The 72,089-nt window shown below is 41.2% G+C and overlaps 1 pseudogene; it reads left to right on the forward strand.

The window, feature by feature from the left end:
• Positions 1-18,905: 18,905 nt before the first annotated feature.
• On the forward strand, positions 18,906-42,335 carry LOC135895686 (T-cell surface antigen CD2-like; annotated as a pseudogene).
• Positions 42,336-72,089: the final 29,754 nt, after the last annotated feature.

Here is a 72,089-nt window from a genome sequence, read left to right on the forward strand (position 1 = left end):
AAATGCATCATGTATTATTTATTTTTCCATTTTAATTGCCAGCTACCCTGAAACATTTCTAATAAATACAGCTAGATATAAACAGAAGTAATTAAAAACACGGATGCTTTGTGCTGCTAGCAATGTGACATGCAACATGGGCAGCTACAGAAACATTTTTATTTGATTTAGGACTGATCAAAGGTTAATGGTAAAATGTAAAGCAGACCAACCTGGTTGGCTGAAAATTCAAGTCAGATTCACTCAGGTCTGCTGAACCATACAAGAATAATTGTCACACAGTATATGGTGCTTGTCATCTTCAAGCCAGTTTGCAAGCTTTAGCTAATGAACTCTTAGTAATTTATTCACATTTAACAGATGGAAGATATATAAGAAGGCAAACAATGTAAATAATTTATACAAGGCACAAAAGTTGTCAATGATAAAGCCAAGACAAACTCAGTTCTGTGCACGACACAAGCCATTCTAAAATTTGTGAGTTCAATTTAGTGAATTCTTGCACTAGAACCATTATAGCCCCACACCATACGTCTCAAATACACTTCGAGGGCTATCACTCACTTTAATCCCAAAGCTACCCATATGTTCCATCAAATTGAATGTCCCCTTACTTTTATTGTTGAATATTTACATCAGAAAAAAGAATTATGAAACAGATTACAGAAAGTGTTGTTTACACTAAAGGAATGGATCCCATTCCTATTTTAAAAGTTTCTACATAAAGACGCTCAATATCTCCCACTCAGGACATTTGTCACATATTGCATCCCAGATTTGGGCTCTAGCAGGTGAATGGTGTCCCTTAATTACATGTGTTTCAGGTAAGTCAATATCACGTCCACAGTTAAATATCTATCAGTAGAGAATGTGGATGTCCACAGGACAAAACATTCAGACCTCCATAAAACTGTAAAATCATTTTTAAATTACACCCCTGTTAAAATCAGTTTCACAACACAAAACATTAGAAAGCTTTTTTTTAAATTTCATGGAGGTATTGTATTAACATTTTCAAAATGAATATCATGGCCAGATGAAATTATCTGTAGGTTCTACCCTTCATTGTACCAATTATTTCCTTTATTTATTTATATTTTTGGTGGTGGTGGGATATACCACTAAATTTAACTGGACACATATATAACAAACTTAATTGAAATGTCTTAACATTAAAAGAAAGAAGCGGAAGGTTGATCTTACTTCTGCTGTTGTGTGACTCAATTTATTATCATGACAGAACTTTCCTGAATGAACCAAAACTGAACAATCCAAAGACTACATCTTTCAAGTGTAAACATGACATACAAAAGTTTAATTTTAGATGATGCAATGATGGCAGGAGAAAAATGAATAAAAGAATGTTTTGGTTATCAAAAGATGGCCATTATGTACTCAGGAAATTCAAAGTTATAGTCAAGCTTACAAGAAATCCAAACATGTGGAAGTATAGAAATAGTACCCAAACCCTGGCCTTGGAAAAAAAAATAGATTATAGTTTATCCATAACAGACTCATTTTATCAGTGAATACAAAAACTTAAATCACATATGGTCTGATTTTCATCGGTAGTGGGAACCCACAACAACTCCCACTGAAGTCTGTCTATAAATCAGGCCCTGTGTTTGTGCTAACTAACTTTCTTCACTGTCAAGCATTGCCCACCAGGGGGAAAAAAAAAGCTACTTTACATAACTCCTAATTATGTAACAGCATACTGAAGGCAGTCATTCTCTGGCTGTCATGGAACACCCATCATCTCGCAGGATTGGGCAATGCCATTACACGCACCAGCTAATTATGCAAGTATTAACTGATACAGAGCTAGGCTGTCTCTATGTACAAATCTTCTAGGTCAACAATTATAGACTTACCTTCAGCATTGTGATGAAGAATCACATTCAGCATCATAAACAACCATGTATGGTAAAAGTCAGTGTACTGTGATGCACATTTTTAATATTCCATTCACAAAGTAGTGAAAGTGATAGGCTAATATCTTTATGAAAGAAGAATTATGGTAGTCTGGGCACCAATTCAGTCCTTATGATTTCTGACTAAGTTATTCTTTCTGAATGGATATAGTACTTACCTATATTAAGAGTGCTTGAGGGTTACTTCATTGAAAATTTCCACAATGCTTACATGGAAGGTACATCTCTCTGTGCCTCAGTTTCTGTATCTGTAAATTGATGGTAATGATACTAACCTCCTTTGTAAAGTGCTTTAAGATCTACTGATGAAAAGCACTAAGAAATAGATATTATTACTATTAGAAGAAGTAAACTTAAGGGTTTCTCTTGATTCTCTTATAGCTAGTGTACTGCATTTTTAAGTGAAATACAATACACTTCACTCTATTGTTCACAGATGAATCTTTTCAGGATTCTGCAGGTGAGCCTGACATGCAGAAACGAGGCTACAATGCATGAAGACTACAAAACTCATAGCAACTTATTTTTCATAATTATCATATATTAGCAATTTGTCCTCTCTCACACCACTTATGTTTAATGATACCATATATTCCATTCTTTCAGTTACTACTCTCTTTAAAAGATTAAATTATCTTTAAAAGATTAAATAAGCGAGCAAAATCAGTGATAGTTTGTCAAAAAAGGGATCCATATCTTCTGAGTTAGCCGTTCCACTATAAGATATTTTGAATCGTCGCTACTCTACTATTTCCAAACTAGATAAGTATCCTATTACTGCCCATATTATCATATCTTCCATTAAACAAGGACAAATCTATAATGTGGGCAGCACAGGTGTGCAAAACATAATTTAGCAAAAATTCTGTGAATGCTACAAGTTTCCTCTTTTCTTCAGTTTTCAGACTCTTTCACGCTTTTTGCACCATTTTTCTTAAACCAGAAAAGTTAAAATACAAATAGATTGATTAACACAGTACAAGGCTGCAAAGCCAAATGGGCTATTGCTGATCATTGGTGAAACCTTGGCCCCACTGAAGTCAATGGAAGTTTTACCATTGATTTAATAGGACACGGATTTTTATCCATTTGTGTTGTGGCAGCAGATTAGTTCCAAATCTAAGGACCCTTCACAGACTACATACCAAGTGGGTCTAATTCAAGCCTCTCCACTGCTCACAATTCTTCAAGCATTCAGGTCTCAAAAATCACTGTGGGTTTTGAATGAGAAATTTCTGGAGAAGAACATATTAATTCTTTGTTGCGTTGCTGCATTATTACAATTTAAGCAAAACCTAATTTATTGCCATGCATGTCTTCTCTTTACTCCATTAAGTTTCTTTCCTTAAATGAACTGATTTTTTATACAATGTCTAGATGTGGGCATGGATCAATATAAGAAAATACCGATAGTACTGTATGCTTTGATGTGAAAATGGTGGTTTTATGTCTTATCATTGTGCGTGCACTTTACAGGAGGGTGGGGGGGAATCAGCTTTCTTGTTTTACTTGTATGCCGTCCAATAGCAAGGAAATTGTAAAACCCAAATTAATAAAAAGTTGCCAAAACAGGTAAAATGAGTAAACATGAGAAAAATCTTTAAGAGCTAGAAGAACAGGGGAATGGATAAATAGTTTTGGGCAGCCTGTCCCAGATTTCTAAAAGCTGATTCCCCCTGCAGGAAAATTAAAGTTAAGTATGCCCCCAATGTAATTCCAGCCATGTGCTGTTAAAGGCCTAGGCATATTTTAGAATTTTAATAAAATCAAATTAAATTGTATTTTAACATGTTTTCCTCATAGATCTTTATAATATGAAACTTCCTCTCCTTTCTTATAGTCTTGGATGAGCTTTGAAGTAATGAGCAATGTTGACATTTATAGAATCCCCTCTGATAACTGAGGTAACATAGATTGAAATAAATGAGGTAGTCTGCACTTTCAGAGCTATTGTTTCAGAATGCTGCAAACTCAGGCAAATGTTGCTTCATTGGCTATACTCTGGTCACGTTATGGTTGTGAAGAGAACCTTCAGAACAGCTAGAGACTAAATTTAAAAAAAATGATATCACACTCAAGAGAACAATTGAGAGGTCTGTCCATGCTTCCCCCATATCCCAGCTAGTCCTTCATGCACTAACAGAGGGAAACACCCCATATTTTGGGAAATGCTGGTTTAGGGGTGTCAAGGCTGTATCCCCACTTTGAACTTTAGGGTACAAGTGTGGGGGCCTGCATGAGGACTTCTAAGCTTAACTACCAGCTTAGTTCTGGTCCGCTGCCACCATTCCCTTCCCTGGGAAGCTTTTAGAAACTTCTCACCAATTCCCTGGTGAATACAGATCCAAACTCCTTGGATCTTAAACAAGGAGAAATTGACCCTTCCCCCCTCCTTCCTTTCACCAACTCCTGGTGAATACAGATCCAAACCCCCTTGGATCTTAAAACAAGGAGAAATCAATCAGGTTCTTAAAAAGAAGGCTTTTAATTAAAGAGGTAAAAATCATCTCTGTAAAATCAGTATGGAAAATAACTTTACAGGGTAATCAAACTTAAAGAGCTCAGAGGACCCCCCTCTGTCTTAGGTTCAAAGTACAGCAAACAAAGATAAACACTCTAGTAAAAGGTACATTTACAAGTTGAGAAAACAAAGTAAAACTAAGACGCCTTGCCTGGCTTTTTACTTACAAGTTTGAAATATGAGAGACTTGTTTAGAAAGATGGGGAGAACCTGGATTGATGTCTGGTCCCTCTCAGTCCCAAGAGCGAACAACAACCTTAAACAAAGAGCACACCAAAGCCTTCCCCCCCCCCAAGATTTGAAAGTATCTTGTCCCCTTATTGGTCCTTGGGGTCAGGTGTCAGCCAGGTTACCCGAGCTTCTTAACCCTTTACAGGTAAAAGGATTTTGGAGTCTCTGGCCAGGAGGGATTTTATAGTACTGTACACAGGAGAGCTGTTATCCTTCCCTTTATAGTTATGACAGGGGATTGACAATGAGGCATGTAGATTCTCACCTCAAGGTCACCGGATCAGAGTGCATCCAGCTTGTCAACTCCTAAAAATCATTACCTGAAAATGTGAGGACTTTTTGATAGCTCATGTGAACAGATATGCTAGCATCAGTTCTGTTTCAAACTGAGGCCATGTCTACACAGCATGCAGGCTACAAACAGCAAAACGCTGCAGTGAAAAAGCAGGCTCCATCTATGCTGTGGCATGTAGCTACGTGTCAGTGAAAGGCTCTGTCTGCTCCCCATTTCAGGAGCATTTCTCAGTGGCAGTGAAAGACTGTCAGGCCCCCAGTTCAGTAGTCTTTCCCTGCTGCCAGGGATTGAGGGGAGGAACTCCTGCAGTGGAGAGTCAGAGTGACATTACACTGCTAAAAACAGCAGTGCAGACAGAGAGGTACAGCTTGGGTGAGTAGAGGGCCATGTAGGGTACATTCCTGAGTACATACCCACCAGGTTCAGGTGTGTCTTTATTTGTCTGAGTAGTGACTTCCCATGTCCACTACTGGGCTATGTGTCCATCCATGCCGGGGTGTGCGTAGTGTAAGTACTCTACTTGCCCCAGAAAGGAATGTGCAGTATAGACTATCTTGAGAGGTAACATTATTAAAGGGAATATTGTTGGCAGCCCAGGTGGAGAGAAGCCAAAGACTGAACAGTGATTCTTCTGTGTCTAGCCTGGAAGTAAGGAATAAGAGATTCCTCTATGTCTGGTGAGGAATATAGAAAAATCTTGTTCTACCACCCACTGAGCTACACATTTTCTGAGGAATGAGGTCTACTGTATTCAGAGCTTTTTAATCTGGCACTTATCCAGAGCACTGAGTTCAATTAAAATAATTGGAAAAAAAGTTTTTAAAAATGAGAACAAGATGAGGAAAAAATTAAAAAAAATAATTAAAAAAAAAACAAAAAAAAAACGTTTTCTCAGGACACTTTGGACCTTAGATTCATTATAACTCCCCCCCCCCCGGTTAAATTGCTTAATTAAAAATTACTGTTCCTTAATGTTTCCTAAAAAGACTTCACCAAGAAAGCATTTTGTATGCAAATATAAATGCTTCAACTACACTTGGAGCATAATGCCAGGCCTTAGTGAAATTAAATATGACCGTGTTTGGGAGCATGGCTAAAATTGTGTGTTCAGTGGTTTAGAGTGGCATAAAATAGAAGTGGCTTCCATAATGCAAAGAGTATTGACACAAGCAGTTTCTGTAACAAACACTACAGGGCTGAGATTTCTAAAGCCAACTAAGGTGGTTGGAGACTATATTACAATAGGATCCAACTTCTTTAGGCAGCTTTGAAAATCTTAGTGTGTATGTTATAGGACCTATGGTCCAATGTCAGTTATACAAATCTCCATGTAGATAGGACCCTCTGCATGTGGATCTTGCCTTTACTGTGTGGAAGTGACTGTTGGGAAGGGAAAATAAGCTGCTTTTGTGGCACTGTCATTTCCCTCCTAGAATCCTAGACAGGATCCTACATGGGTCTAGGGTCCACATAAAGGCACAGGGATTGAGCAAACTGACGATAGAGAGAGGGTAGCCTTGTGTTGGGTGGGGACAAGGATAAGATGCACACCATTCCACTTCTGGACTCAACAGCTTGGGTTGTAATACCTGTTTTACAGAGCCCACCCCCCATTTCTGTACTGGGGAAACCCTTTGTCTCTTACTGAACCCTTAAGCTTCCTAGGATTGAAAGTAGAAACCTCAGCCTCTTACAAAGAGCTAGGAAATCCCCATTGCTCCCCAAGAGAAGTAATCAGTTTCTACTACCCTTTGCTAACACAACATGTTTAGTGGAGAGCTAGTACTAAAATGTTAACTTTCTTTTTAAAAAGGAAGAAATACCTTTTTTTCCCCCCCTGACTTCCTATGGTCTCCTGTGTCATTTCAGTCAAAACTGAGACATGGGGAGGTGCTAAAGAGACAAATCAGTCATGTAAGCCTTTGTAGAAGAGTGGACCCACTGCTGAGCATATCTACCCTCTGGCCCTGCAGTTTTCTGCCTCTTCTCATAATTTGGCCCCCCAATCAGGTCATGCATAGTTCTATCCCCCTTCTGGAGTAAACAAGGGGTTCAATAAACTCGACTCAAATAATCATAACTCTTTGCCCCTACCCAGGCTCACTCCTTCACAGACTTTTCACCTCTTCCTAGGTTCTGCAGGGTTGTCCTCCAGCTCTTGTGCACAACAAAACCTCCCAAGGCTCTCTCACTGGAGGCCTGGCTCCAAACTCAATAATCCTCTCTCGTGTCTCTTTCCACATCATCTTTTTCACAGGAAAAGTAGGGGGACCCACGCCATTCCTCTCCTGTGGATTCCAATCTATGGACCCTGTGGCAAGCAGCTAAAGTCTGCTCCCTTTGAATCCTTGTGGCATCCCTAGACTTCTTTCTACCTTGGCCTTCCTTCATGTCCTTTCCCACAGTCCCTCTCAGGGCTTGCTGTACATAGGCCTTTCTTTCGTTCTCTAGTAACGGAAGAGGAACCACAGAGTTCTCACCCTCACTTCCCACAGTCCTCCTTCTTTGTCTCCTCCATGGTAAAGCAGACTTGATTGGATAGTTTATAGTGGCCATCAACCTTTTACCCTACAACATGAACATAGTCTACCTTTACGTTTATTTAATCAGAAAAAATATTGTTTAAGCCACAAAGGCCAGTTAGTACTCTAAACAAAAATCACTTTATTTTTCCTATCCAAGTATGTCATTATCCTCAACTCTAGGGCACAATTCAACAAATCATCTTTTTTTCATTGATCCAATTTTTTTTGTCATTCCTCTTTTAAATTTTTCTGTACTAGGCTTTTGAATTCCTATTTACTCAGGTGTATTTCTATATGAAATTCTTCCATTTCTTACAGTGCTTTTAGCTGCTTTGTCCGATATTTTATTCCGTTATCCCATTATGTGCTGCCATCCAGGCTAAATCTACATGTATCCCCATCTGTAGTAAAGCCCTCATTTCGACCTCCTTTCTTTATGGTCACCACCCATTTCCTCCCCCAGTTGGGCTTCATCTTCATTTGGACCTGGCCTGTCCTCCACCTGCAACCAGGTGCCTTGAGCCCACTAATGCCAGTATGATGTATATACCCCTATCATAGCCCCAATTCAGGAAATCATCCCCATTCAGGAAAGGCACTTTAAGAATAGAGGCTTAACATTCTTAAAATTAAACACGTGCTTAAGTATTTTCCTGAGTTAGGGCTATGGTTTACATCTCACAAGTGGTTTAGTACAAAGATGTGGGTTGATTTCCTATTTTAGCCAAACCAGTTTTTATTTCCAGAGCCTTCAGCCACCCTGCTTATACATAACATGGCAGTAAAGTTATTTCTAAAATATCAGATCATCAATGCTATGTGTTTTTTTCCTGTTAAATTTGTAGTAAGCTATTTTTATTTATAGAAATTTACTTAGTAAAGTACATGAATGACTAGTATTAGGTTAATCATATTCTTACCTTTTTCAATCTAAGATATTTTTCATAGAATTAATTCTTTGAGCATAACAAAAATCAATTGATATATTTAAGGTTATATGCTATTCTTTGGGGTCAATACAATTTAATGCTGACAATAATTAAGTAACAATAATGCCTACTTTTCCACTACCTGTTATTTTTACTAAGTAGCATGATATTCAGAGGGCATTTATTACATTTAAATTCGTTGGTTCACAACACTCTCTTGAGAATGATCTTTAAAGTAATATTCAGATTTCCCCCCCAAGCAACAGTGAAGAAACACTGCCCTCTTCTGTCAAAGAGTAATACATCTTTTTTAAAGGCTGGATTTTTAGAGAGCAGGACTAGGTCAGAATAAATTGAAATGAATACTGACCCATATGGACAAACAACATTTCTTTATGGGGTATTGTTTTCAACAAACAAATTCTCTCTATACTCTACCTGTTTCCACACTCTTTTTCTATTTTGACTATCAAAAGTCTTTTAATCTTATTTGAACTGCATCCTTTGATTTTTGAAGAAGACATTTAGATCAGTTACAAGCTATCTGTCACATTCTGTCTTGTTAAAAATGTGCATCCAATCCTTCAGTGACTTACACATGAGTACCTTCACCCACAACAGTAGTATCATGGGACCAACACTGAGTAATTACCAATGTACCTTTTTATGGTATGTTCTGCAACTATTCATTATTGTATTTTTATTGTTCTAACATTTGATATGTACATTATCATCACCATTTCTGCACTTTTGCCCATTGCCACAATCCCCAAATTTTGCATAATAGTTATTTGGTGATGGAAAAAATTCTGAAAACATTTTTTAAACCCACCAAAGCTAACCCACATCACTGACTTTGGATCCACTTTAGTATGTTTTTTGTTTGTTTGTTTGTTTTTTAAAGGGACTAATATAGGTGCTCCATAAAATGCAAATGCACAAATTTCAAACAATTTGAGTGTCTTTGTGAATGCTTCACCTACCACTAGCCTGAATATTATCTATGAAAATTGTACCCCTAGCATAATTAGGTCCACATGTTTAAAGGCAGACTAAAAAAAAAAAAAAAAAGAAAAAAAAAAGTGTAACTACAACAATAATCACCAAACAGAAAGAATGCAATTGAGTTTTCAAATGTTAGTATAAACTGAAATTCTGCTCAGGTTCCTGAATGTGGCCTAAGTTTCAGACAAGGCTGAACAGATGAGTTTTCAGGAAGAAACCATGCAAAACTGGTAGGTTCAGATGGTTTTGACTTTAAACCAGACAAAACTTGAAAAAGAAAAAAAACAAAAAGTGGATGAAGTTTGCTTTGAATGTGGGGGTTTATTTGAATGAGATATTCAGACCCAAACTCAGGACATTTTGAGCCCAGCACAAAACAAGAAGTTAAAGAACAGGAAATGAGAGAATTTCTCTTCCTTCATTTATTCTCAAAACAGCTGTGCAAACTCTGTAGTTTGGCTTCTCATGAGCCCCATGAACACAGATTGAAGACTTTCACACAGCTCTATTGAGAATAAATATAGAAAAAAGACTCCCCCTGCCCCCCGCCCCCCAGGGCCCACCCACAACATTTTGGCACCTGAGACGGGGAGCTCAAATGACGCCCCCATTCCCCCTCGCTTGGGCCAAAACTTTGAAAGGTCTCAATTCTGCCTTCTTCCTGTTCTACCCCTCTCATGGTACAGCTCTGCTACCTACCCCAATAAAGGAGAACTAACAACTTAAAATGCCTTGTTCAAAAATTTTAAGTAACACTTAAATTTCAAATGCCTGAACAGCAAATGTAACTTTTTTTGTCTGCATAGTAAACACTGGCATTATCTGTTTGAATAATCAAAGTGGTGCTTTCTGTGCCTTCTTGGTTGCAAAGATTTGAACTGCTTCCCGCTGAAGTCCTCAGTCTGGGCCAGCTCATGCTCTATTGAGATGGTTGCAAGGCCAACCAACCTCTCCTGTGTCATTGTGGAGCATAGATGTGTTTTTATTAACTTCAGCTTGGAGAAGCTGCGTTCTCCACTGGCAACTGTTACAGGAAGTGTTGGAAGTATGCGCAGAATAACAAAAGCATTTGGAAAGAGGGTGGTCATCTTATTTGTGCACATATATTCTAGAACATCCTTTGGAGTTGATCCTGCTGAAATGTATCTTCAAAGGGTTTTCAGTTCATCATCTAAATCACTCGCATCAATATCGCGCATGTCATCATGTGTCAACACTGTCTCTACTGCCCTGCATTGCTGGGTTAGGTCTTCTTCAGATATAGTGAGGAGTTTTGGAATATCATACAAGATCCCAAATATACTGCTGTGTTCCTTGAGCTGCATAAAACGTTCAACTGACTGTATTGCACAATATAGCACAGGGGTCGGCAACGTTTGGCACGCGGCTCACCAGGGTAAGCACCCTGGCGGGCCGGGCCAGTTTATTTACCTGCTGACACGGCAGGTTCGGCCGATTGTGGCCCCCACTCGCCGCGGTTCGCCGTCCCGGGCCAATGGGGGCGGCAAGAAGCAGCGCGGGCGAGGGATGTGCTGGCCGCGGCTTCCCGCCGCCCCCATTGGCCCGGGACGGCGAACTGCGGCCAGTGGGGGCCGCGATCAGCCGAACCTGCTGCATCAGCAGGTAAATAAACTGGCCCGGCCCGCCAGGGTGCTTACCCTGGCGAGGCGCGTGCCAAACGTTGCCGAACCCTGATCTAGCACCTGGTTAAAGAATTCAACTTTAAATTGTTGTTTGGGGTCTCTTATGGGATTATCCCGTGCCTCGTAATCAAAATGTCTTCTTCTTCGGTGACTCATATATTCTTGAATGGGTGGGAAAATAGCTTCAGTGTGAAGTTCCTCTGCCAACTTCTGTGCACTCTTCAGAACATTTTGAAATCCCTCATCTGACCGGTAAGACTGTAGGTATGACTTTGCTTTGTCCAGTTGTTCCATTGCTCCAGATATATCAAGGTCAACACCTTGGAGTCTCTTGCTTACAACATTTATTTCAAACAGTATGTCATGCCACAACATTAAGCCACACAGAAATGTGAAGTTATGTATGTTTCTGGTGATTCCATTTCCCTCTGCCACTGTTCTCCCATGAACAGTTCCTGTCATAGCATTATCCTCCATAATGGAAACTATGGTATCATCTATCTTCCCAATTTGGTGTTTGATAGGCTTTATCACCTCCACTCGACTTTCCCATTGTGTGGCACTCAGTGGTTTCAGTGTCAGAGAGGATGTTCCCTGATGTTGCTTCAAAATTTGCCATCGATGAGTTGATGCAGAGAAAAATACATAGATGCCTTGAATTACATTAAAAAACTCATCAGCCGCACTAGAAGCTGATGCTGCATCACTGACCACCAAGTTCAATGAATGAGAACTGCATGGGCCAAAAAAACTCAAGGGTTTAATTCTCGGATCCATGTCTGCACTCCTCTGTTCTTTCCTCTCATGTTGGCACCATTATCATAGCCCTGACCTCTCATGTCAGCTATCACAATTCCCATATCTTCCAGCTTTTTAATAAGCACATTTGTCATACCAGCTACTGTAGTATCATCAATAAATTCTAGAAAATGCTCTCTGACAGTCACCATTTGTCATAAACAGATAGTTAAGGGTTAATGCCTCTTTTACCTGTAAAGGGTTAAGAAGTTCACCTAGCCCAGCTGACACCTGACCAGAGGAACCAATGGGGGGATAAGATGTTTCAAAAGGAAGGAGGGAAGTTTCCTTTGTTTAGTTTCAACTGGAGTGGGAAAGCTCCAGAATTCAGCCTCTTATCAAGTAGTGAGTATTAGTGAAGGAAATAAATAGGTTTATGTTTATTTCTTTGTAACTTGTCTTGGGCATTAGGGAATAATCAAATTGGGTATTTTTTGTGTAACTAAGTTTTTGCCCAGGGGAACATCCTCTGTGTTTTGAATCTGTTGTCTGTGAGAGTAGCTGGTATGCTAATCTCTCCCAGAGGTTTGTCTTTCACCTTTCTGTTCTTTAATTAAAAGCCTCTTTTTTTTTTTTTAAGAACCTGATTGATTTTCCCTTGTTTTAAGATCCAAGGGGATTGGATCTGGACTCACCAGGAATTGGTGGGGGAAAGGAGGGGGGATGGTTAAATTCTCCTTGTGTTAAGATCCAAGGGTTTGGATCGGTCTTCACCAGGAAATTGGTGGGGGAAAGGAGGGGGGATGGTTAAATTCTCCTTGTGTTAAGATCCAAGGGTTTGGATCGGTCTTCACCAGGAAATTGGTGAAGAAGTCTCTCAAGGCTACCCAGGGAAAGGAGTTAGAACTTGGGAGTGGTGGCAGCAAAACCAGATCTAAACTGGTAATTCAGTTTAGGGGTTCACATGCAGGTCCCCATATCTGTACTCTAAAGTCCAGAGTGGGGGTGAAACCTATGACACCATTGCAGGGACATTTTCACTAGGTTCTGTTGTTGTTACAAAACGCACCATTCAAGTCATTTGTTCCGTATGGCTGATGTCAGGTGTGGAGTCCAGAATAACAGAGTAATATCTTTCTGACTTCAGATCTGCCACAATCTTCTGTTTGACTTTTGTTGCCAGTAACTGTATGCTCTCATTTTGAATTCTTTTTCCAAGGTAGTGGTGTTTGTACATTTCTTGGGTGGTGATTCTTGTTAGATGCTCCTGAAATACAGCATCAAACTCAGCCATCAGCTCCACAGTTTTAAGGAAATTTCCATTGTTTGGCACATACAGCTGATCTGAAGTGCCACGCAATGCTAGGTTTTGGGTAGCAAGCATTCTCACAAAGGCTTTTTAGAACATTTTGCCAGTAAAGAGACTGATGCAATCTTCTCTTGATGCTGATCATCTATGGTGGCCTTTAACCTTAGTCTCATCTCAAGCTCTTTCCACCCTAAGGAATGCTCTCTGGTGATTTGCTGCCTTCTCATGACATGTCAGATTTCTAGCCAGATTTTTCCTGTCCTTTGTTCCTGTAAAACCCAATGTGGCTGGAACATTAGACTAGAAGAGTTTGCAACCAAAACAGTATGCAGCATTCTGGGTTTTTGAGTACATAAGCCATGGCCTCTCCACTTTGTCACCATTGGGGATTTCCCGCCAATAATGTGTTGGATGGAAAAATTCTATTTTCATTGCTTTGGGGAAATATGAACTTTTTCACTTGCTGTGGCTCATGCAGTACAAGGAAGTCCCTCAGGCTACTGCTCAAGTGGGTCCACAGTCCTGGATCATCTAGACTTAAGGAACTAAACTCGGCAGCAGCTGTTTCTTGTGCCTCCACCACACACTTCTTTGATCTACACTTTTCTTCAGGAATGTGCATGGTTACATCCATTTGAGATGGAGATATGGATGCTGCAGTAGCTGCCAGGTCACCTGCACGCTAACTGGAAGATCAGGCATCTCCTCACCACTCACATCTTCCCTGGGGCCGGAAGGCTCACCGTAAACATTTGTGTCTATGTATCTCAGGAGAGCTCCTTCCTGCTAGATAGAAAAGCTTCCTTTGCTTTCTTTTTCTGAATGCTGCCCCAGAGGAGCGTTTTCTTCTTTCACTCATGACTGCTGTTCTGTGCCAGCTATAATGGCTTTCAACACTCAATTGAACGGGACAAATAAGCAGGCTAGTAGCAGGGCCTGAGTGAGAGAAGATATCAGCATCTTAAGGGCCTAACTGGCTCCTACTACTTCAGTTGACTGCCTGTTCTCCTCAAGTGGGTTCAGGGAAGCAGCAGGAAACAGGAAGCTCCCTGAGAAGCTGGTGTTAATCAGTCCAGGCTCCTGGGGGTGCTAGAGAGGTACATAAGAGGCTCCTCCTCCTCTCTCTCCCTGCAGCTCCTGCTGCTTTCTGTTATTCCCTCTCACCTTTTCTCCTGCCTGCCTGTTATGTCTCTTGTGCCCTCCTTCCTCCAGCACAGCACTCCACCATCTCTGTGCATCTAGAGCAGAGATAATACATATGCACCAGCAGTAGACACAATTTTCTACACTCTGGGTCCTAGTGGCGCCTCCCCACAGTCTGGTACCTCTGGCGGCCACTCAGTTCGCCTCATGGTAAGGCCAGCCCTGCCCCCCCACCCCATCCCTTGATGTTCGCAGAGGGTAATGGGTCTGAATCTATATCTATTACAGGATTTTGTACAGGCATCCATCATCATCATAATACCCTTCCCTTCCTCCCAGTTAATTAGATGGGTATTTTACAGGCCATAGGAAACTTCCTGGATTCTCTGTACTAGGGATTTGCAAATTGGACCTCAAACTTATTGATGTTTGCCTATCACTAATCTTGACCAGCCTGGACTTCATTCAAAACATTGACCTAATGTGAATTTTATACTATATGGCTAATGCACAAATTGTGGCTGACTCCTGAGTGGGTCACCAAAAATACCGGTATGTTAAGTGCAGGGGATGAACAGGTGCATTTCCCCTGAAAGGGTGCTCTAACAGGCAGGGGCAGAGTCATGGCCTAGCATTGCTCCTTACACATATGCTCTGAGACAGACCACCTGCCGAAGGGAGATCAGCAGTAAATGTGCTTTCTCCATGAGCCTGTGATCTTCAAAGGTATTTTGCCTCCTGAGACACATTCCCTCCCTGAATGCTAACTAAGGTTGGATGACTTTGTGCCAGACCAAAGCAAGGCTGTGGATTAAAAAAAAAAAAAAAAAAAAAGCCAAAGCCCCATTGCAGATCCTGCTGAGATCTATCCAATACTCCCCTCTGCAAACTAGCCTGATGATTTAAAAAGCAGGAAAGGTTGATGATAAATATGTGCGCCAGATTTTATTTGGAAACCAATGTTACAACATATTTTAACCCTTCTGAAATATCATGGAAATAATGAGGATTGCAATACTCACTCCTAGAGAACAAGTGTTATAATGACCTATACATCCTTTGTATAGTATAATGTACTCTGTCTAATCTGGAAGATATTTCTAAAATGGTAACATTTAAATTTAGTTAATAATGTAGAACAATATGCTCCAAGGATACATTTGGACCAAAAAGACTAGAGGAGAAAGGCAAAAACTGAAATATGGGAATGTGTATTTTGGGTTGGGAGAAAACAAAGAACTGTAAATTAGACAGTCATTTTATTGATGTAACTTTTTTTAATAATATGTTCCATCTAGGATTGTAATGAACGCTAATAATCAGTAATAGTAGGAATGGATTTGAACTAGCCAGAAGACATTTGCATATTATCTGCATAACAAGGAAAATTAAGATTGAAGTAATAATGGAAGAGGAGAGTCAGAGCTGCTTATAAATACAGAAAAGCATGAGGCTCGCCCCAACCTGGGAAACAGTGCAGAGATCTGAGAGAACTGGGTGGCCTGAGATGAATTTTTAATATTCTAATCAGGAAATATTGATTAAGAGATGAACTAAACCCAGGGAATTCTGTCCCTGATTGTCTTCTAGAACGGCTGAGCTCTTGGAGGTAGAAACCCCTGAAGGTTTACTCATTTTGTCAATTACAATAGGGGAAGAGATCATGCCCTGGACAGCCTGCTCATAGAGCCCATTGTGACCTTCATTGAAGTAGTCTCTCAAGTATAAGGCTTAAAGCATGATTCAAAAAGTTTTCATACTCCAAGTTCCTAAAAGTAACATTGAGGCTACACAGTGACCCCTTCCTAGCTCAGAGAGAGTGACTGAAGTAGATAATTATCCAATGTAACATGAGCAGCAAGAAAATTAAACAGATTTATGAAAAAAGTTGCAAATCAGAGAAAATAAGGACCCTTGCTACACTTTATACTGTAGTGGTGCCATGAGTTTGGTACAGCTTAGGGTTGTTGAAAAGTTCTAGTTACTGTGTATGCAAGGTATTGTGAAGTTACCGCATCATCAACATATGCAGTGGAAGAATTTGACACGGTGAAGAATTATGACCTGATGTAAGTAACCACTACCATTAATCATTTATATTTATGCATAGGGCAGGCTTGTTTGCCAAAGCTATGGTGAGCAATTAGTTAAGAGCCGTTATATTTGCCTGGACGGTATCAATATACAATGTTTGCCTACAACTGATTTAATTGGACTACTCATGTGATTACAGCCATCCACATGCTTAAGTGTTTTCAGGATCCAGTGGCTAGACATCAGCCTTTTACTAATTAGTTGATGTGACTGAATAATTTTAGCCAAGAACAGTCCAATTTTGCCCTTTCTTTTTGCCCAAGAATTGCCATAGACAGGCTTATTTTTCTACAATTTATATTTTTGGGGCAAAGACTGTTTTTGCAAGCATTTGAGCTAGGTGCCATACAACAAGGTTCTCCTCAGATTGGAATCTTTGTGATATTAACTCACCCATCTTGTCTCTCTGGAACCTTTGAGAGCAGACATAATACAAATATCAATGCATTTGTTAGCCACATTTGCTGAATAATTTCTGGAAATAATTCTTGGTCTGCGGATTATTATGGACAGATTGTAGCAAGTATTTGATATTCAGAAATGTTGATCCATTTCGAGTTGATACCAACACTATGTTATATTTTTGTTCAATGATTGGCTGAGAGTGTTTTCCAGTCAGAATACTTTTGTGGATTCAAAATTCACTTTCTGGGGGGAATTTTTTTTTCAATGTTTGCTTAACATTTGCCCCTTCCTTCCAACATTGCTGCCCATAGACTCATTAACAAGTATATTCTCAAAAAGTAAGCACACACAAAAAGGAGAACAGATTCAAAGCAAATTTGTTAAAAAAATTAAACATAGCCACACACTTTTCTTGCAATATTCACCCAGCTGTACCACTCAATCTCAGAATGTGTGAGATAGTTCTTATTATGTTAAAAGAATCTCCTTACAGGAAATTAAAAATGCATCATTCTAAAATGCAAAATAAAACAAATAGCATATTGAATTGCTTGCAAGCAATTCAGAATGTTTAGTACTGAAAAGTTAATATTTCTGTAGTCAAAATCTATCCTAATTTGCCAATATGTCAATGCAGAAAAGACACTGTGCATTCTAGGTGTCCAATACTGCACATGCTTTTCCTAAGATCTAACATTGAACTCTTTTTAATTTTCATCATATTCAAAGTCTTTGCTTTCTCCCTTTCCCTCCCCCCCAATAGAAATCAGTTTTGAAAAGCTAGCATAACTGTGGATATAACAGGCACCTTGTTTTGTTTTATGCTCATAGAAATTGAAACTAATTGTTGTTGGTTTCTTCTTCTTCACATATTTGGTTTCTATTCTTCACATATTTACGGAGAGATTTAATCCTTACCCTCAGGAAAATAAAAAGAAACAAGCAGGTGATCAGAATGGTATTCAGAATAAATACTACATAAAAAACAAACAAATGCATATGCAAACCCAGCCAAGTTTACCTTACAGGGGAAGAGAGTATTAATGTCATTCTGTTACTTTTGAAAATTTTAGTCATTTATAAAAAGCACCTAAGTGACTTAGGAGCCTGCAGCCCATTAACTTTCAATTGGAAGCCGGTTTCTGCGTTACTTAAGCACTGAAAGAATGTGACATATAAAAGCAGATTGGGATGAACTGGGAGGCAGGGAAAAACAAACAAACAAAGAAACTACCAATGTTCCTGATGAGAATGTTTCAAAGAAGTTGTTAACGTTTTCTCTCTCTCCACCATTCAAAGTGATTTGCAGTGAAGTATAGAAGCAGATGAGGTCTCCCTGTGAGTTTTTTGGATGCCTACACCACATGTGAATCAATATCAGATTGTTCTTTTCCATGTCACGCATTCTTTTTGTTTAATATACAATTCTGCTCAGATTGATATATGATGCAACTAGTAGAGAGTCAGGAAGTTTCTTGAATAAATATTGATCAAGGTTATTTAAAGAGGAATAAGTCCACTACCTCAATACAGCAGAAAGCACCTACATTTTATCTCACCTGATCTAGGCCCAGATCCGGGCCCTGATGCATTCCCAGCAAAAGCTCAGCTGAATCCTCATGACCCAGCCAGGCTAAATGGTCTTGGAATTCTCTATAGAGTCCAGAAAGTAACCTCTCCCTAAAGCTGATTTCATTATAGTTATGTACCATGAAACTTAATTCTCTTCCCCTGGTGCACAGTTGCTAACTTTACTCCCTACCCTGGATGATACCAGTAAAGGCAATGCATCCCTGATGGCCCAATAGGGGGATGGGCTTCTCTGAGTGACAATTAGTAGAAAACAGCCTGGGTCGAGCAGCATGGAAACCTTCCTCATTACAACTTCATCAGGGCAGCCAGCTGCAGAGAACGGCAGCCCAGTTGGATAAAGCTCCGCCTTAGACAATGAAGGATCAGAGATAAAGGAAAAGTCTAACAGGCTCCTCAACGCCGCCTGCTGCTGAGGCATTATCTGCTAATCATAGAAACCCAGCCCCTGTTCCCCCATGGGCGGGGGCAAATGGGGCGGCTGCCCCGGTGCCCGGCGATTTAAAAGAGTCCGGGCCTGCTGCCGCCAGAGCCCCGCGCAGCATGGAAGGGCGGAGCCCGCCCCGCCCCCTTCCCGCCCGTGCCTAGCCCACAGCTGCTGCAGCGAAAGGCTGCTGATCATCGTAGAACTTCATCTCCCTGGCCAGGAGCTTTCTTCCCAGCGGGGCAGTTTGCAGCTATGATTTTGAAAATGAACTTTAGAGGGATCTTTCTAGCCAAGTGCCTGGTGGTTTTATTCGCCTGTGTAAAAGGTGAGTTTGCACCGGCTGTTTGCTCTTTCAGGCTGGCTTTGCTTAAAATGGCACTGAAAGTATTTAAAACGGTGGTAGATTGTTAACACCCGCTTCTTGTACCCAGATAAGGGTGATGGATATCTTAACAGGGTGCTGATTAGGCCCATCTATGCCACAATGATAATTGACTCAGTGACCCAGTTCCAACAGGGCTATAATTTTCAAGGTGGGACCTATAACTGCACTATCCCAGGGTTTCACCTAGTTATGATAATTTGGGGTGGTGTCCACACTGCACATTTTAAGCCTGCCCCATGACTCAGTTATAGTTGAGGAGCAAGTTATTACCACTGTTTTAAATTATTCCTTTTATAGTGCTTTTAATATAGAAATGTGTAAGCACAATTACATGTGACAAATGTAATTTGTCTCTGCCACAAATCTTCTACTTAAAGCTAAATAGGAAAGCTTGGGGCAGGATGGATGACCTGGTAAAATTCTTGGATCTTACTTAAATATCATGGGCTATATTCTTCCCTGGTTTAACTCTACTAAAATCAGAGATGAATTTGGCCACTTGTCTCTAGGAGAATTATCGCTATTGCTACAGCAAGTACAGTGCAAATAAATAAATCATTTAAAGAGTGTTCTACAGCCCTTTCATCTGTAGCTAGCCCTATGAATCTGAGAAGAGCAGATATTTGGGAAACTAGCAATGGGATCTTTAGGATAAATTCCTGGCCCTGATCCTTGGCCACTGACTTCAATAGAGCCAGGATTTCACCCTAAAACTCTTAGGGCTTGATCCTGCAAAGTTATCAGCACTCTGTCCTCCGTCCAGGCAGAGCGCTTAAATACATGCTTCACTTTAAGCATGGGAGTAGTCCCACTGACTTCAAAAGAACTATTCACGTGCTTAGATTGAAGCATGTACTCAAATGCTTTGCAGTTGGGGGCAGAGTGCTCAACTCTTTGTAGGATCAAGCCCTCATTGTTAAGCACGTTGCCTCACTTTTCCCATTGGTAAAATGGAGATAATGATATCTACCTTCTTTTGCAAAGTGCTGTAAGATCACTTGGCTATTATTATTTTATTTAGCTTTCAGTACGGGGGAACCCACGACCTGAGCTTGCTATTATAATATTTATAATAATACTTTGTAAATGATTTTAGCTTCAAGTTAACAATCCTTTATCTGACATGTATTAATATAGGTAAATGCCAGCATGGAGTTTTTCCTACTGCCGTCAATGAAGCTGTTGTTGCATTTTTTTTGTAACCCTATTCAAGAGCGACTTCACTGTGCATCATCTTTTCTAGTAACAAACATTTTAGTAAAGGAAAACAGAACTGTTGACAGTGCAAGTATTTTTTTGCACAGGAATATTAACAGAAAGGGTGATAAATACAAACGATCATATGGTAGGGTGGGGTCCATCTAGGTTGTAAGTTACATTAGGTGCATACATATTGGTATTATTTATAGTTATAGCAATTATTTTTTACAACTTTGATCTAAAAATTTAGTTGCGATTGTGGTTTATAGATTAGAACAAGTAGTAGTGGATTCAGTACCCAAGAACTATTCATGAATGACAGTAATAAATCCAACAGTAGATCATTTATGATGGCTATTTAACGTTTTCTATGTACTGTACAAGGACTAGATAAATAAGGAATATATTCTTACTATGGACTTAAAACAGACTCTTGATTTCCTTGACTGGTTCTATTTGTTTAAAATGCTTCTTTTCTCAGATGGGTAAAGTACTATAAGTGCAGCTCCTTTTAGTTCACTGCACATGAGTCATCCCATCCCATCCCATCCTCTTTGTGACTGCAGCTAAATTCTGATCACTATCCTTTGCAGAGTATTTCAATTGGCACTATCAAAAATATTGTTTCATTGTCTATAAACAAATGTTTGGTTTGTTTGGTATGCTCAGACTTCTGCTCCACTGATTTGGGAGACCAAGCAAACTTTTAAAGACCTATCAGGATTGTCTGTCAATTGGAATACTATTGAGCTTTCCTTCCTCAGGATTTTGATCAACTTTCCCTCATCTACATATGCAAAATATAACTAATAATGAGTAATAATAACGCTAAATATCTGGGAGTAATTCTGAAGAGTAACAAGTATCTGAATTACATTCTTTTTCTTTGTCAAAGATGCTGCAGGTTTTACAAAGGGTGTTGGTGCTCCTGTTAACACTTATTGGGAGACTGAATATTATTAAAATAGTTACTTCCAAGAGTGAGTGATTTCAGAATGTTCCATTAGAAATGCCGAATGCTTTTTTAAGAAACTTGATAGCTCAATAATAGCTTCCCTTTGGGCTGGCGGATGCATTGCATGAAACTAGGGTCACCAGAAAGTGTGAAAAATCAGGACGGCGCTGAGGGGGAATAGGGGCCTATATAAGACAAAGCCCCAAATATCAGGACTGTCCCTATAAAATCGGGACATCTGGTCACCCTACATGAAACTCTTCATCCTCTCTTAGGCTCTAATGGGCTGTCCCTCTCAGATTTCTCTAAAAATTATTTTGCTGCATAAACATGAATTTCTATTTTTTTATTTGACTTCAATATTACTATTCCACAAAGCAGCAATTAATTTTCAGTTTTCCTCCTATGATGTATTTTATCATATCCTAGACATAATAACTTTTATTATAAATGATGATATATTATAATAAAAGATTCATAAACCTAGTTTCTCTCTATGGGGAAAAGAACTTACACTGTGTTTTTATAAAAAATAAAATAAAAAAAAATTCAGCGTAGCTCCGTAGCTCACCATGCTACCAGTACAGCTTTATCCTGTAGATTGGAGGGGAATTAATTTAATAAATGGAAGATTGAATAATCCCTGGTTCTGAATGAAAGTTTTGCTGTTAATGAATTTTATTTGAAACTTATGTTGGTGTCACTAGGCATCACCCTAGGTAACTCGGGGGGGTGGAAGACCACGAGAGTCGAAGCCCCCCCCCCACTCTAGGCCAAAGTGAACCAAAGCCCCTCCATGTTAAACTTTACTAACCTCACAAGCCAGCAGCTGGAAAGCGGTAGTGATAAGGGGAACCTACATGCTTCTAGCTGAAGGACAAAATAACTTGCAGAAGGGAACATTACGAACAAGCTACACAGCCAAGGTCGTTTAATGTAACTGCTACGGGGGGGGGGGGGGGGGGGAAGGTAGGGAAGGAAGGGGGGGAGGAAGGGAAGGATAAAAAGGGAAAAACTGCTTGTATCAGGGTGCTTGATTTGAGACATGCTGGTCTCCTAGTGCCTATTCAGAGCTCTTGAATAAACTTTGTCTGCTTCTCCACCCTGGTGTGTTCATTGGCGCGAAGCACACCGGGCAACGAACTCCGCTGTTGCCCCCCTCGGGCCCTCTGTGCCGGCAACACTTACAAGCATGTATTTAACCTGTGATAGTTTCAATATTTATCAACTTGCTTATGCAGTACAGACTATGAATCTACACAAATGTTTGTGTGGAGTCAGTTTCTCATTTGAAGTCACCTTCAGGCAAAATCTGTGCTCTAAAAACCCAATCTGCTATTACTATTCAGTATGCAGAAGCTGTGACTTTTAGATTTAGATTCAGTTTGAGATAAATGGGCATGAGATCTTGTGACAGAACATACCATGGGAAGATGAATGTTTCTTTATAAGAACAACATGAATAAGGCTAAACAGCCTTTACCTTTCTTAATACCAATATTTAGCCCTTATGTGACACCTAACATCTTCAAGTGCTGAACAACCACTTGCAGTAGCACCCTTGTGAACTGGGTATTATCCGTTTTGCACAAAGGGAACTGAAGTCAAAGATGACCTGAAAAGAGGGAAAAACCTGCCTTTGGGCCTGTGTTTATCAGGTGATAGTACCCCTGAAATAGAGCTCTTGGAGGGAGGGAGTGTATCCTGAGGTCACAGCAGCGTGGGAGACAGGACCTCTGGGTCTGACTCCCACCTCTGTCACTCACTCACTCACTCAGGGTACGTCTATCAGGGATCGATTTATCGTGTCTAGTGTAGATGCAATAAATCCAATCCCTGATCGCTCTGCCGTCAACTCCAGAATTCCACCATGGCGAGAGGCGGAAGCGGAGTCGACGGGGGAGCGGCAGCCGTCGAACTTCACATCCTCGCGGCGCGGGAAAGTGATTCTAAGATATGTTGACTTCAGCTACGCTATTCTTGTAGCTGAAGTTGCGTATCTTAGATCGATTTCCCCCCCCCCCCCCCCCCCCCGCCCCAGTGTAGATCAGGCCTCACTATGTGACCTCAGGGAAGTTACTTAGACCAAGATTTTGAAGAGGGACTAAGGATTTTCAGAGTTCAACTCGAGACACATTAAAGGAGGCTGATTTTTCAGAAATCACAGAGCAGCTGGGCTTTAACCTGTCTCAAGTTTAAATTGAGGCACTCAAAATCACTGGTCACTTGAAAATTTTGGCCACAGGTTTGAATCGTCAGAAGTGTTTTGAGTAATTTTGGCTGCCTCAGTTGCGGGTGCCCATCTTGAGGCACATACAACACAGCCTGATTTGCAGAGGAAATGTGCGCTCACAAGCCTTATTGACTTGGAGCTGCAGGTGCTCAGCACCTTTGAAAACCAGCCCAAGGGGTCTTAAAATGACCACCTCCGAAACCAAGGCACCCCGAAGGGCACTTCTGAAAATTTGGCCCATAACTTCTGTGTTCAGAATTAAAATGGGGGTGTTGGGAGGCTTAACTAACTAATGTTCGGGAGTTGCTTTGAGGGCCTGAGATGAATGCAGCTATATAAATGCCCACCCTTATTAACGAGGAGTGGTTTGGGAAATAAGGGAAAAATGGGGCGTTTAACTTTGTGACCAAGTTATTTAATGCTGCAGTGTCTACTGTTAATGCTCATCCATAGACGCTTTGGACAGACACTAATCAGGCTGTATTGTTCTTCCCCTGTTTGAAGCGTCTGCAAACGAAACCGATACGGAATATGGTATTCGGGATGGTTCTGTTTTCTTGAACATTACTGGCTTCAAAGTGGAAAACCAACAGGAAGTAACATGGTTCAAAAATTCATTACGCCTCACGAAAGGCAAAGGTTCTGACGTGAAATATTACAAGGATGGGAAAAAGTATGAGCTGTTCCCCAATGGAACCCTGAAAATAGACCGCCTGGTGGAAGAGGACAGTGGAAATTACAAAGTGAGTGTGTACAGTGGCACGGGAAGGCTGGAAGTGGAGAAGAACTTTATTCTGAGCGTTCAGGGTGAGTCACCTTCCATGTCCCTCCCACCATAGCTGGGTGAGCCCCCTTGTTACCTTTCTCTTCTTCTGCTGAATGGGTCTCCATCCCGTTTCCTTGTGGTCTCTAACTTTGCCGCGTGGGCTCCTTTTCATTGAAGGGTTTGCTCTTCTGCATCTATTCCCTTTCTCTGTTCCTGGGTGGGTTCCTCCTTTTCCTCTCTTGCCAGGTGAGTCTCCCTGTTCCCTTCTTTCTCTCTATTCCTGTTGCTTAGTCCCTCTGCTGTCTGATTTCTTCTCTCACATCAGCCATGAAATCTGTCGAGCAAACAGACCTGCACCGGTATCGATGAAGAATGAAAGATGTTATCTCAGGTCACACTGAGCCTTTTTTTGCCACTCAAAATATCCAGAACCCCTAGTGTGTGTGTGTGTGTGTGTGTGTGTGTATACACACACACACACATATATATATTTGGGAGGCTGGGGTCTAACTTGGGGGGGGGGAAATGGTGGTAGGACCCTTCCAAGCTCCTCCCACAAATTAATAACCCACTTGAGACATCAAAATGAGATGCCATTTACGATGGATTGTGGAGATGTTTAAACGGTTTGCACACTCTGCTGGGCTCGGCTCCCCTAACTGGGGTTCAAATATACCCCTGGGCTCCGCTAGGCTCCTTAAGCTTGTGTTCTTCTCCATAAGACACACATTTTGAAGCCTAAAAAGACAGCTCAGGAGAGTGCTGGTACACATGCTGCTGCCCAGTTCAAGCCCTGATTTCACAACAGACAGTGAAACCTTTCTTAAGCAGCCATTCAAGGAACTGGTACCTTTAGGTGGTTTGACCAGTGTGATGTGGAGCAGAACTGTGCTCTGTACATTTGGAATACTTAGGCGGTCTCCTAAAACAGGAGGCTGCTGAAAAAAGCCTGAGATCTTGCACAAATTTCTGTAACATGAAGATTTTCCTTCGACAGTACTTGGTTCTCATGACTTGCTTTTGAGCCTACCAGCTTGCTTGCATGTTTACATCCTGCATTAATGTTGAACTGCTGCATTTGAAGCCTGACAATTAGTAAATGATTCAGTAACTGGCCCCCTATTTATTTGTAATTAACTGGGTCTCCTGTTCACCTGTTCCATCCCGTATAAGCAGCGCTGGTTTGAATTTTTTTGTATTTAGAAATTCTGACAAAATTTTGAATTTAAAAAAAAAAAAGGGGGAACTGTTTGGAATTTCCCCCCCCCCTTGTTTATTGACCAATTATTACAGCTGATTGGAATTTTCTGAATGTCAAGCTTTTGATGACATTTACAAAATTTTAAAGAAAAGAAACATGAGCAGAATTTTAAAAAATTATGACATTCATTCCTGATTTTCTACTAACTTGACTTATAAGCTGAAGGAAAAAAATACAGATATCTTTAATGTTTTAAAAGTTTTTCTTTATCGGGATAATTGCTATTTAGATGGAGGTGACCAGTGTCAACTCAGACATCTTTGACAGCATGAATGACCAAACTCTCTGGTGGGGAGATCCACCCTCTCAAATTGTGTGTGGACACCTGCTGCGACTGCCCTAGCAAAGCCCCGAAGGGGTGACCACTCTCAAATCAACACCTCTCTGAGCTATTGTTACAGGCTGCCTGCTGACTCAGGGAGGCATCAGTATATCTGTTATACTGATGAAGTGGGTTCTAGCCCACGAAAGCTTATGCCCAAATAAATTTGTTAGTCTCTAATGTGCCACAAAGACTCCTTGTTGTTTTTGCTGATCCAGACTAACACGGCCACCATTCTGAAACCTGTTATACTTGGGTCATGTTTTTCAAGGTTTACAGGTTAAGGCATTGGATTGGGGTAGAATTTCTAGCTCAGCCACTGGCTTCCTGTGTGACCTTGGTCAAGTGACTTAATCTACCCTGTGCCTCAGTTTCCCAACTGTGAAATGGGGATGTAGCTCTTAGGAGTGTCGGGAGGATAAAATCCATTAGTGATGTGAGGTGCAGTGATATGATGGCCATTAGGGTCAGATAGAGAACATAATTATTTTTTAAAAGTAAAAGCTTAGTTTTTGGCATCATCATGTGAATCTAGAAATCAGGACCCTAGGCATCTGTCCATAGTGTCTAGAATGTTTCAAGACTGGATGTCTTTCTGAAATACACCTCTACCCCGATATAACGCTGTCCTTGGGAGCCAAAAAATCTTACCGCGTTATAGGTGAAACTGCATTATATTGAACTTGCTTTGATCCACTGGAGTGCGCAGCCCTGCCCCCCCGGAGCATTGCTTTACTGCATTATATCCAAATTCGTGTTATATCGGGTCACGTTATATCGAGGTAGCGGTGTATGTGCTCGCTCAAACAGAATTTATGGGCTTGATGCAGAAATTACTGGGTGAAATTCTATTTATACAGGAGGTCAGACTAGATGATCACTATGGTCCCTTTTGGCCCTAAAATCTATGAATAGTGTTTATCCAGCCCTGAGCAATTGCTTCAGTGTTAGCAGGACCAGGGCCATACTTTGCACATACACTGTATTCAATAGATGGATTACAGTGTTTGCTCAATAGTTAGTGTTATAGTTGAAGTGAAGTACTCTGAAAAATGACTGAGTGTAAACTAGCATTGAGGGTTTCCAGGCTTTTTGCAATGACTGATTTGCTCAGTGTAAAAGTAAAAAGTTGCTTCTCCTCTCCCTCCTCCTCCCCCCCCGCCCCCGCAACTGATGTGCCTGCAACGACAACCTGGACTCAGAGTCAGGGTGGGCTCTTTCTGGCTCATGTACCATTGCCAGTAATAGAGATTCCGCAAGGGGAGCTCCATTACCAATTCACTGCATAATAGGAAACCGAAACCAGCTTATTCATAGCTTCACTGCCTCTGTGGTGCTAAGACAATGTCTTGTCTAGTCTAGTCTATGTTCTTCTACTGCAGTCATCACTGTCGTATCTGAACACGTTCCAGCCATGCGTTAAGCAATGTGGCGAAGACCTGGGCTATACACTTATGCCATCATAGCTATGGCAGACAGGGATGTATTTATTTATTATTATCATTTTTACTGACCTAGCTTTTCCAGACTTTCTAGTGCCCAACGCTGAATGCAAAGTTGCAGATGCAATCATGCCAGAGCTGCATAGAAGGAGACTATTTGTCTCTTTGCTCTACGATGTAAAGCCTTCGTGTAAGTCCTCCCTGCATAGCATAGCTTCTCTCCCATAGTATCTGCAATGTGTATTTGCTTACATTGGACTGATGGCCTCCTGTATGGAAGAGAGGAAATACTGTGGTCTCCCTATGGGCCAACCAACCACCTTTGTCTGAGAGCCTGCGTAGTATGAGGTATTTGTGGGTGGAGATAGAGCAGCAGTTGATGATTTGCTCTCCTTGGCTCTTCCCCCTGCTCTGAGCTCAGTTTTCCACACACAGATCTAGGCGGGAAGTGTTACATCTTTGAGCAAGGTAATATAGATACAGCTCTGGGTCCTCTCCCTGGTTGCTAATGAGCAGCCATCTCAGCTAGTGCCAACTCTGCTCCGGAAACAGAGAGGGAGGTGGTTAGTGGAGCCTGCAAGTTGACTCCAGGCTCTGTATGGATGGAATAGAGTTCCTGTGTCCATGGACCCCTGAGAGCAGAGTTGTTGGGAGGGTTTGCAGTCTCCCAAGTCTGCAGGATCCCCTAACTCCTCCTACCAGATGGGATGATGCAGCAAAAATTTTGCAGGGGGAAACTGGTAGTTTGCTCCTCCCTTCAGCCATGCCTGAGGGGGTTCTCCATGAACTAGAGCAGTGATCTTCAGACCTCAGTGGTTCAGGAGCCAAATTAGCGATCAACATTACCCAAAAGAGCCACAGTAGTGTGAATTCCTTGTTTCATTTACTATAGTACTGTTCATATTCAAACAGTATGATGGGAAATATTTAGTGTGTGTATATATAATATAGTATGTAGTATTCTCACAGCAAATAAGGTAGTGCAAGTTGATAACTTAATTGGTTAATAACACAGTAAAAGCATCCTGATTGGTTAATAACTTAGATTTGAAATCAGTGTTTTAATATCCTGTGCTGCAAAGAGCTGCAGGAGACACATTAAGGAGCCACTTGTGGCTCCTGAGCAGCAGTCTACTGAGGCTCTGTCGATACTGGCACTTAATTAACGTCGTTAAAACTGTTGTGGCTCAAGGGTGTGAACACCCCCCACTCCTCCAATGGCAAACGTTTTAACAACAAAAAGCACTGGTGTGGACAGCACTTCGTCAGCTGGAGCTGCTCTCCCAGCACTGAAGCTACCACCCCTCATTGGGGGTGGTTTTATTTTGTCGCCTGGAGAGCAGCTACACAGCGCACGGTACAACAGCACGACGGCAGCGGCCGCCATTGTAAGGTGCGCAGTGTAGACATAGCCTGAGCTAGAGTGATCTGGCCCACTACGTTTCAAAACAGCATAGGACGAAGGGACTGGGATCCTCTCTCTGTAAATAAACAATGAAATGTTATCTCAAGAAAAAACACTCTACAGCTCTGCAGGGAGGGAACAGTGAGGAAAGTGACAATGAGTCATAAGGGTGTTAAACTTTTCATAAAAAAACAAATATGCAGACCAGTGTTGAGCTGGCCTTTTCTTTGTTTTTGCCACATCCCATCCCCCCTCAGGTCTAATTTGCTGTTCGCTCTCCCCTTTATTTTTTCAAGCATTGCTACTTTCCCACTTTCTCTCTCACTGAATATCTGTGTTTCAGATTAATTTGCCCCACATCCTTTCACAGGATCATTTTGTTATGTTCTGCCCATGCCTCTAAAATCCCTCCAGGTTCCTTTGTATCATTCTGTGGATCTTGCCTGTTCTAACAATGAACTTTTTAAAATTAGAAATCTTCACAGACTGATTGCCTCTTCTATTCTTTCAGAAATGGTCTCTAAACCAGAAATCAAATGGACGTGTTCACAAAAGTCCATAACGGTGACATGTGAGGTGAAACAGAAGAACAAACCTGCTTTACGTTTGCTTCAAAATAACAAGACACTCTTTGCAGGACAGCCAACAGATGCAAATGGCATATGGAAGACTGATCAACACAAGGCCAAAAGCCATACTGCAAAGTTCCAATGTGAAGTTAAAAATGACGTTAGCAAGAAAACTACTGATCAGGAAATCAAATGTTCAGGTACAAAGTCTATATTGCAAAAAGGTTACCTAAACACAGCCCACAAAGAGTTACACATGTGCAGCTGTCTCCAGGGTGCTGATTCTAAAACCAGTGTCAGCCCAATAAAATAACTGAGGGAATTGACATGCAGTAGGTTTTATACAGCGCTACACAGCAGGAAGCAAAAAACAAAACCCTTTTTTCCCCCAGCTGTTCTTCTTCATTATTTCTACAGCACCAACAGTATCCATTGTAATGATCTGTGCAGTGCAACGTCAGGGGTCATTTTAGTTGGGTAGAATAAAATTACCCAAGTTGAAAATTGGTCAGGACGTCCATTAACACCCTACATTTCCCAAGAATGGGCCTGATTTTCCTCTCTCTTAATCCAGATTTACACGGTACACCTATGTGGCTTCATTGACTTCAGTGGAATTGCTCTTGATTTACAGCAGTGTAAGGCTGTGCCTACATTACAGGCGCTACAGTGGCATAGCTGTAGCGCTGCAACTGTGCCACTGTAGTGTCATGGTGTAGATGTTTTCTACAGTGACAGACGAGTTTTTCCATCACTATATGTAATCCACCTCTCTGAGAGGCAGTAGTGAGGTTGACAAAAGAATTCTTCCATCGACCTAGACGTGTCTACACTGGGGGTTAGGTCGACTTAACTACGGTGCTCAAGTCACAAAACTTTTCATGACCCCGAGCAACATATTTAGGTCAATCTCATTTTTAAACAGTTAGGTTGCCCCAGCTATGTCACTCAGAGGATTTAACCCCCACCGTACACAGCGCTAGGTTGACAGAAGAATTCTCCCATCGACCTACCTACCCATGCCGATGGGAGAACCTTTCCCTTCAGCATAGGTAGTGCCTACGCTGAAACGCTACTGTGGTGGTGGAGCTCTGCCGCTGTAGTGTTTCAAGTGTAGACATGCCCCAAGTGATAGGAGAATTAGATGCAAGGAAGTCTTGATCTTTTCCACCCTTTGTATCTAAGAAGTCAGTGGTGCCACATTGGCAGATGGATTCTTTTGATTAAAAACCTGGATGTCATGATTGTGCTGTTTAACATGTGCATATAAAGCATGGGCTTCCTTTGCAGTGAGCTTTTGGGAAATTAGCTGTGAAACTTTTAGGAGCTGATCAGCTTAAATGAGCAATCAAGTAGGCTAGGCCTCAGGTGTAGATTTTCTTAAAGGAAAAAGGTTTTATAAAATTTGCTAATCATAGAAATGTTTTCATGAAACTTTAGAGTGGGGAAAAAGTCACTGGAAATTTTGTTTTTCTTTGTTTGAATTGAAACAGTGTACTGCAGTGTTGGGGAGGCAAGCCCAGCAGTGCTAGGCTAGTGTGCAGTCAGTGAAACACACCTGAAACTGACCAGTCTTTTCTTTAATTGTCCAACTTGGGTGAAATGCAAGAAGTCAACGAATGAAAAATTAATCAGATCTCCAAAATGCTTTCACTTTTAATAATCTACAGTGTCAATAGAAAAATGGTTTAAAAACTAAATTTTATTACCTATGTGTTATTTTTAGTCTTTTAAAAGTAATATCTGAACAGCTTTGGTGGCTTCCCACCTGCGGTGAAGTCCTGTGGCCTGTGTTATTCAGGAAGTTGGACTAGATGATCACAATGGTCCCTGCTGGCTTTATAGTCTAGGAATCTCCATTTATGCAATTAACTCTCACATGTTCCCTTTGACCTGTTAATCTGGGCATCTGGCACCTTCAGACACCAAGCAGTTTAACAGTAACATAAGTAAAATTGACAATCAGGTGGTAGAAACCTACATACTTATTACAACAGGAACTGTGCTGCAGGCTTTACCCCCGTAGTTTTACCAGCAGCAGAACTGGGCATTTACAGCTATTCCAAAAGAATCATATAATCTAAATTAGAGATCCCAAAGGTTAAATCTATTAGATTACACTGCTCTACAGCCAAAATGCTTCTGAAATAAATGTAGTCAAACTTTACTACTTCTGGGTCACTGAGAACGAAAATGATGCTTAAAATTGTTGATTGGCTCTAGTTTTCAAGATATGCTATTGGGTCAGTATATACGACCCTTGACTTGGGAATGGCAGAGGATAAGTGAGTTATAAAGGGAAGGGATCTCAATTTAAACCAGAAATGACTCAAATACATCTTTGACTGGATCTATGAATAAATCTATGATTGGGTTTGGACAGTACTTGCTTTTTAGGCAAAACAATGAATGATGCAATCTGAAGCTGGTATTGCGTCATACATGATATGAATTGCATCATGTTATTCCTAGAAGTCATGGATGATGCAATCATAACGAAGCTTACATCACTCTGCTGAACAAATTGCCCTATATCCGCTCTAGAAATCATACAGTGTCGTGCTCTTATTTGTCAGTGTTTGATTTTGCAAAGGGACACATTTCTGTTTAGCCAAAGTGAGCAGAGATGCCTCGTACTTGTGTGAACAGTGCAGATAACTTCTGCTATGTTTGTGGTGAAGTGACTTTTGCATCACAAAAGCGCAGTATAACCACCATGGTTAAGAAAGCCTATCACCTTTATTTTGGCTGCAAAATTGGAGATCAGGACAAGAGGTGGGCCCCACACATATGCTGCAACACTTGTGCAACAAATCTTCGCCAGTGGTTGAACAGGAAAAGGAAATCTATGCCTTTTGCAGTGCCAATGATTTGGAGAGAGCCAACAGATCATACCAGCAATTGTTACTTCTGCATGGTGCCTCCAGTTGGGAAAGGTGTGTCAAAAGAAAAAAGTGGACTGTGCATTATCCAAACATTCCATTAGCTATACACCCAGTACCCCACGGAGAAGGACTGCCGGTGCCTGATGCACCAGAATCATTCTCACTTGAGTCAGACGAGGAAGAGGATGAAACTTCTGGTCCTGAACCATCAATGTCACAGGACCCACATTTTCTCCCATCCTCCTCCTCTGAACCACACCTCATAACACAAGGCGAACTGAATGACCTTGTCAGGGATTTGGAACTACCCAAGAGTAAGGCAGAGCTGTTGGGCTCCAGACTACAGCAGTGGAATCTCCTGGCAGGTGATGTTAGGGTTTCCATGTTCCGTGACCGTCAAAAGGATCTTGTCCCATTCTTCTTCATGGAAGGTGATCTTGTAGCCTCCAACAACATCGATGTGATGGCAGCCCTCAACATCGTTCACGATCCAGATGAGTGGAGACTGTTCATTGATTCATCGAAGACGAGTCTTAAAGCTGTTTTATTGCATAATGGCAATGTTTTGCCATCAATTCCAGTTGGTCATGCAGTCCATATGAAGGAAACCTAGGACAACATGAAACAACTTTTGAGGTGCATAAACTATGACCAACATCAGTAGCAGCTTTGTGGCCATTTGAAGGTTGTTGCTCTCTTGCTTGGTCTGCAGACTGGATACACAAAGTACTGCTGTTTTCTCTGTGAATGGGATAGTCGTGCAAGAGATTCCCACTATATCAAGAAAGATTGGCCACTCCGACAGTCATTGGAGCCTGGGAAGAAAAGTGTTCAGCATCCACCACTTGTTGAATCAAGGAAGATTTTGTTACCACCCTTACACATCAAGCTGGGTCTGATGAAGAACTTTGTCAAGGCCATTGACAAAACACAAGCAGCTTTCAAGTACCTCCGTGGAAAATTCCCAAGGTTAAGTGAAGCTAAGATAAAGGAAGGTGTCTTTGTTAATCCTCAGATTCGTGAACTTCTTCGAGATGATGCATTTGACCATGCACTGCGTGGCAAGGAAAAGCAGGCATGGAAAGCCTTCCAGTTAGTGGCAATAAATTTTCTTGGAAACAACAAGGCAGACAACTACAGGTTGTTGGTGGAAAACCTCCTCAAGGCATACTAAAGCCTTGGTTGCAACATGTCACTAAAGATACATTTTTTTGCACTCCTCATCTAGATTTTTTTTCCACCGAACTGCAGAGCAGTGAGCGACGAGCACGGCGAGCGATTTCACCAGGACATTGCAACAATGGAGAAACGCTATCAGGGCAAATGGAGCCCATCAATGCTTGCAGACTATTGCTGGACAGTGACAAGAGATGCTCCATTTAATGAATACAAGAGACAAGCCAAGAAGCGCCGAGTAGACACTGAATAGGACTAAACTATGTACATAATAGTTTTTTGCCTTTTTTTTATAATATTTTATTTATAGAACCCTTTTGCTGATTTTTAAAGTGTTACATAAATGGGACAGGTGAAATATTATCATGTAAAGCAACCATAAACACATGAAAAGACCTAGGTTTTCAATTTATGATTAAAACTCTATCTACACAATATACATAGACATAAAATGTAAAAACTTAAATATCTTAGAAACAGTAGCCAAACAGTTGTTTTAATTGTCATATTTGAATTCAGCACATCAAAATACATAATAAATAGCACATTTTATCTCTGGAGCAGATGACTTCTCAAATTGTAGACCAGTGTTAGATACTATTTAATATCCGTTGCCCAGTGACTCTGCATGACATGCTGTATAGTATACGGTTGAAGATATGGAGTCAAATTCTCTACAGAATTAACTCCTTTGGCTTCAGTGAAGTTACCCAAGCAGAGAGTTTGGCCCATTGACCCTACCCCAGTGAGTTTATAATCCTAGATCAGGGCTCCCAAACTTTTCAGGGTCACGCCCCCCTTTACCCCAGATGCTGCAGTGAGAAGTGCCACTGAAAACCTGCAAATAAATAAAACCAGTCAGCTTTCAAAGGGGGTGAGGAAAGGATCCTACAGTGTGGGGCTCACTGCAGTGAAAGGGTGATTGATTGTCTGCCCCCTTCAGACCAGTGGCAGGGCCATGGCCCACCCACTTAGCACCAGGCCCAGCCCGATCTGAGTCTGAGAGGTGGCAGCTCTGCCAGTGCCTGGAGCGACGGAAGCGGCAAGAGGCCCTACCAGTGTAGAGCAGAGGTTAGTGAAAGTGGGAGAGAGGTGGCTCGTCCCATCACCTGCAGGAGAAGGGGAGGCTGCTCCCAGGCACTTACGGGATAAAGGGCAGGAGGTGGCTTCTCTGCAGCTGCAGTGGGCTCACTCTGGGATGGCCCCGGCAGACAGCGCTGGGCAGTTACTGAACTGGGGCGGAGTGTCGCTGTCAGCAGGAACTGGGGCAGGGGTGCTGCCACAGCGGGTCCAGGCTCATCCACCTTCCTGGAGAGCGGAAGCTGAACGGTGGCGGGGAGGCGTGTGTGAGATGTGGCATGCAACTGTGGTGTCGGTGCAAGACTCACTGCTCTGGTGCATGTTCTCCCAGCAGCAGCTGGGACAGCTGCCCCAGGACAGCCAAGGCGGCTTCTTCCGCAACTGCAGTGGTTTCCTCTTCTGCTACATCCTGGCTATATGCAGGACCTGATGCTGCCCCAGCACTTGCCTGAGTGCAGCCACCTGCAGTGGGAGGCCAAGTCCTTCCAGCTGCCCGAGATGGCATGCCCTCTGGCACAGAGCTGGAGACAACTGCCAGGAGATGTGCCCTGCACCACAATGGCTCCCTCTGCACTGACCAGCCCCTGCCCCTGCTCAGTGATCTGAGGGTGGGGGCACTGCCTCAGCCCCATCCCCCACTGACATACACAAAGACCTGTCCTGCCTCCTTATGCAGGAGTAGGGAAGTTCTGTCTCAAGTCCCCAGACTTGCCCCAGGGACAGGTCATTGACCGTCCACCATAAGTTGGGGCACATCCAATTTCACTCCTAGCTGTACCACCACTTTAGACAGCGTCATGGCAGCCTGAAACAGCGAGAGAGTATGAGTGCAGATATAAGAATCAAGAAGCAGTTCTCAAAGGTAGCCAGGGATAAGCCTGTTAAATTGATAAGCAAGCATGGGGTGGGTGATCCAAAGATGGAGTCACCACAAGGCAGTGTAGAGTTGCTGTTTCTTACTGTCATATTCATTTGTGTATATTAAATACTTGGAGCTTATTGCATGAAGTTCATTCTCTCATCACTCAGGGCCAGTCCTCACTGGGTGTAAATTAACAATAATAATAATTAATGCCTAGCACCAGGGCCATCCCTAGCTATTCTGGGGCCCTACACAGCCCCCCCCCCCCTATGGGGGGAGGGGGGTAAGGGGCCCCAGGCCTCTGTGGGGGTGGGGTGGGAGCTGGTCCCATGCCTCCGTAGGGGGGGATTGACTGGGGGGGGGGCAGGGGGAACCACCCCCCCGCACTCACTGGTAGCACGGCTGGTTAGTTTTTCTGTTTCTTCACTATTGTTAATTATTGTGTAGCACTTGTTTTGAGTTTCAGCCAAGGTTAGAAGAGCAAGCTCTGAAATACCACAAGACAAGCTGTTCTCACAGTATTTCCGGCTCCTGAAAAAGTCTGTTTTTTGTCAGACTCTGAGCCCTACTTTTGCCCAATCAAAGCATTTCGAAAGTCCTTAAAAGGCCAGAAGGGCACTCAGATCTTTGTGTGTCAATCTAGAACAAGACTTTTGAGGTTTGACACCTATTGTTTCTTAAGTAAAACTCCTTGGCACTCCTGTGAATTCTACCTCAAACTTTCCCGAGAACTCTCATCAAACAAAGCACATCATACACACATTTCATAACTCTGTTTCATGAAAAAATTCTCCTTCCCACCAAGTTTTCTGTGACCATAAGCTAGTGGTTTAACCTTGTTTGTGCCTCAATTTCCCCCTTTGTAAAATGGGGATAATAATACTTAACATTATCTCAGAGGGGTGTTATGAGTCTTAATTTATTGTTTGTGAAAATGCTTTGAGATGCTGGGACAAAAGATGCTATATAACTACAAGGTTTTCATATCATCATCGTTATCCATGTCATAAGCTTCACATGTGTACATCCTCCAGATCACTGGGACCAAATTCCAGACTTTGAAGTTTTATTCTCTCCCTGTGACATCTCCTCCTTCTTCTCTCTGAGCTAGGGCCACTGGACATTGTTCTCATCGGGAGCATTGCAGGAGGTGCAGTTGTCTTTGTCATCTTTTTGGCTCTGCTGATTTACTGTATCAGGAAGAAGAGAGCAGAAAGATATGAAGAACAGGGTAAGCACCTGAAACTTTCATGTTGCTGTATGACCACTTAAAATCTCCTAGTTCTTTCCACAAACTGCTCAGAGATAGTGAGAGAGAGAAAACTGAGTTTTGTCACACTGCAATTCTACACTTCAATTGCCAGTTTTAATCTTGGTTTCTGATGGGAGTTTTTAACAAGACAGTGCTATTTTCAAGGACTATTATTTACCAGTGAGGGGAGAACAGACCGTCCAAAAGCTTCTCAGAGAAGCATCCATGATTATTTGAACATCCTTCATCTAGAGAAGCTTGAGAATCTCACCAACACACTTTCTCATTAACTTCTATGTACGTAAAGGCAATCAACACCACTAATTGCATTTGAAAAGTAGGTATTCCTAGAGAGTGATTTGGGGTGCCTCCATTTTTTTGGCTATACAACCTGAGTCACTGTAAAGAGACCAGATTTTCAGAAAGTACAGAGCATAAGAGAGCAGTTTTGTTGTTGTTTATTCATCCTCTAAAAATCAGGCCCCATTAAAGTGTCTCAACTTGGGCACCTGAACATAGAGGTCATTTTTGAAAATTTAGACTGAGTTTTAGTTTTGGTGGTCACAGAAAAAGAAGAAAAGGTATGTAATGAGAGAAATTGAATTCAAGAATATAACAGAAGTATTGGCTATAAATAATTAACAATGAAATCATCATTATAGGTAAATCACATCATTAGGGTGAACAGGGTTTAACTAGGTCCTACATGCTCATGAGATGTTTTCATGGTGTGATTGGCTTGACCAGCAACAGGGGGGACCATAAATCTCCCAATAACCTTTCCTTAGAATATATACAGTCCGACTTTGCAGACCTGAGAGGTTTGGACAGTTCCGCAACTGAACTTTTGGTTGGTCATCTGAACCAAACCCAAACTCCAGACCTGTTACACTTGTCTTCGCTAGAAAACTAAGACATGTTAGAACATGACCTTGAGGAGTCATGAACATTAAGAACGACCATACTGGGTCAGACCAATGGTCCATCTAGCCAAATATCCTGTCTTCCGACCGTGGCCAATGCCAGGTGCCCCAGAGAGGATGAACAGAATAGGCAATCATCAAGTGATCCATCCCCTATTGCCCACTTCCAGCTTGTGGCAAACAGTTTGTTTTAGTTACCATGTTTCATTAACTTTGTGCCCTAGCAGTTAGTGTAGACAGGGACTGTTGTGTTTAACATCTTGCCAGCTGGTCATGGGTAACCTTACTGGAACCAAAGATTTACCTATGATCCATTGACACAATGTTAAAACTGTCTTGTCACTGTCCTCACTGAGTGTTAAGGTGCATTTAACTCTGTGTTAGTTACCATCAAGGTAACTAGGTCCTTTGGAATGGTTCAATAGAAGTTTAGTGTGACGGGTTGGATCACAGAAACCCCCTTGGGAGCTGCCACCTAATGTGCAAAGACTACCTCTGCTCCTGTTTTCCCTGCCAGCTCAGGACTCCAGCACCCTGTCTTGCTGAGCCAGACACTTCCGTCTGGCTCCAGACACAGACCCAGGGTCTGAATCACTTGTCCCAAAGCTGCAAGTTTACCTGAAAACAGCTCACAGTAGTGTGCTTGTCTTTAGCACTCAGATGCCCAACTCCCAATGGGGTCTAAACCCAAATAAATCCGTTTTACCCTGCGTAAAGCTTATGCAGGGCAAACTCTTAAATTGTTCGCCCTCTATAACACTGATAGAGAGATATGCACAGTTGTTTGCTCCCCCAGGTATTAATACATACTGAGTAAATTACTAAATAAAAAGTGATTTTATTAAATACAGACAGTAGGATTTAAGTGGTTCCAAGTAGTAACAGACAGAACAAAGTAAGTCACCAAGCAAAATAAAATAAAATGCGCAAATCTATGCCTAATCAAACTGAATACAGATAATCTCACCCTCAGAGATGCTTCAGTAAGTGGTTTTTTTTTTTTTTTTTTCCCCCCTCAGACTGGACACCTTCCAGGCCTGGGCACAATTCTTTCCCCTGGTACAGCTTTTGTTCCAGCTCAGGTGAGAGTTAGGGGATTCTTCATGATGGCTCCCCTCTCCCCTTTGTTCTGTTCCACCCCTTTATATATCTTTTGCATAAGGCGGGAACCCTTTGTCCCTCTGGGTTTCCACCCCCCCTCACTGGAAAAGCACCAGGTTAAAGATGGATTCCAGTTCAGGTGACATGATCACATATCACTGCAAGACTTCATTGCCCACTTGCCACCACACACATATACAGGAAGACTAACAGGTAAACACAACCATCTGCAGACAATGGTCCTGGTTAATGGGAGTCATCAAGATTCCAAACCATCATTAATGGCCCCCACTTTACATAATTACAATAGGCCCTCAGAGTTGCATTTTATATTTCTAGTTTTAGATACAAGAGTGGTACATTTATACAAATCAGATGATCATACTCAGTAGATTATAAGCTTTGTAATGATACCTTACAAGAGACCTTTTGCATGAAGCATATCCCAGTTACGTTATATTCACTTATTATCAAGTTTTTATAAAACCATATAGACTGTACAACGTCACACCCTCCTCCTGAACTTACTGCCAGAGACTTGGACACTGACCATGGCAGAGGCAGTATATCTAAAATTTGTTTTTGGGCTCCCCTATGGGGCAGACACTCCTGTGTCCCCCAAAAGGGAAAGAGACCCTGATCCAGCTGTAGGCTCACAGCTACCAGCTATGAGGGACCTTTCGCTGGCCAGCAAAATCCCACCCCTTTCACTCAGGTTGGGTTTGCTTCCAGCTAGAGTCCTTGGGGTTTGTTCCCACCACAGCAGTCACCAGGACCCCAACTTCCAGCTCCAGGATACATGTTTTTGTGCACCTCTTCCACTCCATTACAGCCAGGTTATGCTTCTGGGTCTTACTTGCTTTGTTTCTTAAGTCCAGGCTGGTGGGCAGCCTTTTCTTTTTCCAGGTCAGCCTTTTTTCAGGCAAATTGTACATCAATTTTTATTTGTTTTCCCTTGAGACCATCACTTGATGAGCTGGGATACCACAGAGAACCCCCTCCTGCCAGAACAGGCACCCCTCCACTCCTGTTTTGCTAGGTTAGACACTCCAGTCAGCTTCAGCACAGACAGAGGTTGGGCCACACCCATCTGCAGTTCACTGAAACTGAGATGCACTCAGCTCAGGGGCTTCTTAACAGAGACATTTCCAGCACCCATTGTTTAGTCTTTCTGGGCAATTTGAAACTTGTGTAGTTTTAGCTTCTTTTCATCTTTATTTTTACTTATTTTGCTTTCTTTTTTGTCCCTACTTTCCTTTTCCGAAATAAGCAAACAGAAAATAAACCAGTAACTACTTTGTCTGTTCTCCAGCCACCACACTTAAAACTTACTTAAAATCACTACCAGTATTTCAAAGCAATTAGCTGTGCACAGATCCTGGCGACTACGCCACTGTGACGGGTTGGATCACAGAAACCCCCTTGGGAGCTGCCACCTAATGTGCAAAGACTACCTCTGCTCCTGTTTTCCCTGCCAGCTCAGGACTCCAGCACCCTGTCTTGCTGAGCCAGACACTTCCGTCTGGCTCCAGACACAGACCCAGGGTCTGAATCACTTGTCCCATAGCTGCAAGTTTACCTGAAAACAGCTCACAGTAGTGTGCTTGTCTTTAGCACTCAGATGCCCAACTCCCAATGGGGTCTAAACCCAAATAAATCCGTTTTACCCTGCATAAAGCTTATGCAGGGCAAACTCTTAAATTGTTCGCCCTCAATAACACTGATAGAGAGATATGCACAGTTGTTCGCTCCCCCAGGTATTAATACATACTCTGAGTAAATTACTAAATAAAAAGTGATTTTATTAAATACAGACAGTAGGATTTAAGTGGTTCCAAGTAGTAACAGACAGAACAAAGTAAGTCACCAAGCAAAATAAAATAAAATGCGCAAATCTATGCCTAATCAAACTGAATACAGATAATCTCACCCTCAGAGATGCTTCAGTAAGTTTTTTCTCACACTGGACACCTTCCAGGCCTGGGCACAATTCTTTCCCCGGTACAGCTCTTGTTCCAGCTCAGGTGATAGCTAGGGGATTCTTCATAATGGCTCCACTCTCCCCTTTGTTCTGTTCCACCCCTTTATATATCTTTTTGCATAAGGCGGGAACCCTTTGTCCCTCTGGGTTTCCACCCCCCCCCCCCCTCACTGGAAAAGCACCAGGTTAAAGATGGATTCCAGTTCAGGTGACATGATCACATATTACTGCAAGACTTCATTGCCCACTTGCCACCACACACATATACAGGAAGACTAACAGGTAAACACAACCATCTGCAGACAATGGTCCTGGTTAATGGGAGTCATCAAGATTCCAAACCATCATTAATGGCCCACACTTTACATAATTACAATAGGCCCTCAGAGTTACATTTTAGATTTCTAGTTTTAGATACAAGAGTGGTACATTTATACAAATCAGATGATCATACTCAGTAGATTATAAGCTTTGTAATGATACCTTACAAGAGACCTTTTGCATGAAGCATATCCCAGTTACGTTATATTCACTTATTACCATATTTTCTCTAAAACTATCCCAGTTACATTATTTTGACTTATCAAGTTTTTATAAAACCATATAGACTGCACAACAACACATTTAGGATCAGTTCAGTCTCTGAGACAGTGGGTCACTCAGTCCCTAAATCAAATCATACATGGTCACTGGCCTTTCAGAAATGGTAATAATGGCCAAAGACCATTAGTCTATTTCATCTATGTGAAGTACATTTAATACGGTTAAAAGGTACAAGATTGATTGCCCTTGTGTGTGGAGTCCTCTATCTACCTGCAGAACAGTTACAGCACAGACAGAGGCAGGGCAAACTTTTTTTACGCTGCCCCCTACTGATGTGTCTCAACCCTGTATTCAATGGATCACCTCCAAAGATGAGAGAGGAGTTCAGTCTCTTTGGCATATTTCCTCCTGGCTGGTAAGCTGTTGTAGCTGCCCAGCAGAGCAGGCTCCCTGAGATAGGCGGGGATGGAACTGACTGAAATACCCTATGAGCACCGTGACCCCTACCAGCCAACAGACGGGCCTTGGGGTAGTCTGGGAGTAGATGGCAAATCCAGGTTTTATTATTTCATTGAAATAAACAGGGTCCCCAACGCCAGACCATTTAAACTATGCAAGCATTTGACTGCTTGCCAGTGTCCGAGTCTCCTTCCCCAGGTAGTAGCTGTTCACCATAAATAACAATGCCACATTCCTTTTTGACTAATTTTTTCTTATTGCCATTCTGTTTATTTCCAAAATCTCCAGATAACTAAAAGGCACTAGCTTCTGTGTGATCCCTCTGCTATCGCTGACCCCCAGCGCAGTGAAAACCTTTGACCCCATTAGAGGAACAGGGCCTAGGAAAGATCTCAGCAGCTTCTTTAACTGAGACAGGCACAGGCTGCCCTGCAGACTCCTCCTGTAACCAGCCTGGATTCTCTTCTGTTTGTTTGTACTGGTGACATGACTCATGTTGAGTCATAAACTAATTACTTGGTGGTTTTGTAATTGCAGATGAAGAGACACCGATGAAAATTCGACAATCGAGCGACGACTCGAAATATCAGGAGCTTCCTAAACCTCCGGTTCACGCTCCCCAGAAGCAGCCATGTCAGCAGCAGAGACCCCCTCCACAGTCTCAAACTCTGTACCAGGTAGTGACCCCCCGGCCCAGGCCACACACTCAGCTGAAGTCTCCGAGCCACATGAAAGAGCGACCCTAAGCATTTCTCCTGGAGGAACAGAACCTGTCCCATTACCTGCTCTGGTGGGACCCACCACAAAAATAACCTTGCAAATAGCCAGCAGTTCCCCAGACTGGCTGCTTTTGTTGTAGAAGATCACAATCTATACTGAATGGGTGATAAAAAGGCTCATCGATGGAGACTCGAGGTGATCAAAGGTCATTACTTTGGCCCTTTTCTCCAAGTGACTCCATGCTAATGTGGGGCATTTAGTCCTGAAACCTGCTTATTTTTTTTTTTTTTTTTTTGCTTCAGTTGGTTGTACCTCTCCTTGCCATCTTCTGGGTGTTTTTGTTTTGTTTTTTGGGGGGGAGGAGGGGCCGTGTGTTGGGAAAGGCCCTAAGACTCTATTTAGATGACTTTCATCACATCTATTTCTTTCTCCCTATACCTGCACTCCCACCCAAACATGCCTCTACTTGTTGCAGCCAGTCTTTTGATCTTATTGAGAGGAAAATAGTTGTTAATTGTATGAAGGTCTGACATATTGGAGTGCTGGCAAGAAACTGCAACTTTATTTCTTGGCTAGTGACATGACCTGGTTCAGGGTTCCCAAGGCAGATAGGCTTGTCACATGACAGGAGCCAGTATCCACTGGTGTGAGAGATCCTGTAACAGTAATACATACTACCAACCAATACCAAGCAGTCTAATTAATAACTACTTTCTCTGAACCTTGTTGGTTCTCTCATCCAGAGATGAAAGTGGGCTGATACATGCTGGTATGGCGTACTGGTAAGAAAGGGCCATTGGCACCGGCCTGTGTACACAACGTTATTGTCGTTGCCCCTTTTGCACCCTTCCCCCCAAGGCTGCAGATGGTATGGGTAGGAGAGAGGGAGGAAGGGGCAGCTGCCCCGGGGCCTGGCGGTTTAAAAGGGCCCGGGGCTCCCGGCCTCCGCTACTGCGGCAGTGGCCAGAGACCCGGGCCCTTTAAGTCGCCGCTGGAGCCCTGGGCGGCACGGAAGGGCTGGCTGGGGGAGGCTGACCCCCGAGGCCCCGCCCCTTCTGGGGGCCCAGAGTCGGGTCTCCGTACTGGTAAGTCTTTCATCTTACTTTCACCCCTGCCCTTCTCCCATGGGCACTTCATGAGGATTACTTTAGATCTATGGCTTTGGTATCCTCCACAATCACTATATGGAGTGACTTTATTCCCATCTAACTTCACCTGAGGCTGTCACATCAAGACTTTAGTTGAACTTGTATGCTTAGGGCCCAGTTAATGCCTTAGTTACACCTCCGAGGTAGTGTGGACCATTGTACTGGGATGCAGAAGACCTAGGTTTCTATTTCTGGCTCAGCCACTGTCCTGCAGTTTTCTCTCCTATCCTTTGTTGATCTTCTCTGTTTAGAGTGTAAATGTTTGTGGTCTCTTGTGAAGTGTTTGTTCAGTGCCCACCATAATGGGACCTCTAGGTGCTGTGTGTAAGCATTTAAAAAAAGAAAAACAACCCCCCATAAACCTATGCAACCCAACAAAGTCAATGGGGAAGCACAGAGGTAACTAAGGGAAGAATATTTCCCAAAGGATCATTTGGCTTCAGTTGTAAGGCTAAGTGTAGTGTAAACCATCCAAAAGACTAAGCTAGCTCCATTCTCCAGTGTAACTCACTAACTTACATACAGTATCTACTATCTGCTAAAGTACTGTTATCAAAAACAACTTTACCAAATTCCATAATTCTCCTATCCCACAAGCCTCATTAGATTTGCTTAGTTAATACATCAAAAGATTTTTTTAAATTCTAATCAGTAGCCCTGCAAAAATCAACTCAATACCTGAAAATCAACTTAGAATCTTTTTGGTTCATGCATCATCACCATAAATAGTGATTGCACTTTGAATGTGTTGATTATACATGAGTCAGAAGGGAAATCAGTGATCACTACTGTAGTTATATTGACTCTGCATTGCTCACAGTAGTAAAAATTGTACAGAAAGCTGACATGTCATAGAGGGTCAAATTATTCCCCTGCATGCACACATTCTTAAATTTACAAGGTTGTCCAAGGAAAGCTGATGACCCACAATTAGGAAATACATTGATATTGAGGGTGTGCCAATTTTATGTACAACCAAGTCACTTTTCTCACATATCCACAGTTTAAAATTAGTATGTAGAATCTATGTAGTGTAGGTTGAATGCAAAAGATTGCAGAGAAGTCCCTTCAGCTTAGACATGCCTTAAACAGAAAACATGAAAATTCTCAAAACACACTTTTCACTATACTCAATAGCCTATAGGAAAGTGTGAAAACTAACAGAACTATAGTAGCAAAGAGAAAAAAAGCAGACTTTGACAAACATACAAAATTGGGTTTGGATTTTGCCTGGATTTTACCACTCTACCATGGTTTTGCTAATTTCACCAAATCCTGCAGTCCTTTATTGGGGGTATTCGCTCTCATTGAAGACAGTGAAAGTTTTGCACAAGAAGAACTGAAAGAGGACTTGCAGGAGGTGGCCAGGGTAGAGCTGCAATTTACACACTACTTAAACTATAATGTTCCTTATTCTGTATCTTTTAACAATGTAATTACTGCAAATGAAGAGCTGGAAGGATAAAAATCGATGCATGCCAGGTACGCAAAATCCATTTCCTGTAGCCTCTATTTTAAGTCCATATGCTGAATAATGTGAATATATTTCTTTCAATTGATGACAAAGCCTTATTCGCAACTCAACCAGGACAATCCAAAACATTGTTGAACAAAGAAATTAAACCTTTTTAAAAAAGGAAAAATACTTAGGCTATGGGTTTAATTAGATAGCCTTTCAAATGGAAAGGTTCTTCATTACACTGTTCTCTTTAAAATGATTTTTGGGGGAGATATATAATAATCACCTCAAATCTAGATCCAGAGTGTGGAGCAGTTACTCAGCCACTTTGAAGCTGTGACAGCAGCCTTCCCATACTAATAGCACAGCTATGATTTACTGTGTGCTCAGGGGCAGGAGAAGTTGACCAAGGGAGCCACATAGAGCTCCAATCCTACAAACACTTAAGCACATATGTAATATTACTCACCTGAACAAAGTTACATACATGCTTAAGCATTCACCGGATCGGGGTCCTTCTTTGCAGACTTACCTAACCACAACCATATGTAGAAATCCTGACCCCAAACCTCCTACAGAAAGAGCTACCACAGAGCCTCAGTGTAGCCTACTATTCCCTACCCCATGTTGCAATAAATGATGATTTCATTGCTAGCATGTATATTTGTCAGAATTTGCTCCTGACTATGAAGTGGATTGCAGCCTGGAACACTTAAAAACAAAAGCAAAACAAACAAGCCACAACACTGAGCTAGCCTCAATGGACCTTGATGCGAAAGAAGAGGGTAGGATATTGAGGATATCATCTACACAATGCATATCCTGTGTATATACAGGATCGTTACATCTACAGCCTCCTCTGACTCAATTGGTCCTGTGGCATAGAGCTTTTGAAAAATAAACCTCTCTTTTCTATGTTTATGGGTTTAGTTGCGCTATGTTGCTAATCTCTATTATTGTTTGCTAAGTGCTTAAAAAAAAAAAAAAAAGGACCAACTTTAACAACTACTACAAAACCCCCAAATATAAATAAAATCAATTTTACCCAAAGCCCATTAGCATACCTATTAATATCAGTATTATATCTGGGACAGTGACTGCTGTGAACTACATCTTCCTATGCCTAGAGGCTCTCTGTACATATCATACCACTTTTTTTAAAGTAGTAAGATGGAGTGTAAGCTTAGGAGTTTAGGAATTTTTACCCTAAAAGCAAGTAATACTCAAGTTTTATTAAATGTATATGATTGATCTTAAATTAACTGGGATCCCTGGCATAACAGAATTCTCTTGTTTAGGTGTGAGAAAAGCTATTCTACATCCATCTGATGACAAACAAGAGTAAGTTTTCAGTCATAAGTATGGAACTTCATAACCTCATCTTTATCGATGATGGAATGTAATTTTCTGTAGGAAAGATAACTTATTAGCTTCAGTTTGTAGGACATTTGGGGTTTGACATGTATTAGAGTGCTAAAAGCATTCTGAAGTCACTAAAACTAAGATAACCACCTACTTTTCCATTATTGCTCCTAGATAACAGGTTCTCTATGATAATAAAAATAGAAAGAAGAGTCTTTATAGCTTTTGTTGTTTAGAATCATAAGCTGTGAAACTCTGAAGAAAAGCAAGAACATCTGTTGTCAGCATTACTCACTTTTTCCCATGGCTGTGTTCTTGTGGAATCTAAACAGTTGGTCAACAAGAATAAAACATTGTATACAACCATGTACATGATTTATTATTTCCCCCTCCCAAAAAAGAAAGTTTACACTTTTAGATTGGGTATATTATCACTCTTGCAGTTTTATGCAATCATTTCTTCAGAAGAGTTTGTCCTTTGAGAAAATATTTGCTATATTGCTATTGCAATCCCTTGAAAGCTCAAAATTGTAAAACTCTTTCTTTGCTAAAATGAAACCAAAAAAGTATCGTGTTTTTTTATTGTAGCATACTCTAATGACAGATGAATGATATTTTTAACAGGGCTTTGGAGCTGAGCCTGGAGCTGGAGCGCAGAGCAGTAGGTTTTTGCTCGGAGCTGGAGCGGAGCAATTCAAAAATTTGATTGCTCCAAATCCCTGATTTTTAATTTAGATTTTGCATTTGGGAACAATTTTATTTCAGTGAATATAAATAATGTACATTTTTCAAAGGAGATCAAGGAAAAGGAATACAAACATCCACTTTCAAACACCATGAACAGACTACTTGCAGTCTGAAGCACTGTGCCTTGTACTAAAGCCCCAATCTTGTAAACTCATTGAGCATGTGCACAACTTCATTCTTGTTAATAGTCCCATTGGGTGAAATCCTAGTCCCATTCAAGTCACTGGGAAGTTTACCACTGACTTCAGGGAGGCCAAGATTTAATCCATTGATTGTATAGGCATTACTTATGAGGGTAAAGTTATGCACATATAAATGTGCTTGCATGATTGGGGCCTCAGTCAGGATGGGTGATAATTTACTCAATTATTTTGTCTAAAAACACAGTCATTCCTCAGAGATCATATTTGAGCCAATGACAGCAGTTTGTCTCCACTTAATCGCAACAGAACCATCCTGGGTATAACCTTATTTACAGAAAATGCAGAATTAGTAATATATTCAATATAAGCAAAATATCTTATGTTTTAAATTTCAATTGTTTCTTTTCAGTGTCAAAAAAATGAAAAGGTTTGGTGTGCAATAGATATGCTATTGTTATTCATAATCTTTTATCTAAACACAACCATTTGGGGCCTTGTACAAAGAAGGCTGTGTGCTGCAAATCTAAATTTGTTCTTTTTATTATCTTAAACAGATGTCAACATAAGTTGGTCTCAGTCTGTTACTATATAAAACACTTACAAATATATAACCTGTTATAACTAGAGATGTGGAAAGTAGTTCCTATCCCATTCAATAATTCTCCCAGAAGTCCAACACGTCCCAGATCAAGATTTTTGAGGTACAAAAAGAGTTGGTTAATATTTCTTTCTACTGCTCTTTTTCCCCCTGTGCCTCAATACTTCTGGATTCTGGCTCAGACTGAAATTGCAGATATTGACATACAAGTTTTGAAATATCACAAAGAAAGCCTTTTCTTAATGTATTTCAGGCCCTCCTAGAAATATGAAATACCCTAGATCTGACCAAAAAAAGTCTAGTATGTTGATTTATTCAGTCAAGTTTTGCAAACTCAAGAGTTTCAAAGAGTTTGGATAAAGTTCAGATCAGCATTTCAACACTTTGGTGCCTGTCCAGTCTGAGCCACTCAACCTTGGTCCATTATTATTTTAAACCATCTTCCCAAACAGCAGGAAACAGCAACCAGCCTTTTCTGTCAGCTCAGAAGTCATTACTTCCATGTAATTTCTCTGAGTGTACAGATACTTAACATTTATGATGTCATTAACCCTATCATTTCTAGTATCTGTCAAATACCACACAGCTCAAGTTTCTGCAGACCAACAAGATAAAATCTCATCACTATCACCACTCTTTATAGTGCTAAAAGTCAGTTCTGACAATGCGATAATGAAGTAAAATAGGGTTTGGTATTTTTCTAATTTTACTCTACCTGCCCCTGAATGTTTTACTTTCACTGCCTATTAATGTCAACTCATACTAGGAGATAACTGACTTGGTTAATGAGATTATGGTCACAAAAGTGCCTGTAAAACTGTCACATTATTACTACACATATCAGATGTGCATGTTCTGAAAAACAGCTGTTTAATTTCTAACAAGAAATGACTTTTTACTGCTGTCAGCACTACAGAGTCCATAGACCTGTGTAAAAATGAGCTGCCTTCTATTTTGTTCATGCAATAAACTTGCCAGTCAAGTTCTTTTTATTTTATAATCTGTTTACACAAGAACTTCAGATCAAGCTAAATTCTGTTGGAATAGATGTAAAAGGAAGATGGAAATTGCTCTGTTGTAGGGCATTCCCATGTAATGTAAAGCCAGCATAGAAAGGTCTATACTATTCATGCCACACACCCTTTCATGGAAAGCATTCTGAGGCAAGCAAAGGGCATGGCTAGAATGTGATGCGCTCCAGTCATCTTGGACCATTAGAATGTTCTCTAGGCTCACTGAAACACTTTCCTATGTTACAGCAACACAGAGTCTGTTTCCTGGATTAGATGTGGTGCAAGGGAGATCTGTACCTCGTGTTTCTAGGGGTATTTACAGAGACATACAGGTACAGATGTAAAATACACATATCCAATATACAGATTTTGTATACAGATACTTGAAATATTATTCACCAAAGAATATATAGGCATTTGATGCAAGCTTTTTATCTACCGACAGTTACACAAGTAGTGGGAATATACTTTGTAGAAACAGATGTATACGTAAGCATTTGGTGCAGAATTCCAAAATTTTAATAGTTCACACATAGATGTGCAAGATAGAAACAACCACAGCTTGGCTTTCAAATATTAGTTTGTGCTTGCAGTGCTGTCAATTAATGCAAAGTCAATACGATTTGCCAGCTAAATCAACATGAATTACTTAATCCACATACAAATCTATATCTAAAAAGACAATGACAATTCAAACAACAGGTATAAACTTTTACTACCATAACTTCCATCTTTACATTCTGTACCAGATACTGTTCCTCTGGCCCTTTGCCTCCCAGCTGCCCCCTTCTGTTTAGAAATATTCTATATAGTGATTGACTTTAAATTCATACACAATATCAAGAATTTCTCTACAATAATAATCTTAGACCAACTGTTCTAGCAAGTTCTATTTTCTGTCTTTTTGATAGATGTGATGGATTTTTAAGCATTTTTATCAAAAAGAAATTGAGAAAAAGGCTTTATACTTTTTGGTTTTACTGCCACTGAACTACTTCTCTGAATACATAAAAGGCATCTTAGTATTTGACCATAACTTGCGGTGTAAGTCTTTAATATGCTGAAAGAAGGGGATGCATGCAAACATATGCTTTCCCTCCACCCCAAATGAGTACAACAATCTTATTGCTTGTACTGGTGCTCTCGGGAAGCAATTACTACCGTAGAAAGCAACTCTTACTGGGAGACACTGTGTGACTTTTTTTAGAACATTAGCAATACTGCAGGCTGTAATTAGTTTTATTGACTCTCCAGTCTTTCTCCACTCATATTTTTACATTACTACAAGCCCACTATATGTGGATACAGCTCCCTCTTTCACAACAACATTTCTTCTAGCACCTATCTGCACCAGTATTAAAAGTGTGTGCAAGTTGAACTAGAGAGATGACACTGCTAAAATAATTTTAATGCAGTTTTCATTCATAATGTTATAAAAAGAGTTGGTTCATGTCTTGCTCCATAGCTGTGGCTAGTTTTATACACCATATCTCAATTCCATCTTTCATGAACATAGTTTTTTTTTTTTTCATATTATCTACAAGCTAATATATCTAAATACACATAGTTTAATTTTCTCTAATGTCATTTTTAATTACATCAATGTCCTGACCATAATCATATTTAATGGGATTTTCCAGTGATAAAAAGAATCTAAATAAATTATTTTGCCTTTTAATGTGTGTTTCCAGTAGGGATTTTATCAATGAAAGATATTTTAAGATACTACCAGTTATATTTAAAACACTAATGTTCCCCCTCATTTTCCATCTGACCTCCTGCTTGGATGTTGCACGATGCACTAAAGATAAGTCTGTTACACCATAATAATTTCCATGGCAATAGATGGTATTATAATGAACACTGGACTAAAAATTCAGTGCAGACACCAGCCTGACCTGGGAAGCTGTGAAAAGTGCTATTTAAGATCAATATATTTAATTATAAAGAGCATAGAGTTAAGTATTAATACAGCTATTAAAAAGAACCTAAAAACAAAAATTGTTATCCTAATATAAAAGTCACTTCAGAAAAAAATGGAATGATCCTGGCAAACTGGCTGCCAAATTGGAAGTGACAATTTATTCCCATAAATTGTTGCTAATCCCTGGCAATAATGGAGAATATTTGACCTTCTGAGCCAGTGGGCTGAAGAGAAAATTGCGATGTCAGAATGAAGTATTTTTGTTATGCAGATGACCTAGTTGAGAACAGGAGATTCTTTCCTGAGTTTTCTAGCTATATTTCCATAAAGGTCTTGACATCCAGACAAACTGATCTGCAAGATTAATATTGTGAGATGGCAATAGGTATCTCATTAGAACACTTGTTCATTGTTTGGATTTCCAATGACTCCTACTGATGCTTTACATGATAGAAGTAACAAGCTTTCAGCTACTCATTGGAGTCTAGCTGCTGTATTGGAGGTGATAAAGCAATAATGGTGGGGAACACAGGCACTGAACCTCAAGGCTGAGTAAACATCTTAGTATTAGAGGAAGTAGATGAAAATACAAATATGTTGTTGTTCTCTCTAGTACAGAGTTACTTTACAGATGGAAAGACTAAAACAGAACTAAGGGCCTTTCCAGAGTTTACTCAGAAAGTCAGTCCTCTGCTTAAACTACTATACCACACTCTCTCCTTCATCTATTTGTGGGGTTTTTTTGATTAATTGCCTACAAATCTGAAACCCGTATGAATATTTAACTGACTTAAATACTCTCTAATATATTGTCGCTTTACCTTTCCTGAGCCTGGTTACTGTCTCAAAACTTTTGAGAGACTTTTCTTCTACTTTTAGAAGGCACCTGCCCTATTTCCTTTTAAAATCACTTAAGCCTGCTTTCCTAGTTAAATATATAAAGTATTCTAGTGCAGTGCTACTGTAACACATGCTGTTATATATTTCAATGGTACAACTGAGTTCAGAAGCAAATCCCATCTTGATCAAATCTTCATCCTAACCCTGTAGAGACTAAACATATTGCTGTAGCTATATCCACTGAATATCAGCAGTAAGCAGACAGATGATTAATGTATTTATCTTCTAGCATCTGCCTGCCAGATATTTTACCATGGATAACTCACATTAGTTACACTCATGTCTCTATGCCTTCTTAGAGCTGCAAATATACGGCTGTTGTAACTCTTGTAAAAGGGAAAAAAATAGACTCTTTTTACCCTCTCACACACTTTACTTCCCGGATGGATCAAACACCATTATCTGTTTACAACATCCATTCTTGACTTACTACTTTGTTGTTTCATTCTGAAACCTCTTGTATCTCTTTTTTAGAGTAGCTGATTTCCCTTTATGGAAATAATCACATCCTTTGTTCTCACTCACTGCAGAGACATAAAAACATGACATTTTTGCAAAAAGAAACATGCACATCCATCCAATTCTTCCCTTCCCCAAAGCCCATTATGGGGGCCTTATCTTTAAAGCTACTCTATTTAAATAAAACTAACTGGAAGAACATAAGTTTGAACCATTTGTAACTTGTATAGCTTCTATCTGAATTCAAGGGCAGAGAAGGACTTTTATAGTTCAGTAAAAGCAACATGTCTTTGTTCATGTAGCTGCACATTTTATTCATAAAGTGTGCACTAAGCTGAAAATATCTTTCTTGTTATTCACCTAGCTGTGCAGTGAGGCTATTGGTTTATTTTGAAGTTGAAGCAAAAAGGTGATTGTTCACTGAGAGTTTAAGAAAAAAAATGCTCACACACAGAAGCAACAACTCATAAGACTACTATTTTCCTCCCTAAACCTAGAAATGAATTTTAAACCAAATAAATAATTGTAAACAATTGGAAAGCTTTGAGGCTTAGAAACTAAAGTGCATTGTCTAATACAGATTTGTGCACTCAAATCTATTTTAAGTGACAATTGTTTACACGTATGCAATGTAATAGTCGCCGTGTCAGTCTCAGGATATTAGAAAGACAATGTGGGTGAGGTAATGTCTTTTACTGGACCAACTTTTGTTGATGAGACATTCTTTCAAGCCACACAGAGCTCTTCTTCAGGTCAGAACTCTGTCCTGCTTCCCTCTGATCCCAAAATGTAATCTTGTCAGCTCTCACAAGCTAAGCGCGATTGAACCCAGTCAGTACTTAAATGGGAGGTCCCCAAGTAAAATGCAGTGTATTGCCGGAAATGGTGTTCATAATTTTAGTAGCACTGCTTCCTATGACTCAGGCCTAAACCTGTCCCAGCATGGTGTTAAACAGAGCACTGCTGCCAGGGTTGTAAAATCGAGAGCCTGGACACTTATTCTCATTAAATGTCACTTGGCACTTTTCACAAGAGTAGAGATGTAAATGTCAGTCTCCCAGCCAAATCCCAAAATCAAATACATACATTCTGCCAATACAAAATTCCCCCCATAGCTTCAGCTGGATACATGGTTTTGTCCACTGACTCAGTATTGTCATCCCCAAATTCCCTAAAGTCACATTTGCAAGCTTTCCTCTGAAACTCATAAGGGCTAGAAATTTACTTTTTTTTTAAATTAAAATTGAGATTCCCATGTAATTACATGATCAACTTCAGGGAAAAACAAACCTCTCAGCATTCCATGATTTGATCATAAATTGTGTCAACTTTCATTGCAGTGTAGTGTGTGTGAATCTTGAACAGCTGCCACACATCACCCAAAGGCAGCTATATTTCAGTGATAGATTAAGTGAACCTTTTATATAGTTTCTAAAATGCTTTGGAACCCCCTTGTCCTCCAAATGAGGAGGAGGTGTTTTGTTTTTTTTTTAATTATTGTTTTATTAGTATATCCCAGCAAACCTTTCTCTTCTCAGAGGTTTCTTTCTAAATACACCCTTACATGTTAATTTAGTGGTGATGAAAGATATTAGATAAACAGTTCAGGAGGAAATTGAAACCCTCTGTTTATTTCATTTTGTCAAGTATCTTGAATACCTACTCACCCCACCCCACCCCCCAAAAAAACCCCTCATTGGTCTCATTTTCCCCTGCTCTGATAAATGGAATCAAAGGAATTGGAAAAATAGGCAAAGAGGTCTAAAACTTGTGGAAGGGGAGAGTGAAGTCATCCAGTCATGTTTCCCTCAGAAGCATATACCCACCAACTTCCCTACAACTCTGGAGAAGATGGAGTCAAATACAACATTTTGCATGCAGCATGCCCACCTCAGAATCTGACAGCTTTCTGACAGGATATCCAGTGACCAAACCATTCAAGTAAACTCCTTTTCTTTGACCCCTCCAGAACTCTGCACTAAAGAGACAGTATGAAGCTGTCATAAACATACAGCTAAGGGTAGCATAAAATCCCTTCTTTACCTAGTTGGCACCTGGCCACAAGTACCAATAAGGAAAGAAGATACTTTCAAATCGGAGGCGGGGGCGGGGAGGTTTTGCTTGTGCTCTCTTTGTGTGTGCCCTCTCGGACAGAGAGAGGGACCAGGGCAGGAAAAAAAATATCCTAAAAAGATCCTAAAATGATACATCTAAAATTACAGAAATTGTAAGTAATCACAAGGAAATGTGTTAGATTATCTTTTGTTTTAGCTTGTGAATTTTCCCTATGCTAAGAGGTAATTTTATTCCTGTTTTGTAACTGGGAAGCAGAATCAGAGGGGTTTTAAATCTTTTTATTTACCCTGTAAAGTTATCTTCCATCCTAATTGATTCTTTAACTTTTTTTTTTTTTAAATAAAATTCTTCTTTTAAGAACCTGATTGATTTTCAGTGCAGTGTCCTAAAAACCAGGGATTTGGTCTGTACTCACTTTGTTAACCTATCGGTTGGTATATTATTCTCAAGTCCCCCCCCTCCCCAAAGAAAGGGGGTGCAGGGCTTGGGGGGATATTTTTGGGGGGATATGGCTCCAAGTGGCCCCTCCCTGAATGTTTGTTTAAATCACTTGATAGTGGCAACACTACCGTCCAAGGACAACGAAAGGAATTTGTGCCTTGGGGAAGTTTTTAACCTAAGCTGGTGGAGTATAAGATTAGGGGGTCTTTCATGTGGGTCCCCACATCTGTACCCCGGAGTTCAGAGTGGGGAGGGAACCCTGACAAAGCACAGGTGAAATACTTTGAAAGTCAAAAAATCTGTTGGCTCAAATGCGAGAGTCAAAGGCATCTAGAGGTACATGAGGTGTAAACCTCTCCAAGTTTGTTGTACACATGGTATTTCAGTATGGAGACCCATTTTTAAGACATCTACTCAAAACTACTTTCAAGACTTTAAAAACCAACCACAAAACACTGAGGATTTTTTTTTTTAAATGTTGATTTCTAGCACTTGTTTTCAAAAGCTACTTTACTTCTAGGCCACTAGTCTCTTGACCTTCTGTCATCATTTTTGAAAGCATTCAGATAGCTTGGTCTTTAAAAGATCAAACAGAGGTAGCATCTCTGGATTCAGATGTAGTCACTTTGATCTGAAACATGAGCGTAATCAACAGAAAGTCAACTTGAAGATGTTCATCTTAACCTTTTGACTTATTCTCTTGCATAGTGTTTCTCAACCTTTGCTGTTACTGAATGATTCTCCCATCCGCCCTGGCAATAGAAAGAAACTCTTGGATTAACCTGTCTAGTGTCTTCTGTATGATTGCTGGACTGTTACAAAGGGAAATCTATGCTAGAGGCAGTAGATGAAAGAAGATAGGAAGCAAAGGGAAGTCTCCTTTGTATAGGATGTTTTGCATATGCTCTTCAAATTAGTGGTATCCTACCAAAAACAAGGGAATATGAATTATGTTTCTTTTTTTGGATATATATAGGCAATTTTTCTATCTATTGCCAGACCTGGGTTCCAGTCAATGGTAAAATGGAGACAGATAAAAAAAAAGACACAGCAGGTCAAAAAAATGGAAATTCATTTCTGCACAAAGATTAGGAACTAAATGAATTATTTTTAGTTAATTCAACTTTTCTGTTTATTTCTGTGATTTTTGAACAAAATTATTCAAATCCAAAAATCGACTTCAAATTGAAAGGATTTTGTTTCTGTTTTCAGAAGGATGGGGTTTGAAGGGGGAATAAGAAGGGAAGGGAGGAAAACAAAGTTTTAGTTTCATTGAAATCAAAATGAAGAAAAAAAGATTTAATTTCATATTAATTTGAAACATTTTTGACCAAATGGTTTGAATTGAAATTTGTTCAAAGATTATTTTTTGTGGTGAAATTTCATATAAATTGAAAAGTTTTGTGGGGGTTGGAGGGGGGAAGAGAATAAAGGAAAGTTTTTTGAGTTCCTTCATCCTTACTGAGATATTGTGACAGAGTCCCACTGGTGTCAGTTGGCAAAAAGAGTTCACTACTCTGTGTCAGCAACTCCTAACAGGCCTGAAAAACTCATAACATCTAACACACCACTTGCCTAGTATTTATTCATAAATAGTGTCTTGTAAGATAGCAAATGAAAACTAGTGTCATCCTGGTCATTAGTATAATTTTAAATATCATCATTACATACAAAAATAACAGGAGTACTTGTGGCACCTTAGAGACTAACAAAATAATTTGTGCCACAAGTACTCCTGTTATTTTTGCGGATACAGACTAACACGGCTGCTACTCTGAAACCTATCATTACATACATTTCACAGAGTTGTGTGTACCTACTAAAATATATGTTTTAAACTATGTAACATGGTAGAGTAGACAGACAGGTTTTCTCCCAGATGAAGCAGGTCTATTCACCTACCCCTGTCTGATGTAATTTAAGTATTCATAAGTCAAACACAGTGGAAGCTGTATTTGCATTGCAAGTCAAACATGAGGACCCGAGTTAAACATAGGGACAGCACACCAGAAAAAACATTGGGGGACCAGTGACACATTCTGGTTCATCATTGAGGGAGCAAAACTAATGGTGCTTTTTTAATCCTTGTAGAGTGGATTCCAGCCATGTAGATTGGTTGTGCTGGAAGATGGCTATAGGTGAGAAACTACTTTAGGATTTTGGCCTGTTAAAGTGTTTTATACCTTTTGTTTGTATGTAATCATTTGTTTCCATTGTCCTTACTCAGTATCTCTTTAAATCAGGGGTCGGCAACGTTTGGCACGCGGCTCGCCAGGGTAAGCACCCTGGCGGGCCGGGCCAGTTTATTTACCTGCTGACGCGGCAGGTTCGGCCGATCGCGGCCCCCACTGGCCGCGGTTCGCCATCCCGGGCCAATGGGGGCGGCAGGAAGCTGCAGCCAGCACATCCCTCGGCCCGCGCCGCTTCCCGCCGCCCCCATTGGCCCAGGACGGCGAACCGCGGCGAGTGGGGGCCGCGATCGGCCGAACCTGCCGCGTCAGCAGGTAAATAAACTGGCCCGGCCCGCTAGGGTGCTTACCCTGGCGAGCCGCGTGCCGAACGTTTCCGACCCCTGCTTTAAAACTTAACATTGATAGTAACATTTCAGTACTGTAATGTTACAGATGACCTGATTCTGAGCTGTGCAGTCTCTTTGGGGACAGCTTATATGGTAATTTCTGTGAACATCCAATGACGGAGGCTGGTCACTCACTATAGAGAGATGCTTCAGAGCTTGGGCTCTGGGGTACAGCAAGTGTTAACCTGCAAGGTAAAGTAAATGCTGGCAGAGCCCTGAAGAGATTGCTTGGGTCACTAAACAGGCTGGTCGTGTTAAGGAGCTGATACCCAGTTTAGCAATAGCAAGTCTCTTTGTCACTGAGGCAGGGGGTTTACACAGAGACTCTCAGTCCTGGGCACCCCGAGAAAGTGTCAGATACAAATTGCACTTAAGGACTGTAGAAAACACTTGCAATAATTTTGCATCAACTTTAGACATGCCAGGAATCTGTTTCTGACAGAAGTTGTTCTTTATGGCTTTCAGAGTCTCTTCAGATCAATCACCTGGGGCAGGGAGGGTGTACTGGAGAGCATCACTTCCCATTAATTTTTACCTGCTCAGATCAAGTGCTCCTATTCTTGCTGTCTCCTGTTACAGGGGGCAAAGAGGGGTGCAGCTGCTGCTGCCTCTGCTAGCTGCTTCCAAATCTCTATCAAAAGTGTGGAGCAGGGCAAACAGAAGAGGTTCTATCCTGCCCTCACCCACAGATTTGGGGACTTTACTGCTGTCTATCTAGTACAGGGGTCGGCAACGTTCGGCACGCGGCTCACCAGGATAAGCACCCTAGTGGGCCGGGCCAGTTTATTTACCTGCTGACGCAGCAGGTTCAGCCGATCGCGGCCCCCACTCGCCGCGGTTCGCCGTCCCGGGCCAATGGGGGCGGCGAGAAGCCGCGGCCAGCACATCGCTCGCCCGCGCCGCTTCCCGCCGCCCCCATTGGCCCGGGACGGCGAACCGCGGCCACTGGGGGCCGCGATCGGCCGAACCTGCCACGTCAGCAGGTAAATAAACTGGCCCGGCCCGCCAGGGTGCTTACCCTGGCGAGCCACGTGCCGAACGTTGCCGACCCCTGATCTAGTACATTAGTGACCCACGTCTGGAGAGGACACCAAGGAAAATCTTCTACCGTGTGTGAAGCAAGATAGTGGGAGCGGGGGGGATTTTCAGGAATGGGATCAGATAGATCCCTTCCTTCTACCTCTAGGTGAGACTGCAGTGAAGCAAAAGGAATTCCCATGGGTAATAGGAGGTAGTAAGCTGCAGCAGGTAAAAGACAGACCCTTTCTCCCACCATGCCTCCACCAATAGTGAGGAGGGAACATCTGGTGATATGAAGTGAGGGGGACAAAGGAGATCCTCATGTCTACAAGGAGGGGGCTGAAAGGGACAGGGAGACCCCAGGAATTCCATGGGGAGAGATACCACAGTGGAGAAATCCTGGAGGAGCAGGAGAGGGATAAATACAAGGGACCAAAAAACCCCAGAGGAAGGAGAGAAGAGAAGTGGGGTTAAACCGCTGGATAGATACAGGAGGGAAAGGATGATGTGAAAGTGGAAGACAGAGAGGAAGAAATAAGGGGAAGAGAAAGAATAGAGGGAGCTATTTAGATAGGAGGAAGTGAGAATACACCACAGATGAATGTGAGGGAAAATAAGGCAGGCAGAGAAAGAAAGACCAGACCAAAAGAAAGACAGTGAGTTATTACTTTAGAATTGTTTAATCCGAAGCTTCATGGGAAAAATGTGATAAAAAAAAGAACAGTGTATAATGGGAGACAGAAGGGTAGGGACATGAGTATGTAATATCTCAGGAGTTCTTGTCAACAGGATGTTGTGTTCTGTACATACAGTGATGAAGTAATCTGTTAAGTGTTTCTTTTTAAATCATCTTGACATTGTCTTTTTGCCTAGTTTTATTCTGCTTCAGATTAGAAGGATACACGAGTATTTGGGTGTCTGTACTTCTGGTGTGTGTTTGCATACTCCGATATCAGTGTGGTGTGCTGCTTACACTGGAAAGTGTTGAATTCTAACACCCTCTCCCCAGGACCCAGATCTGTGTTTAGAGAGCCAGTAGAACCATAGTAGCAGGGAAGAGAATGATTTGGGTTTCAGGAATAGCAGGTTTCGGGAGGAGATCAACCTAGTCATGAAAGTATTGTGGCTGAGGATAAGTTCTGGGACAATTACAGGTGAAGGATGAACTATAGCACAGCTACTAAATGTAAGCATTTCAAGGGGTAAGCAAAAGTCATGTTTTCCCCAAATGAGTGTAGAGCAAGCAAATTCAGACTGACTACAGCACTAAACTCAGTACAATGACACTATTTATTAGAGCTGGCTGCCTGATTTTCATTTTTTTAAAATGTTGATTCATCCAAAAACATCAGGAAGCTTTGTCAGATCCAGGATGGAAATTCTGGTCAGAGAGAGACTCACCCAAAATAGCCAATAGCCCAGTAGTTAGTGTGCTCACCTCCATCGTGGGAAACCCACATTCAAGTCCAGGACTTGAACCTCAGGCTCATATCCCAGGTGAGTGCCCTAACCACTTACTTGCATTGGATTTGTGTTCAGATGGTCCTTATATTTTCTACAATACAGGAAATTGCACCTCTATGTAAACATATACTGAGAAAAAAAAACCCACCAGTCCCTTGGTTTTGGTTGCCCCTTCCCACAGGCAAAGCAGTTTATTCTAGCCTCCATACTTGGCCTCAACTGCCGACAGAGCTGAATCACTTCATCACAAAGCCATATTCCATGGTTCAGCGAATTTTTAATGTCAGCTATTAAATGGAACATTATTTCTGTTACTAGCCCGTTCAAAGGGTCTTTTGGCTAAGACCCACAATGGTACAGGTGCCTAAATCCCAGTTTTAGGCTCTATTACAATCCACAAAACCTTTGTACAGTTATCGCTTAACCCAGTTGGGGCCTAAACTCATTTAGTGTCCAAGTTTTTGCAATAAAAGTTCCCTAAGTGCCCAAGTTTCTGCCTCTGGGTATGTGAATAAATACTTAAAGAGTCATTGGAGCAAGGGGACTGGCCCCTGGATCTCCCATCTTCCACATGGGTGCCCTGACCTCCAGGCTACAGAGTCAGTCACTAAGTACTTGACCACCTCTGGTCATTTTATGTGGAGTTAGGCAGGCACCTGACTTGTTCTTGCAAGAAACTTAAGTGCCTAAGCTGCCTGACTTCAAGAGAGGGTTTCCCACTTGTAGATCACTTAGCAGAAAGATAGACACTTTCTTGCAGACCAGGTTTAGGCACTGAACTCCATGATAGGGGCAGGGCTTAGGACACTCTTCTCATCAATATTTTCCATTGGCTAGTTTAGGAAGCTCCTCACACAGCATGATGGCTTTTGTGGATACCATTCTAAATGCCTCTCTCTCCCAATGCATTGTATGGGGAGCCTACACACCTAAACCAGGCTTTGTGGATCTTAGTTTTGCTCCTGTGATTTGCCAAAAGAATGTTAAGCATTGAAATGCCGAATGTCACAATGCCTATGTCCCTTTGTGAAGCAGGGCCTTCATCCTCTTGTGCTCAGTTTGCTTTCCACTTTTAGATTTGGATGAATAAAATGTTGTTTTGTTCCCTCTTCAGAATCACTTGGCATGTCTGCTATTCTTATTTCTGAGATGTCCAATGTTGGATCCATTTCCTCCCTAATGGTTGCTTGTTGCTCACTACAAGCAATTGCACAGGCTTTCATGTGTGTATAAAGAAAGCTACAAATAGCTCTCAACACAAAGTTCTCAACCATGCTTGTAGCTGTTTCTATTGCTTCACATTGAGTCAACACACATTCTAGGCTTCAAAGTGATGTTTTAGGTTATTGTGTGTGCTGTTTGTGTTGTGCTGGGAGTTTTGTGTTCATTTGTGCAGGTGGCAAATGAGATGTGTGATGTAGTGAGGGGCTCTATGGGTTTGGATTTATGTATGCTGGTTAGGTTGTGTGTGTGGTTTTGAATAAATATGGCAGATGAGCTAAGTAATCCTCCATCTGTGCAGTGTGTCTCATAGGCTTTAGCTAATTTGAATACAACAATTTCAGTGGTTGTAAGGGTAGGGATTAGTTGAGTTACCTCTGATATCACAATAGTCTAGAATTGTTGGCATGGCATGGATATCTGCCTTGCTTTCACATGGGTGTAATCTGTAAGGTCAAAATGGTTGAAGACTTGCAGATTGGACAGTAACAGACCATAGACCCCTGTGATGACTGAATCTGGTGATAGCTTTTTCTGTTCAGAGTCTCAACCACACTTATAGGTATTTCCATTGCTTCACGCTGACTCTACAGACATTCTAAGCTTCAGAGTGATATACAGAATTACAATCCTGGAATCCTATTTTTTGTGGGGGGGGGGGGTGTGCATGTATAATATATTATATATAAAAATATAAAAATTCACCCACAAACTGTAGGAGAGAAGCTGACCTGATAGTCAGTTTAACAGTGCCCACAACATTCTGAATAGCAGCAGTGAAAAATTAGAAATATCAGATCAGTTTTCACGGTGCTACATATCGTCAATGTTCTGAGCAGCAGAGAGGTACCAGAAATGGTTACAAACATAGGAAGACCGCTTTTCTTCAGTTAGTATCAGTTCTAGTTTCCAAGATTAACTCTGCATAAGATACAGCTGAAGCATAAGAAAGCTTCCTATTCAGTATAAACTGGAGTTTTTAAAGACCTACTCAGTAGTCTATCAGACAACAGTTGAGTCCTGGCTCCACTACACTGATCCCAAAGACCCCTAGTTTGTTGACCCTCAAGACATGTTGCAAGGCTCATCTATTCATATTGACTGTCTCATAGGGGATTCAGGGAGGAAATCAGAATTATTAAGAAGGGAGGAGGTATTTGAGTGCTTTATGAACACTGCTTCAGCCTATGAAGTTTTATTAATTTCCCACATCCAAATAATTACCTTCATGTATAGAGTTCATATTAATGTGTTTTCTAAATTTAAATACCTACCATGGTCTATGTACGTTATAATTCAATAGCTAGCTAAGAGTCAATGGTTACTAATGAGGAAAACAAATGGGAAGGTGGGAAGACTAACTGTAACATGGAGATCTGAAGAAATTCTATACTTTGTCATCAAATGAAGTCTGGTTTCACACCCAGGAGGAGAGAGGGGTTTAACAAAATTTGATGCTAAAAAGTCTGGATGGATATCCCAATGTAAACAGTCAGTTAGTAATCATAGAAGCTAATGAGGAAAAGGACCAGTTAAATTACAACAAATTCTAAAGAAAATAGTAAAGGGAGTAGAAAAAGCTCTTGGAAGAGATGTTGCTGGTCCACTAATGATATGATATGTATCCTAAGAGCAGAGAGAACTTCAACAGGAAAGCCTACTGCAGGAAGGATCAAGAAGAGATGTGTTATTACAGATCTGTAAAGCTGACTTCACTGGGGAAATAAAGGAAATGTTGTTAGCAGTTACTCATAAGAGTTTCATATTTTGAAGAACCATGAAATATGCATGAAAATGTTGTCGGTGCACAAAAACATTGAATCTGAGGAAAAAAAGTTATAGTACTGTCCATGGAACTGGAGTCCTAAGTTACTTAGCACATGCAGTGTGTTAAAGTGAGAATGAGAAACAGGTTGCCATTAAATAGTTCAGGGCAGACGGAGAGAACAGGTGGATTGTTCAAACTATAGCAATTCATATTTAGGGCATATGACTATAGTTTCTCATACAGGTCAGTCAAGCTTGGTCTATTACTTGTGAAAAAGCACCTCCACATGATTAGAAGGTTCTTGAGAGTAGTCAGGAACAAAGTGATTGATGTAAACATGGGGGTTTTGAGGTAGAACTAATTCAAAAATAAATCACATAGAAAAATAGCTGACAAACAATCAGGCAAACTTCTTATTACAGGAACAGATTGTGTATGAAAATAAAAATCAGCAAGGATGACATACTAAACTATAAAATGACATTTTTCAGAAAAGCAACTTCTGGCCCAGACAACGTTATGATCAATGATATATTTAGAATTTCTCTTTAACCCACCCTGTTGTTTATAGCTACTGAAGTCAGGTAAAAGTTATGGGGTTCCTTTGAGGCATCTGAAGCACATGATTAACTCCATTACTAGTAACAGAAGCATTCATGGGATAATAAATTCCATTTTCATTAATATTAATACACTAACCCTATGCTGTGTGTCATTTAAGACTGATCTAAACACACAAAGAATACCCGATACAAAACCATAAAAACAGTGATATGAAAAATGAAGGTATCTGACCGTACATACTCATCCAGACACACATTACCACTAGAACCACCATCATCCACTACAAACACTGAACTACAACCCTAAGTATACTCTAGTAATGATGCCAGTCTTCACCAAAGACTGCTGCCACCATCACCAAGACCACCCACTACCCTCCTTGCTTTAACCCTCCTCCCCTATATTATTGCACCATTTAAAAAAAGTCACTCAGCTCCTGTTTTGAAAGGGGTATGCTTGTTAGCTGGCAATATCCTTCTAGCTCCTAGATGAAAATCTTTCCAACAACCACCAACCATGAGGATTTGTCAGTGTATTGTGGTAGGGGGAGTTGTTCTTAAGTGACTGCATTATTTTCTTTTGGATAAGACTCAAATGGTGTTATTGGGATATTGCTCCTCCATCCCAAGAAATCTCAGGTGGGGTGCCAAAATGGGATTATCAACCAACTCCATCTTTGAAAATGTATATGGGACTATTAAGAGACTGTATGGGTATGTGAATGACACACAGTGATATTTCTCTGTTTCACCATATATTGATTGGGCAGTTGATCAATTTACCCACTGATTGACCAGGAGTGGTTTTTGAATGAGGGAGCTCCTGAAGGCTGAACTCAGACAACATGTGTACATGTTGGTGGGTTGGGGGAGGGGGGAAATGGAGGAAACAGGTAATATAACAACCTCCTCACCTGAATGCTTGCACCTGTCTTTTGTTATCCAATAAGACCGCCAAATGGTTACCCTGAATCTTTATTCAACTAATTCTCAATAGCCTGATAGAATAAAACACACTGCCAATTCTATCTACAATGTGTCTAGAAGACTGTTGCCATTTCTATCTATGTGTTTGTCACATTCAAGTTGAATTATTGCAGTGGTCTTTGCTTAGGACTATACAAAAATGATACTTAGAAACTAGCTAGCATAGAATGTGATACCCCACTTAGGCCATGAGTAAAATTTTCAAGAGCAATAAAGTAATTTAGTAGCCTGTGTCCCATTTTCAAAAGTTAGACTCCTAAGTGCCCCAGTAAGTTTTGAAAATGGGACTTTGAAAATGGTGTCCTTTTTCTATGCAGTATTTTTTTTTAAACTCTCTCGTTTTTTCTTTAAAAAAGCGTAAGGTGAGAGTTTAAAACATTATAGCTATTACCAATATAACTTCCCACATAGAAATTTAATTTTGTATATGAGTGCTTGTTGCTGTTATTTAGCTTATATCACTAACTAAAAGTCACTCTTATACCAGAATAAGCATGTCTACATGGGGAGTTATACTGGTGTAACTATTAGTATAACCCAGGGGTCGGCAACGTTTGGCACATGGCTCGCCAGGGTAAGCACCCTGGCGGGCCGGGACAGTTTTATTTACCTGCTGACGCGGCAGGTTCGGCCGATCGCGGCCCCCAGTGGCCGCGGTTCGCCGTCCCGGGCCAATGGGGGCGGCGGGAAGCGGCGTGGGCGAGCAATGTGCTGGCCGCGGCTTCTCGCTGCCCCCATTGGCCCAGGACGGCGAACCGCGGCCAGTGGGGGCCGCGATCGGCCGAACCTGCCGCATCAGCAGGTAAATAAATCTGGCCCGGCCCGCCAGGGTGCTTACCCTGGTGAGCCGCGTGCCAAACGTTGCCGACCCCTGGTATAACCAATAAACATGCCCATCTAGGAAAGGCTTTAGTGGAGTTTTTCCTGCCGGGAGACTTTTAATTGGAAGCTGGTCCAGACTATAGTTTATTAGTTTCTGGATACAATTCCAGGTGTGAGTTAATTTAAGCTCTAATTGGTTAGGATCTAAATATGAGCAGGCCAACAACAGGATCATTGACTTTGGAACAAATTCCTGTCTCAGTGTGACAGCTGAAATTTTTTGGCCTTCAGAGGACTTTTCAAAGTTTACTTGTTTCCCCAGGGTCTCTCTTGGGGGCATGTTGGAGTATCTGTGTGTGGGCATGTAGTCGGAGGGGGATAAAAAGTTTATATTTGGTGTATTAGGATGGTCTATTACATGAACATTGGTCCTAGATGGTTTCTCTGTATTTAAATGAGTTAATTGTGCACACATCCAAGTGTTGGATAGGTACATTATTCATGTAAATAATGGAAAAAAGTTTCAGCATTACACACACATTACTATTTTCAATGAATATAGTGTTTTTCATTCACTTTCAAAGTGTCTACCAAATTAAACTTTGAGGAGGAGTCACACTCTTTTTACAAATGTGCAACCTGTGACACAGAAAGGTTAAAGGACTTGACCAAGTTCCTATTGACTGCAACTCAAGGATATAGCACAGAGTCCCCAGAAGATGGCATTTATGTCTCTGCAACGTACACTACTTCCATAAGCTCAGAGACCCTTCTTACATACGGTGATGTTCAGAAGGATGGATAGTGTCTGCTGAGAAATATTTGATTCTCATTACTTTCTTGATCATTCAAATTAAGTACTACTAAGATCAGTACAGATAATTGTGTCAAAACATTAAGCCATGACAGTGAAACCTTAACTGTCAGTTAATAGTTCTTCAGCAAGAAAAGCCAGAGTCATCCTGTGGTGGAGAAAAGGGAATATGAACATCTTTGGGGGAAAAAATTCACATTATAGGAATAATGAAGATTTACACATTAACACACTTCAGAGAAGAGAGCTTGGTGTGGGGATAGCACAATTTTATATGCATTTTTTGATGTTTTCACTCACCTAAGTTTGAACAGGTCCATGAAATGCTGAATAAAGTTGGAAGATACAATAGGTTTAGGGACAGGGAAGGGAGGCTATACAATAAGCACTGTAAGAAATGCTTTCATACCTGGCAATAAGCATCTTAACATCTGAACATGGAATAGTTGAGGGTATGAACAACCGCCAGAGTAAGAGAAGTATGACAATAGGAGCTAACCTGGGATGCAATATGTCAAAGGGAGAGGCCTGGAGAAATTGAGAGATACAGAATCCTAAAAATATGAACTCCATGTTTTCTGATCTCTTCAGTAATTCCTAGGGTTCAGTGGAAATATTAGACTTGTAATTTTTGTGTATTTTCCCTTTTTTGAATTAGTTTGACCTAAGGTATAAACTTGAGGTAGGGATTACTTACTCACAAAGCTTAGCATACTGGGATCCTGACTGCAGCTTCTGGACATTGCCTCAATACACACTGGGACTTAGGAGTGCAGGGTTCAATTTCCAGTGTTGCCATAGACTTCTTTTGTGACTTTAGGCAGGTCACTTAAGTCTATATTTAAAAATACAGATAATACTTTCCTCCAGCCCTTTGGCCATTTTGATAGTAAGTACTCTGGATCAGGAACTTTTATATTCATGTACAGTGTTGAGAACTGTGAGGCTGTGATCTCAGTTTGGGGCATTTATGAGATAGTGGAATACAAATAAATAAAAAGATTACTAGAATATTAAGACTTTTTGGATCTTCATCTGTTTCTAGGAGAGTTCATTAAAGTCTGTCACTGTATAAAGTCAGTATACATCAGTGTCTTTTACCCTCAATAGATGATGTAGCAGGGGTCTACCTGGTTAAATTTAAGACCCATCCACTGCTTCAGTTTCCCTCTGTCACATCTGAATTTCCCCCCCTTCCAATCTACCATCATCATCCAAGATGACTTAGCCCTCCAGTCAAGTCACAAGAAGTCTAAACAAACAATAACTGCCTCATGCCAGGCACAGCCCTTTTTCTTCAAGGGTCCATTTTCTTCCACTCAATCCACTTCTGGGCTCAGCTCTAACCTTCCTGGGTTTTAATCAATTCCTTTGTCACGTTCCCTTGGTCACCTTCACACAGCGTAGCAGTATAGGAAGAACCCACATCCAATCTGTATATGGGTTTCCAGCCTGGGAACCCTAAACAACCAGGCCATTTACCTCTATAGCTTCAACCTGCCTGCTATTACCCAGCACCTCTTCCTATACTCCCAGACCTACTGGCTGTGCACCCGCTTTTATAAAAACACTCTACTCCCATATCTCACCACCCTTCTTTCCTGAAGTCTTCCTCTGCTCTCATAGACCTACTATTCCCCAGAGTTAGCTCTGCCTCTCCACAGACTCCTCCTATCCATCCTTCACTCAAGCAGGCCAGTTTATTTACATGATTTACCTTGCCTCCCCAGGTAAAGGGAATAAGTGAAGTGTGGCACAGGTGCAGCCAAACCTCCATTCCTGTTAAAGGGCCAGCTCACTCGGACAGATAGTAAACAAGAAGTGGGTTCTCAGTCAAAGACAAAAATCAAAGACTCATGCCCCATTGATGCTGCTATTTCTGTGACTGTGTTCCTCTGAAAACACAGGATGGGCTAGATTCACAAAAGGACTTAGGGGCCTGCCTCTTTAGGGCACGAAAATCCCAGACTCAGGCCCCAATGGGATCCACAAAGCCACCTACCTCAACTTATGCCAAATCCTTTAGGCACCTAAACTCACTTGGCATCCTTATTTTGGGGGGGGGGCAGAGGGAGAGGGACACAAAAGTCCCCTAGGCATCAGTGTTTCTGCCTCTTCCCCTGCACACTGCAGCCCCATACCTAGAGCGATATATGAACTGAGGGAAGATAGTTGTTCCTCTGCCTAAGTTGCTTGGGGGAACCAATCTGGTAAGCATGCCCAGAACTTGCCTATCAGATTGGGCCCCTCCAGCCAAGCTTACACAAAACAGATGGGGTTGGGGGAGAAGAGAAAGTGCTGAACCTCCCTCATAATTTTTAAGGGAGGTCATAGGTTTCACCCCCACTCTGGACTTTAGAGTACAAATATGGGGACCTGCATGTGAACCCCTAAGCTCAATTAACAGCTTAGATCTGGTCTGCTGCCACCACTCCCAAGCACTAATTCCCTTCCCTGTGTAGCCTTGAGAGACTTCTTCACCAATTCCCTGGTGAACACAGATCCAACCCCCTTGGATCTTAAAACAAGGAGAAATTAACCATCCCCCCTCCTTTCTCCCACCAACTCCTGGTGGATCCAGATCCAACCCCCTTGGATCTAAAAACAAGGAAAAATCAATCAGGTTATTTAAAAAAAAGGATTTGAATTAAAGAAAAGAAAAGTAAAAGAAAACCCTCTGGGAGAGATTAGCATACCAGCTGCTCTCACAGACAACAGATTCAAAACACAGAGGATGTTCCCCTGGGCAAAAACTTAGTACACAAAAGAATACCCAATTTGATTATTCCCTAATTGCACAAGACAAGTTACAAAAGAAAATAAACATAAACCTATTTATTCCCTTCACTAATACTCACTACTTGATAAGAGGCTGAATTCCGGAGTGGGAAAGCTCCAGTCAAAAGTGAAACTGACCCAGACAAAGGGAACTTCCTTCCTTCCTTTTGAACCATCTTGTCCTCCCATTGGTTCCTCTGGTCAGGTGTCAGCTAGGCTAGGTGAACTTCTTAACCCTTTACAGGTAAAAGAGGCATTAACCCTTAACTATCTGTTTATGACAAGGGTAGTCACCTAAGAAGTGGGACTTTCTCAATTCAAGTCCCCCCTGCACCTGCAGGGGAGAAGGGATTTGAATAGGGCTCTGCCCCCTTTTAGAGGAGTGCCCTAATAATGAAGCTATGGGATATTCTGACATAGGGCAACCTCAGTCTCGCCTCTTGAAGCTGTTCCAATGTGGATTAACTAATTAAAGACCCATTGGGCCAGAGAGAGAAAAAGCTCAAGTGTGGGAATGAATTTATAGCTTGGTGGTTAGCACATGCCTCTGGGAAGTGATCGATTCAGTCCCACTGCTCTAATGACTTTTAAAAATTATTTATCCTCCCTTCAGCCCAGACTTAGGTACCTATGTAAAAGATAGGACTGGGGATTGGCACCCCTGCCCTGGATTGTCTGTTTTAGGCAAGGAGCCAACTACTATGCTGTTTTTGTTATCTCATTCTAAGGCACCTCTCTCTGCCCATATATAGGGCGCTTAGGCACAGAACTCAGGCTTTGTGAATCCTGGTAATTTTCTAGGCATCTAAAAATTAGGCATGGCAATGCTCAGTGTCACACACCTAATTTCTTTATGAATCTAGCCCAAGAAGCCTAACACCCACAAGTGACAGACAGTTTCAGGAAGAAAGATGGCAACTCTTTAAAGTATTATCCTTATGTACTAAATGGAAGAATTTGTCATTTAATTTTCAAATGACACATTGTTACAGCATTGGGTAAATTGTCACAGTATACACACAATATATATAGCAGAAAACTAATGGTCCTTTCAGTACTGTTGCTAAATATGATACCCATTCAATGGCTTACAGCCATGATAATATCAATATAGATAATAATCTTAAAAATGTTAAAGACCTAATTTTTCAGTTGAGTTTGCGAGGCTTTATATGAATGTAAAACTGTTTGGACATGTCTGAAAGGACATAAAACCAACCCTAAAAAACTGCTGCTTATAATCACAGCTGCATAGATTAGTGTTGAAATTTATTGCAAAGTAAGCTTCCAACATGGTCAACTGGAATGCCAGGTCTTAGCTGAAGATCTCTACAGGATTATTTAAGGGAATATTTTTGAAGAGTGTGAACAAAGTGTGAGCAAGTAGTTACATTTTCAATATTTTATATATAAATTGGTATATCATTGACTTACAAGGACAGATCTTAATGGACCATATGAGGCTCTCTCAGCCTTTACGTTTTCCAGTCTTCCTAATGTTTGCTATGACTGCATTGTTCTTACAACAGTCATTACAGACTACATTTTTCAACGCCCTATTCACAAAATATAAATAGCATTAGTGCTCATGCCTCCCATGCATAACTTTGTAAATTGTTCCTGTTGTCCTCAGGGATCATTTAGCTCATCAGTACCGCTCATACTTTGTAAGAAAGTTCACAAACCAATCAGCCGTTACTTACTATAGGGATATGTCTTTATCTAAAGTTGATGTCTTCCTGTGCCATCAGGTGTCACTTAGGGGATGAACAAGGCTCTGCCATTACTGTCTATCCTGGGCTGCCCTTTGCATGTCCTCTGTGTTACTGAAACCCATACATTTTTCCTTTCTAAGTGCTGTCTGATGGAGGGATTCCTTCAGTCAGTCCCTTTTGCATGTTTCTTCAGTTGCCCAATGGCTCCCCTGCCAGGGAAGTCATTCTAGCTTCATTCTTAACACGTAGACCAGACATTTAATTTTCTTTTCTGGAGAGGAGGCTGATGAATCTTGGTATTGGTTATAAATTCGTACAATTTAATAATTGCTATTTTCCCAAGGCATTTGCTTTCAAAGGCATTTAGACATCTGTCTGTACTTTTGGTGGATTATATCTCTGTACTGGGCCAAATCCTGCTGTTTATACCTGGAGCACATGCCTTATGAGGAGAGGCTGAGGGAACTGGGATTGTTTAGTCTGCAGAAGAGAAGAATGAGGGGGGATTTGATAGCTGCTTTCAACTACCTGGAAGGGGGTTCCAAAGCGGATGGATCTAGACTGTTCTCAGTGGTACCAGATGACAGAACAAGGACTAATAGTCTCAAGTTGCAGTGGAGGAGGTTTAGGTTGGATATTAGGAAAAACTTTTTCACTAGGAGGGTGGTGAAGCACTGGAATGGGTTACCTAGGGAGGTGGTGGAATCTCCTTCCTTAGAGGCTTTTAAGATCAGGCTTGACAAAGCCCTGGCTGGGATGAATTAGTTGGGAATTGGTCCTGCTTTGAGCAGGGGGTTGGACTAGATGACCTCCTGAGGTCCCTTCCAACCCTGATATTCTATGATTCTATGAATCCTCTGCTCCATCTCCCATGAAAGCAACAGAAGTTGTAAATGCACATTGGAGGGCAGATATGGGCCCATTAAGTCTAAGCATATAATCTGTATTTCCATAGGAGTGTATGTACGTACTAGTAGAGATATCACTCATCCTTACACCAGCAAAAGCCTATACATGAGCTTTGTGTCTAACATTTTCCCATCCACACACTTTTGCATTCACATCCATTATTCTCTCCTTTGCAAATCTGCTGTTTCCCTGTAGGTGAGTCTTGTTTTGAGAATAATCTGTATGGGGAAAATACCTGCTTCTAACACTAAGAATTATTTAGTCTTTAATGTATAATTTATTAGCATGTGGTTTAAATTTAAAACACTTGTCACTCACTGGGAAAATTGAATGTTTCAGTTAAGTGCAAACAAGATGTCAGTTCTGGCAAAATAAGTGTTTGGAATATTAAGAAATGGAAAAAAATCAGCATCAAGTAGTAATTTAACACTATTTACTTCAGTCAAGTACTCTGTGTGTGTGTGTGTGTCTTTCCACACCACCCCTTAGAAGCATTGTACTGTTCCCTCCTCCTTCCCCCCCCCATATAAACAAACACTAGAATCTAATCTAAGTTTAAACTGGAAGAGCCACGCTGTGGGCAGATTTACCTAATTAAAATTTTAAACATAGCTACCCTATGATCTGTAAAGCAATTCCCAATCAATGAAGTGTGCTAATTACACCAAATGCCTTTATAAAGGGAGATTTAATTGCAATGTACTTAGTTCCCCATTGGCTAATACATTCTCCCCAAAATAGAACAAAATTCATGGCTAGGATACTTTAATTATGAAGGAAACAATTTATTGTGATGTGAGGTAGGGTGATGTTTGTGAACATTATACTTATCTGTAGTTTAAAAGGCCTTGGATTTTTATGGAACAAATGC

The sequence above is a fragment of the Emys orbicularis genome, chromosome 1, assembly GCF_028017835.1.
Source record: "Emys orbicularis isolate rEmyOrb1 chromosome 1, rEmyOrb1.hap1, whole genome shotgun sequence".
Classification (NCBI taxonomy): domain Eukaryota; kingdom Metazoa; phylum Chordata; order Testudines; family Emydidae; genus Emys; species Emys orbicularis.